The sequence below is a fragment of the Homarus americanus genome, unplaced genomic scaffold (genome assembly GCF_018991925.1).
Source record: "Homarus americanus isolate GMGI-L3 unplaced genomic scaffold, GMGI_Hamer_2.0 scaffold1024, whole genome shotgun sequence".
NCBI classification, from domain to species: domain Eukaryota; kingdom Metazoa; phylum Arthropoda; class Malacostraca; order Decapoda; family Nephropidae; genus Homarus; species Homarus americanus.
The window spans coordinates 3853315-3912602 of NW_024715228.1; the positions used below are offsets into that span (position 1 = coordinate 3853315).

At 39.0% G+C, this 59288-nt stretch overlaps 2 protein-coding genes across 3 annotated transcripts; one reads left to right on the plus strand and one right to left on the minus strand.

Annotated features, from left to right (window-relative positions):
• Positions 1–1710: 1710 nt before the first annotated feature.
• On the minus strand, positions 1711–32045 carry LOC121856223 (pantothenate kinase 3-like). Of its 2 annotated transcripts, none has more exons than XM_042351599.1 (9): positions 31903–32045; positions 26675–26849; positions 24391–24569; positions 23563–23736; positions 17416–17586; positions 16051–16304; positions 13026–13161; positions 7755–7868; positions 1711–5828 (listed from the first exon to the last, which is right to left on the minus strand). In XM_042351599.1, the coding sequence occupies exons 2-9, from the start codon at positions 26844–26846 to the stop codon at positions 5760–5762; spliced, it is 1269 nt and encodes a 422-aa protein (XP_042207533.1). In that variant the 5' UTR covers positions 26847–26849; positions 31903–32045; the 3' UTR covers positions 1711–5759. The 2 variants fall into 2 exon arrangements, with proteins under 2 accessions (XP_042207533.1, XP_042207522.1); XM_042351588.1 differs by having other exon boundaries at positions 23503–23736.
• A 15604-nt stretch (positions 32046–47649) lies between these two features.
• LOC121857202 (ionotropic receptor 21a-like) lies at positions 47650–55248 on the plus strand. The gene is made up of 12 exons (XM_042353152.1): positions 47650–47697; positions 48075–48170; positions 48501–48616; positions 49368–49469; positions 50024–50253; positions 50655–50783; positions 51341–51518; positions 51814–52050; positions 52859–53124; positions 53692–53829; positions 54242–54428; positions 54625–55248. The coding sequence occupies exons 2-12, from the start codon at positions 48092–48094 to the stop codon at positions 54907–54909; spliced, it is 1947 nt and encodes a 648-aa protein (XP_042209086.1). The 5' UTR covers positions 47650–47697; positions 48075–48091; the 3' UTR covers positions 54910–55248.
• Positions 55249–59288: the final 4040 nt, after the last annotated feature.

Here is a 59288-nt window from a genome sequence, read left to right on the forward strand (position 1 = left end):
GAGCAGGATTGCAGTTCGTGGTGTTAATCTTTTTTGGCACCTTATGAACAGCTTCTTTGTGAAAGAAGAAAGACGGCAAAGCAGCAAACATTAAGACGTCTTTTTTAAGTCAACCCCCAAGAAGCAGTCTGAAGACACTGAACCACAGCCATCCACTTCTGGAATTAGACGTTTTTTTCGTCCCAACCATGCAACCAAAACTGCACCTGATGATGATGATGACAACTCTCAACTCCTGTCTGCATGACTCCTCAACCTCAAAATCACCCTTCTCCCCCATCAAGTTATATTCATATTTTTTCAAGGTAAAGTGTTACATTTACTGTATGATTTCATTATTAGATATGAATGTAACATTTATTTAGACTGTGCTATCCTTTGTGTTAGGCAAACTAAATTTTTTTTCGATTTTGAGTAATCTGCACCTAACCCCATTTTCTCCATGAGCCGTTATTTCTATTGCACGAATTTCTACAACGCGAGGTTTTACAAGAACACAACTATCGCGTTGTAGCAGAACTGACTGTACAGTACCTGTATTGTACAATCAGCCACAGGAATAAATATACACACTGTAGCTGTAAGGTCCAAAAATGGTCTGGTAACGTTGAAACTGCGCATCCAGACGCATGATGAAACTCAGCTGCCCCCACCTGTTATCTCTAACCATTTTCTGTTTCCCCTTCTTTATTCTTCTATTTGCTCTCTTCCTTCCTTTACTAATCCAAACATCAGTAAAAAAAAAGTAGGGTCAGAGAAAAAGGAGGTAGCTGTACGATAACAACAATCCCATTCGGCAACAAGTTTAATACCACTGGACACAATATAATTACTTGTAATATAAACACAAGACACTAGTAAAACATTCACACCAAATGTATTTATAACATATATGTAGGAATAAAACAAATTACAGGACATTTTGTAATTTCGTCTGTTCTGTTCAGGACAGTGTTACCAGATATTTTGTCTCAAACTCGAACCGTAGGTGTACTGTATACTTATTCTTGTGGCCGACTGTACAGCTATTTAAATGCGAGTCTAATACTGTACATATAAAATAGCTTAATAAAAATTAAATAGTAATATAAATTTTACAGTACAGGGGTATTTCCCTTCACGACATTGATGACGATGGTGGACGAGGATGATGTGAAGGGAGAGGAGGTTGTTACAAGGAAGAGGGAGGCAGAGGCCCATACCACATCCCACTGATGCTATACTCTCCCCACACACTGGTCTATCAAGCACTTCAACTTTCTTTTCTAATGTCATTACATCGTTGCCTCTTCTCACCTTTATCAATAACACTCAATGAACACTTCGGGGCCACAGTTTAAGGGCAAAATCAATGTTATTACAGTATAAAATGAGTGAGAAAATGTGGAACAGTAAAGTACGCCAGAACGCTACGAGATCATGAAACTTAAAGAGTATCGAGAGCAGTGGTGGGAGATGGGATGCTGCGTGAAGGGAAACATTAGATTGCACAGGGATAAATACGTTGCGTTAATTCGTGGATACAAAAAATAAATGCCGCAGTTGGTGTAATGACATAAGAGTAAAAACTGTGGATACATGGAATTCGTGGATGGCAAGGGTCTACTGTATAGTGTATTCCTCTTCTAATGTAGAGATTTACACATTTACCCTCTTAAATTTATCTTACAAATAACATCTTTTTAATAAGGAAAACAAAAACAATTATGGTCAAGTTATTATCAGTAAATTATTTAATGTTCTATTTCTACTTTTAAGGTTTTGGACACAGTAGGTATGGGTCACTGATCTTCATTCTAGTAATCCAACTCGCAGATGGACGACACGCAGTGACGATATTAATGGCGGTACCGATTGTAATTTTGACTAAGGGTGAGGTAGTAATGGTAGTGGGGACAGGTTAGATCGCGATGGTGCTAGAGTACACAAGGAATAATGGTAATATTTACAGGTATTTTTGAGGCGCTAAAAAAAAATTGTATCCAATAGTAAGTCACACCCCAGCTTTTACCAAATCTTTTAGGAAAAAAGTGCGACATATTCATCAAAATATGATACTGTATTACCCTCCTGTATGTTTATGCTAAAAAAGTATATATACTCTATACTATTATTAATATTCAAAACAAACTCACTATATATTAAAATATACATCTGTACACTACGGTATAGGTACACCCAAGTATTTTGTTCATCTTAGACAATTAGTGCAAAGACTCTAGAGATTATGTATGGTACATACATTAGTATTCCCTCTCGTGTATGTAAGCATGTATGTATGTATATATGTACAGTACAGAATACAGATACTCCTCAGGTTACGTTACACATGACTTTACGTATAAAGTCCAATGAAAACAATAAAAACATCCGAGATAAGTAGATTTTCTACTTAGCGTTACATACGGGCAAATTTGGGTACTACTTGTGGTTGAGCAGCATTATGGAGGAGTGTTGAAGACCCCAAGGAGGAGTCAGTCAGATTACTGGTCCATGAGAGGGGCTGGATATGTGGGGTGGCAGGCTTTGTGGGGGCTCGATACATACCAAATTTAAAATGGCAGCCACATCACAATTCACTCCAACTCACATTTAGGTGGGATTGCCATCATAATGGACAGATTAGTGACGCACATTGTTCGTATACTGTATGTCGTCAGACTTGTATTTGACGAGGAACGAAAGGTGGGAAGTGGTGCAAAATAAGGGTCCTCACAAATCAGTAAATTTCCATGCAATAAACTTGTAATATTAAGAAGGTAATAAATAACCTTCTGTTCATTTACTTAAAAGTAATAAATGATGTAATAATGGAGTGCAAGAAAGATAAAGTACAGTATTATGTACCTTGCCTAATCTACCTTATTAGTTGAACTACAATTTTTTTGTTAAACCCTAATAATGTATATTATACAAAAAAAAGATGATGATAATATGCAACAAAATATGGAAATCTTGTCAGCTGAAATGAATCCCCATTGCTAAACACTATTATTTTATACAATAACTGGTGATAAAAGATACAACTTAAGTACCTGTATATACAGTAAATCGTGCGTTGACCTTGTTGGTAGAGTCAGACAATCATAATTCAGGAATTACATTATTTTGGCAAAGGTAAAGCCACTAGAGTATTATTTAAAATGATGGAGGTTTTATTGTGTAGATTAAAAATAATGATTATGTTATTGGGACTACCTTTTAAATAATTTGCCCTCAGTTGTGCAAGTAAATTTTTTATATTAAATATTAACTGGTTTGTCAACTGTTTGGTTATCTTGAATTAAAATGGTCAAACCACATCAAACAATTTGTGGGATTTACACCACCAGAAAAACTGTTTGAAAATATAGTCTACAACTTTTTTCTTCAAATAGCTGCATTGTATTTAAATGTCAAACGCAAATACTGTACAGTATTAACTCTCTATAATGTACTGAACTTCTACAGGGCGAATATTTTTTATTCGAGAACCCTAAATAATGTCCAAACACTACAAACTATATAAGTTGAGAACCAAATATTTTGTGTAAATGTAGTCCAATGACACAGAAAGATGAGATTAACCTGAGAGTTATCAGGTATCATGTGATCTGTCAGTGGTGTTTAATGGTTTTCACGTCAATCTATGGAGCTCACAACACAACATACACAGAGATCTCCATGATGCGATAGTGAAAACCATTAGACACCACTGACAGGTCATGTGATACCTGACAACTCTCAGGGCTATGTTATGTCTTTCTGTAACATCAAGCTACATTTATGCAAAATATTTAGTTCCCCTATCTGTGGTCACAAGAGTGCTCTTATGAGCACTTAATTTGAAGCAAAAAATTATGATTTTTTTTTTCCAAATGTGCTTCTCAGATTGCAGTACAGTATTATCTCCCTATTCTGAATGAGTTCACTACATACTGAAACCCTCCTCAAATACTCAAATATAATACTGTCATATAGTGCTCTAATATGATTTAGAAATAAGAAAATAAAATATAAATCTATATAAGAAGAAAACTAATGAGTGGGAAATTAATTGTGTGGGAGAAAAGGAAGGAAAGGCAGGTTGCTGGCTGGACTGAGCAGAAAATTCACCCTCTGGTCCTGCGACCTCTTTAAAATGACAGCATGCAATTTCAACATAATTCCCATGTAATTTATGTTCATTTGATCCCAGGTTAATAAAACATTTTTGTACATAAATCAGTTTTCCCCAATAAAACTACAAACTTAATGTCAGATGAGTTATTTTATCATTAAATTCCTGACAAATTGTTTACATAGACAAACAGCTGACCAGCCAGCAGCCAGAGAAGGAACTGTGTATGTAATATGGAGCCACTTTTTTTTACAATATGTATGTTACTGTACCTATCATGTATATTGTATTATGTATGATATTCATTGTCCATTAAAGTATTGTGTTCCCAAGCTATATTCTATATAACAAAAAATCTGGTATTGTGACACTTTACCTGGACTAAAAATACTGGTATTGGACAAGTTTTTGGATTTGTTTTATACTGAAAGGGCTGCTCACCAATTATTTCAGTATCGAGAGATAATACTGTACTCTATCAAGTTCCAAAACCTAGTATTCATTTCATTTCATATTAGGCAACATAACAAGTAAGACTTATGAAGTGAAGCGAGGTTAATTTGTCAAGGGATATCAAAATATGCCATAAAAATACAGAAATGCAAAAGTAAATACGTACAGTAAACATGTGCAAAGTACTGTATGCTTATATAAATGTATATATACTGTAATTATGATAATAGTGAATACAATAAAGAATTTAATTTACTCATGACCCAAAATACTGAAGCAGTTTTAGTATAGGATTGTATATAATTAAGACATCTCCCTCAAATTACTGTACCATAGTTTGATAATTAGCAGGCAGATAGTGTTCATAAATGTCTTACATATCAATGCCCCTGTTAAAACACAAGGAAAAAACTAAATACAAAATGCTAAAAATTGTTAAAAAATTAATATGCCATCCATGTGTTAATAAATTAGCTTTTCTATTAATCTCATTAAAGAAAATCTCTGCAATAAACTACAACCCTGAAAAATCTACCTTGGTGTTAAATGGACATACACAGGTCTTTGTACAATACAAAATTGGTTACTATATAAAATGATTCCGATTATCAATGCTTCAAACTGAAATGTATACGAAGACTAAGTGAAATCAATTAGAGAAAAATAGAAAACAAAATCTGTAATCAACCACAATGCTTGCCCCAGCATTGTAGACTCCATGGAAATATACAGAAGACATTAATATAAAATAAAAAGAAATCTGTTTATCAGAAGGCACATTCTCCTTAAACATAAATCCATCTAAGGCCTTAGATCCAAGAGCTGTATGGTGGTCTTTGTATGAGGGTAAAATAATTCACAACACAAGGAAAGGCCTGGAAAATAAGTACAAGCATTAACCCTTTTGCCTTGTATAACTGGCAAGTTTACAAAAACATATAATACAAAATAGATATAACAAATATGTTACTGAAAATAGTAAAATATAGTGCAATGCTTCTTTGTGCCTGTCATAAATGGCTAAATAAACATTTCATATCACAAACAACTATTGTACCTCTATCTCTCAAACCTAACATATCAATGTGAAGCACATATTAAACACTCTATAGTAGTAGTAAACAAAAAAAATATAAAATCTTTTGTATCTAAGCATTTACAATTGGACCTAACTTCAATAAATATTATATAATATTAAAGTTTATCTTTAAGATGAAGCCATAGTATCTCCAGTCCGCATTAGTTCCAACATACAGCCGACAGCACCAAAGTAACCCTGAAATATATAACGGCAGTTAGCGCATGAGTAAATAACCAATATGAAAATTGTACGTGCATGGAAACAAGGAATACAGCAATATTTTATCATTATAATTACAGTAATGAGGAAAAGTACAAGTGACAGTTAACCCTCTGAAGGGCAATATTACTGTCAATATGACCTACTGTATATCAAGCTAGGTTTGCCTAGTACTGTACTGTAAATCCCTGCTGAAATAGAAGGAGAAAAGAAGATTGAATAAGGTTTGGAAGATGGGTCATAACAAGGTGAAGTACCTGGAGGTCACGTGTAGGGTCAAAAGAGATGTTTACAAGGCTAAGAAGCATGAACAGGACACAATGGTGGTTATGTTGAATAGTGGTGACTCACAAGGAGAGGTTTATAGAGTAGTCAGGCAGTGGGAAGGAACAAGGATATTGTTGGTGAGCAGTGTGTAAGAAATGACCATGGTAACCTGGTCACGAGCAAATGAAGGATGCCTGGCGAAAATATTACGATCAATTACTGAATGAGGAACATGAATGAGGCAGTATTTATTAAGTCATTGAAATTACGCTGCTAATGATCTAAGCAAGTTACCAGCATGAGAGACAGTTAGCATTGGCCATTCTTAGATTTTCAGGGTTAATGACATATAATTAATTATTTTTGTTAGGTTTTTAATACTTAAAGTCAACCCCATGATAATTCTAGTGATTAATAATTTGGTGATAATGTACTGATAAGTGAAATTGCTGATCATACATAACTTGAAAGTAACTTAATTAAACTTGATCATACTTTTATATGGATGTACAGTCAATAAAAAAATTTTCTGCACCTTTATGGTGTTATACAATATGACACACCGGACCAAGAATTCTGAACAACACTCATTTACGTGGGTGATTCCTGTTAATTTCTCTGTTAGCTGTATGTGATATAAAAATACACCATACTGGTTATACAATGCCTCACAAAACCAAAAATACCAACCTTGCCAAATTAACAATATATACCCGTTATGAATAAACTGATATGTCAGGTCTTGTCTTGCTTTCCTGCACTCCCTGGAAAAAATTCTATGGATGCCCATATCTGGATCGCCGTGCAAACTGGACTGGGGTCCAGCACTTGACACATGTATGCCCAACCCGGAAACCACGACCAAAATCCATTTAGTATCGGGTAAAATTCGTGTAAGCAGGGTGGGTGGGTGGGGGGGGGGGGTTAAACTTGGCAGATGCCTCTAAGGAGGTAGTGGAAGTGGTTGCTGAGGAGTATTATAGTGAAGTGTCTAAGAAATATAAATAGTGTGCAGTAAATAGAGTCAATGAAAAAACTGTGAAAACACAACCTTCGGTGCCGTACATTGCGAGTGTCACACAGTACAATCCTGCCTCAACTGCCTCATAAGAGAATAATTTATAAATACAGAAATATATTATTAACATACTGTATAATATATGCTTCTACTCTTCTATTTTTAATCAGCAGATATATTATATAGTGCAGTAATATAGTATTGTAACATATGAAACATTCTTCTACTTTGAACGATTCACTTATCACTCTCCCATTATATTAGGCATCCCTAAGGGCAACTCACTAGTGAAATTTATTGAAAGTATAATGTGTAGAACAAAAGTTAGAAACTGACAGAAGATAATGCTATATTGTACATTATACACTGCCAAGTGAGTACAAAAAAAAAGGAGTAGGCCTAATTGAAAAAGTAAAATATTGCTATTAAGATAATCCTGACAGAGAAAAAGAACAAGTCCAGAAATGATGATGAGAAAACATGCGAGACAAAAGACACAGTGAAGAATGGAAGACAGAACTTGAGTGTTAGAACTGCAGTGTGTAAAGGGTGTGCAGATGCAGAGCTAAATATTCAGTTGTACAACCCAAACAATGAATGTGATATACTGTACTAACTTCATGTTCCAAAAAAATAGCTTTTAGTTGTCCACCTGACCAGAACTCCATGGCATGAGACAGTAGCTTCATTGAGATGGGATTTACGCGCAGGAAATTGCCAACAAACAACACCTGCAAAATACAATAAAACATGACCATAATCACCAGCCATCACAATACAGTAGTAGTGATGGATGATAATTACATCCATCATTAAAACTGAAATAGATTAAGTTTTATCATGAATATACATAATCAATCTGCCACAGTATGCTGATGAAAAAAAAAACAAAGATACCTTTCAAGTCAAATTTGACTTGAAACCAATGAGTAGGTACTGGGTCCAAAATATACAAAATGACTATTATATATTTTTTGATTATCTTACTGTATATATAATATCAACAAAGACAAAATGTAACCTCCATTCTTCCTAACTTCGACAATGAGGGCAAAAACTGAACTGGGTGCTCAGGCAAATACAGTTTAAAAAGTGAAACTATAGGTTGTACCTCTCTAGTCCGGCAACCTCGGGACCTGACCGGTGCCGGACCATGGAAATTCACCCTTTTCCTGGATAGATAGTGACTTGTGCTTGTGCTTGGAAGCACTAGCACCACTTTCTCTGCATCATGGTCTCTTTGAAGACATATTGAAGGGTTAAATGTCGTATACAGGTTGTACCTCTCTAGTCCGGCAACCTCGGGACCTGACCGGTGCCGGACCATGGAAATTGCCGGACCATGGAAATTCACCCTTTTCCTGGATAGATAGTGACTTGTGCTTATGCCTGGAAGCAATAGCACCACTTTCTCTGCGTCATGGTCTCTTTGAAGACATATTGAAGGGTTAAATGTCGTATAGTAGCTTCTCAAATTTCGCGAGTTTTTAATTCTTAACGTATTTTATTGGAACACACAAAAAAATAAATAAATAAAAATTTTGACGACGGAAACTTGAATTTCGACGGGTTTGAACGGCCCGCCAACATGCAGACGACATGCATAATCGTGTAAACAGCGTCATTTCTCTTATGTACAAAAGATTCATTCTTGTTTATTACTGAATGTCTTTTTTATTGAATTAATGTTTATGTGTGCAAAATGAGCAATACAATTCATTAATAATACGTAGAATATTAAAACACACGAGGAAATGACACAGCATTGTTTTCGTTGATTACAAAACCAGTGACTGACTGGTTCTACATATAAAACTGAAGAAAATAAGACCTTGGTTGTAGCTGTAGTAAAATTAATATGGTTGTTTTAAGTAATGTTATTTAATGTTAATAAATGGAACAATAGAAGTAGCTAACGATAATGGTAAAGAAAAAGAGAGATCGCATATGTAAGTGCGCATGCACACGTGAAAACATATCGTCATTACTTTACATAAGAATATGAAAGCAACACTTATTTACTGTTCATATATATTTTAATTAATGTTTCTGAATTTGTTTTTATTGAATTAATGTACGTGTGTGCAAAATTAACAATACAATTTATTAATAATACGTGGAATATTAGAGGAGACGAGACGGCTGCCGGCATTGTTTATGTTAAAGCTTACGAAACCAGTGACTGATTGGTTCTACATATAAAACTGAAGAAAATAAGACCCTGAGTTTAGCTGTAGTAAAATTAATGTAAAAAATGAATATGGTTGCTTGAAGTACCTGTAATGTTATTTAATGTTAATAAATGGAACAATATAAGTAGCTAACCATTAATGGTAAAAAAAAAAGTGAGACTGCTCGTATGTAAGTGCGCACATGTGAAAATATATCGTCATTACTCTACATAAGAATATGAAAGCAACACTTATTTACTGCTCATATATATTGAAGGGTTAAATGTTGTACTCTGTATAGACAAGCAGAGAGAGAGAGAGAGCAGCCGAACTGCCGGATGTAAACAAACCTTAATTTCCCGCGGCTTTTTTTTTTTTTAAGGGGATTAGCCCACCCGGGCATAGGTCACTGACCCACATTGGGGCCTGAGGGGCAAAAATTTAATACTCCTGTAATAATAATAATAATTCAGATAAGTAAAAAAAAAAACTGCCTATCTACCTATTGGACAAACTAAAATCGTTCCGGACCACGGGAGTTTCCGGACCACAGAATGCCGGACTAGAGAGGTACAACCTGTAGTAGCTTCTCAAATTTCGCGAGTTTTAATTCTTAACGTATTTTATTGAAAACACACAAAAAAAAAATAAATAAAAATTTTGACGGCGGAAACTTGAATTTCGATGGGTTTGAACGGCCCGCCAACGTGCAGACGACGTGCATAATCGTGTAAACAGCGTCATTTCTCTTATGTACAAAAGATTCATTATTGTTTATTACTGAATGTCTTTTTTATTGAATTAATGTTTATGTGTGCAAAATGAGCAATACAATTCATTAATAATACGTAGAATATTAAAACACACGAGGAAATGACACAGCATTGTTTTCGTTGATTACAAAACCAGTGACTGACTGGTTCTACATATAAAACTGAAAAAAATAAGACCTTGGTTGTAGCTGTAGTAAAATTAATATGGTTGTTTTAAGTAATGTTATTTAATGTTAATAAATGGAACAATAGAAGTAGCTAACGATAATGGTAAAGAAAAAAGAGAGATCGCGTATGTAAGTGCGCATGCGCACACGTGAAAACATATCGTCATTACTTTACATAAGAATATGAAAGCAACACTTATTTACTGTTCATATATATTTTTAATTAATGTTTCAGAATTTTGTGGCGTTAAAATTAATTTATTAATATCATTGGAATATTGGGAGATGAGATGGCTGCCGGCATTGTTTATGTTAAAGCTTACAAAACCAGTGACTGATTGGTTCTACATATAAAACTGAAGAAAATAAGACCCTGATTTTAGCTGTAGTAAAATTAATGTAAAAAAATTAATATAGTTGTTTGAAGTACCTGTAATGTTATTTAATGTTAATAAATGGAACAATATAAGTAGCCATTAATGGTAAAAAAAAAGTGAGACTGCGCGTTTGTAAGCGCGCACATATGAAAACATATCATTACTCTACATAAGAATATGAAAGCAACACTTATTTACTGCTCATATATATTGAAGGGTTAAATGTTGTACTCTGTATACTAGACAAGCAGAGAGAGAGAGCAGCCGAACTGCCGGATGTAAACAAACCTTAATTTTTTTTTTTTTTTTTTTTTTTTTTTAAGGGGATTAGCCCAGTGTTTTTCAAACTTTTTTTACTGTGACCCACAGCCAGAACAACAATTTGAATTGCGACCCATTAAACCTAAGTGTAATGATATGAAATGAGTAAATCAAAGACAAACACTGACATGAGAGGTAAAGAAAGAATCAGGAAATGCTCTCCTTGCAGTCGCTTCCTAGACTGTGGAGTGTACATTACAATAACCAAGCCTAAATTATGGTGCATTTTTTTTTCTTATTTATTTTTGCGACCCATTTTTATTTTGCGACCCAATTTATTTATTTCGCGACCCACTGAAGGGTCGGGACCCATAGTTTGAAAACCCCTGGATTAGCCCACCCAGGCATAGGTCACTGACCCACATTGTGGCCTGAGGGGCAAAAATTTAATACTCCTGTAATAATAATTCAGATAAGTAAGCTGCCTATCTACCTATTGGACAAACTAAAATCGTTTCGGACCACGGGAGTTTCCTGACCACAGAATGCCGGACTAGAGAGGTACAACCTGTATCCTGGTCTTGAAAATAAATTCAAGAAAAAGAATTACCTAGGATCAACAAGTTACCAAAATTTAATAGGGGTTTCAGTATTATAAAACCCCACTTTGGTAAAATGACATGAGTTACATATACAAAGATCAATACAGGGGTCTTCACTATATGTTGGGGATATGTTCCAGAGAAAAGTGACTTGTATGAAATGTTTTATAATGAGCAATTTTTCCCCATAGGAATTAATGTAATTAGGGGTATATATATATATATATATATGCCTTCCAACAAGTACAGTAATACTCTTTGAAAACTCAGCAAATTGGCTTACTTTGGGGTAATTATAACATACTGTACAAAATAGTATTCGATATGGAGATACGTACATTCCCAACAACACTATTTGTGGAGGGAAAGAGCCAAGGGTAAGCCAAGAATGACATGGGGAGAGGCTGTGAGAAATGGTCTCAGAGATAAGCTCCTGACTAGAGGTTATAATGCAGCCTAGAGAGCTGCCATCTGTTACCATTGCTAACCCATTCAAGTGTGGAAAAATGACTGTAAAACATTGATTATGATAATGATGATGATGTAAAGGAAATACAGACCTTACCTACCAATTCATCTGACAAGAGATGCAAACCCTTATGCAAATCCAAGTTACTTACAGGCTTAAGCAAGCCATATACATAAATAAAAATGGAAAACATCACACAGAGGAGAAATAATACACACTAAGTCAGTGAGAACAATGACTTTGTGAGAAAACAACACAAATCCCCTCTGGTGGACAGTCAGTAGGAAACAGTCAAACAACCCATCTGCTCATTAAATTACCCAGCCTGGCATCACATCCTATCGTAATATACCCACAAACTCCCCTGAAGCTTTTACTAAATAAAGGAGTTACCCTTAAGTCAAGAAATGAACTCCACCTGAGTATTCACTTATTGGTCTTGGGCAGACCCTTGTTTAAAAACCAATTATTGTATATATCCAGAGTTATGTAATGTGGGACCTGTTTATGAGGGCAGGTTACTAGGAAAATATTGGCATGTGCTACTAATATGCCAGAGATTCCTAAAACTAGATACTATAGTGAGTATACACAAATACTTGAACAACACGAATACTTCAACAACACCTGAATAACAAATATGTTAACACCCTCAGGCTATATGGTCCAGTCTAAAACATCAAGTGCAAATTATTTAGGGGTAGCACTGATCTGCAGCCAGAAACAATAAGAGTATGTGAGTGACCTTCCTATAGGCTATGTGATAGGGAACTGTAGTGAGGTAATCATGATTGTGGAGTGCTTCTTAATTCACAGCATCAGTCAGTTAAAAATATGTGGTTTTAACATTAGTCCAGATCCAGTGTTTTTCAACCCTGTAGACAAAAACATGTAAATGGGGTCACTGAAGCATTGCTTAAGTCTATATAAATTCTTCAAAAGGAATTTGAAAATATGATATGAATGAAATGCTGTCACTCATTAGGTAATAAATTGAGGTACAAGCAAGTTCATATTACACAGGTCTATAAAAAATAATGAACAGTAGTCCCAGTCTTTAAGAAATACCTTTTCAATCTTCTGATTAGCTGCCACCATTCGAGCTATTGAGCCAATGTTGTTTGTGATCGTGATTAATGTTGCACATGCAAGATCTTCACGAGAAACTTTCGCTCTTTTCTCAGCACTGTTCATGTGACCAAAGCTGCAAAGAAAAAAGACTAAGTAACACATAACTAAAATTTATTGTTTTGAAGAAAGAAAGAAAAAAAGAAGAAGAGGAGGACCTATAGTCTGTTCACTAAAGCTTTGCAAATGAGAGTCAGTTTGTAGCAAGTGCAGTCAATTTGCTGGTGGACAAATGCACAAAGAGCCATAACAGTTCTTTAGTATTTAATGTATCATATCTATATCCTGATATTTTAAGGAGCATTAACTTTTGTGTGTTGATCTCTGATAACTTCCACACTTGGAGAAGCAAATATTAGCTTGTGAAATGCACAGGTAATAAAAATATCATAAAAGGAAAATGATGAAGAAGTTCAATAACGTAAACTCCTCCTTGTCATGTGACGTCATGCAGCTTGGAGTGCAAGATTGTCGCTGAAATTTTGTAATCTGTTTCTTGTTTGCTTTATGATATTTACATTATCAGTGCATTTCACTTGCTATTTTTAGTTTGTTATGTGTGGAAATTATCAGATCAGTAATGGATAATTCTTATTCCTTGAAATTTTAAAATACACATACAGTGGTCCCTCGGTTAACGAAATTTCGGTTAACGAACTGCCTCCCATAAGATTCTTAAATTCGGTTAACGAAAAAAAATTCGGTTAACGAATTTCTTACGAACCGACCTCAACATGTTTTCGCTTGCACTGGCCGGTCAACCAGCTTTAGTATTAGTCCGCCAATACATTAATCGGTTCTAGGGCTTAAATTCCTTACTATTTTAGTAAATATCAAGAAGTTTATACTATTCAATAATTTTAAAAGTTTAATATTCAATTTTTTAGTCATTTTAACAATTATTGAACATAATTGAAGGTAAAGTGACTAGTTTAATGCGCGGCATCCAGCCTCTTAACACAGCAAACAGGCGTTAGTCTCTCTCTGTTTTCACTGGAGGTAACATCTTGCTTGAGACTCTCTTCAACTAAATGCTTTTTTTCTGTGTTTCCAAGCAAATTATTGGTCAATTTGAAATATATTTTACATATTGACAATATATAATGCAGTGCAGTGTTGATTTAAAGAAAATATTCTTGAAATACACCAAGAGAACTAAAATTTTATGGGTGAAATGGTGCCATGGAGTGACTTCTCTTCCACCCCAATGCCTTCTCTTCTTCCTTCTCTTCCACCCCAATGCCTTCTCTTCTTCCTTCTCCTCCACCCCCATTCTAATTCCCATCATCGTCATCATCATCCAGGAACCTTCTACATACACACCTCAAAGTAAGTGTACTTTTCTAACATTTTTGTTGAATTTAGGCAATTTTTGGTGAGCTGGAACCAATTACCCAAAAACCCATTGAAACAATGGTTTCGGTTAACGAATTTTTTGGTTAACGAACAACCTGCTGGAACGGATTGTGTTCGTTAACCGATGGACCACTGTACTCATATAGGTAAGGTAAATGAAATACTGTACTAAAGCTCGGCTGAGTGATTCTTTGCCATTGTCTTGTTACAAATGGCTCTAGGCCTCATTTGTTCAAGTAAACAGTCACTAAAGGTAGGAGTTATTAGAGATGGCAACATTGCTGTCAGTAAGTACAAAACTTCCAGTAAATTTCTGATATCTCATTCTGTGGCCATGAACCAAGGTGAGTGTCCTATAAGATGAGATCCCAACATAATGAACATTCTATCACAGACCTTGCCATTGTCTAGGTCCTAGACAATGGCAAAGTGCTTCAGTGACAGGATTACCGGTATTTATTGAAGGTCCAATTAAAAGAGGTCTCGTCTGGAAAACTACTGAACAGCTGATGAATCAATCAAACAAAGTACCGTCTTTATATCTAAGGGTTGGCGGCCAAAAGTCTTCTACTTTAAATGTTCTCGGGCTGTTTTTTACCAATCGTCCAAGGTTTTGTATCTCTCTGAGGACCCAGTTTTTAATTTCATTCATCCAACTTTTCACAGTTCCCCGATTATAGTACAATACAGTACTCTCTTTGTTTACTAGGGCATACACAAAAGTTCATTTATCTATTCCACCATACATTTGATCCATATTACTCCAGAATACTTCCATACCCTATTACTCTTTTCTCAAACTCCAAGTGACATATCTTCAAGATGATAACCCAGTGATAACGGCCCGTGAGACCCAACAACAACCAGCGATGTGTTAATCCGTCTACGATAGGAAGGCCTAAGACCACACCTCACTCATATAACACCATCTGTGAGGGAATTACTACACCACATGTCCCTCATAACACCATATGTGAGGGAATTACTACACCACGTCAAGTCCCTCATAACACCATTTGTGAGGGAATTACTACACCACTTGAGGTCCCTCATAACACCATCTGTGAGGTAATTATTACACCACGTCAGGCCCCTCATAACACCATCTGTGAGGGAATTACTACACCACGTGATGCCCCTCATAACACCATCTGTGAGGGAGTTACTACACCACGAGAGGCCCCTCATAACACCATCTGTGAGGTAATTACTACACCACGTGAGGTCCCTCATAACACCATCTGTGAGGGAATTACTACACCACGTGAGGCCCCTCATAACACCATCTGCGAGGGAATTACTACACCACGCCAGGTCCCTCATAACACCATCTGAGGGAACTACTACACCACGTGAGTTCCTCCTAACACCATCTGGGAGGGAGTTACTACACTACGAGTTTGCTGTTCAACACCTACATTAATCTGTATGTTCACTGTATGTTCCTTTACCTTTCTCTAATGAAGGCTTTTGTTAAACCACCAATGTATGTAATAAGTCAATTATGTCCAATGTATATTTTCAGCCTTCGGGCTGCAGAATTTTTTCAATAAACCGTTAATTATTATTATTATTATTAGTATTATTATAATAAAAATAAGTAACTTACCTACTTGCTACAATATCTCCACTGAGCCCAAATCTATCATAGTCACCACCATAAATGTCTCTCACTAGTTTATCAACATTCTCATTATTTCCCTTGGCTGCTAGTTCAATGGCCTCTTCAAAAGTTTTGCATCCTGTTAAGAGACAAGATAGACCTAGGAAAGTGCCACCACCTAAACTGGTCCCAGAAACTCTTCGGTAACTTTCTGGGCCATAAGCTGCCAAGATGCTTACTCCTGAACCAATATTCACCACCTGCAAATAAAAGAAGTAACTCAAAATACATAAATAAAAGATGGAAAATTAGGAATAACATAAAGACAGGTACATATAAACTAGGTGACCATCATGTCCTGTCACCATAGAAACAAAAAGTCAACTCCCAAAATTTGGTGGGAAAATAACAATTATCAAAATTGTCTGAAAACCAGATTGGATGGGTGATACAGTACTACTGTAACACTCTGCCACTCTCCGTTGGTGTGTTGGAGGACAACTAAAACATGAATTTACAAATGGTGGACTGAAATCTGAAATCTCATTATTTTTTAATCAAGGTGAAAAAACAAACAATCTGCAAGACCTGTAACACTGAAACACCCTCTAACCTGACATATTTAAAATGGCAGGAGACATTATCCAGATGGACAGGTAGCATAATAGTACTTTAGTTGCAAGTACAAATTTCTCACTCAACTAAGTAATTGATACGAGTCTCATCTGAGCTGATGGTTGACTTAAAAGTCTGGTGGGGCTTCAGTTGAAGGGAGTTGAAACCTACAATAGTGCTTACATGGTTTGAATCTTCTAGATCATGAAAGTTTTATACTAGTCCTCTCATTTCTACCAATTTTTAATCCCATCAAAGGAGGAGGGAGGGACACCAGGCCACTCATTATTTCTCCTTGACCATAAAATATTACGTCACTGTCACACGGCGGGAGTCACTACACTGCAGATGTGTTGTCCAGGATTTCCTCGTCATCGTCTGTGTCCAACAGTTCCTGTGGTCCTTGACCATGCCGAGAAAGAACTTTGCTTTGTTTGCTGGCACTGCAAACTTATGGCTGACAAATCCTGTACAGAAATAAGATTTTTGATCCAACAAAACTACAGGGTATTGCATCATGGAATAAAGACTGAATTTTGGCCGGGACGACGCTTACAAAGTCATGGTTAGCATAGCCTCATAATATACGAGTCTATGCAAACCATAAAATAAAAACTCCAAGTTCTGGACCACCTGAGTAATGAAACATGCCAATAATGACAATCTTGGAAAAAAACAGCTTTACTGACCAATCACTAAATGCTCCCCCAAAAAACCGATAATTACTGGCATATTTTCATCCCTCTATATACTTACCAGAAAAGGGTAAGGATTGCTGAAATCATAAGTAACCTTTTCACACGTCTCTTCATTGCGAGGATTGAGGAAGTAATAGCACTCATTGTAGTTATTATTGTCTTCTATATACTCTATGCCTCGGATGAGACAGTCTAGTTCATCAAATTTGTGCAGGGTTAAATTCATTTCCTGTAAGGTTAACACAAGTTAGTGCTAATTTAAACTAGTCAAAACATTAATTTACCAGTACAGTATATACCAAATATCACCACTACTATACACTTAGAGGTATGATGCAAATTTTTAACCATTATATCAAATAACTGATTCCTTTTATCAAAAATAAGTTTCATTCAAAGATATTACATTCCCAAATGAGTCTTCAGGATATGTGATACCTGAAATGTGTTCAAGATATAATATGGTATCATAGGTGCCACATCCATGTCCATATTAGCCAAAGAGTACTTCTTGTGTCAATAAGCTCAACAACATTAAGATCACCAGATTTAGAGCAAAAAATATATGAATCTATTACATCCCCACACTCTGTTGTCTCATTTGTTAACACATGAAACAAGATGGTATTTTTTTTTTTAGTAGGCAGGAAGCAGAAATTAAAACTGTAGCTTAGAGAAGGTTCCTGTACTTGACGGAAAGTAAACCCATTAAAATGTGAGTGTTGAAGAAGTTTAAGCACAGCAGTTGGTATTACTATTCAATAAGGCTGGCTATATAAAGCAAGGCTCAAGCAGTGAGGAATGCTAGCAACAAAAAATTGTTAGCCTTGAGGAGTGGAAAATATTTGTAACAAGAGGAATATGCACAAGGACTGTAAGAAATACTTGCTTCAAGTTTTTTGCATAGATGTGAAACTCCAAACTTCTTAGATTTACATAAGTCGCACAAAAGGAACAGAGATGAAGGTGAGTAGCACAAAGAATCTGGCAAACATTCAGTAACAAATCAGTACAGTATTCTGTATATGGCCAAGTCTACATGATATGCGTACAGTAATCCCTGGATAACATAATGTATTCATTATATGATTTAAATAATACACGGGGGTAGAAATTAGTTTGTTTTAGTTACCATCGCCTGCTTGATTCTACAGTGAAATAAACTGTTATTAATGTACAATATATCACAATGTAAAGCTACAAAATAATGAATACTGTACAGTACACAGATACACAGAATCTTTTAACATTGTTCATGTCTTTACTAGATCAATACAACTGCACACCAAAAATTAAATTTTATATTTACCATCGTATGGTCAGAACATCCCAGTGCCACTTCTTTGCATCTCAAGGATAAAAAATTAATTTAATAAATAATGTATAGAATACTGTACTGTACAATAAATACAGCAAGGTAATAATAATAGTTGGACATTTGTTTCTCAAAAGCGCCAGTTCTTCTAAACTCCTTAGGTACATTTATAGGACCAAGATGACAAAGTCTTCTTCAAATCCTTGATATAGCACAGAATACTGTTCACCCCTACAGGACAAAATGATGAATTAGTGAGGTTTATGGTGTAACTCGGTTGAAATTCAACTGAAAATTCCTCATTCAAACCATCAAGGTTACTTCTTGTACATGATATCTTTGTCATAAAAAAAAACTGAGGCAAGCTGAGCATCTGAAACTGAAAGCATAGTAGTTCCAGACCTCCAGCCCAACAGCCCATTCATAACTGCATACAATTTTTTCTGACCACTGCCACAAGAGGCTACTTGACTTCTGTATTATTCAACTATGCTTGCCCTCACGGAATAAACAACAGTCCAACGTGCAATCATATACATGTATGTACTCTGATCTAGTAAGGTCTGTTCGCCACCTGCGCCAGTCTCGTTCAGAACTTCTATGATCCCTACGAAGAGAACTTGTACAGTAAAATCCCCATAATTTGAATAAAGAGGGGCACCTCCCGAGGGGGAAAAAACCGAAAGCAACGGTACTTTTCCATAAACAAATGATGCATTGCACTGAGACCATGGGGTATGTTGATTGAAAAAAGTTCAGAAATATACACCGGTGACAGAATGCTGCATTCATTGGGCCTTTTAAAATCTTGAGTGTTTTTCTTCCCTTATACTGTATTTTCCCCAATTAAGTTCTGTTTCAATATCAATGTAAACTATTGCACTTCTTGCACCATTCAAACCAACCATGGGTCACAATGAAAGGCTTAACATCGGATTCATCCTCTTCAGTTTTCTTTGTGATGACCATTAAACTTTGAGGCATATTTTGATTACACTGTTGCTCAATCCATAAATACAATCTCTTATTTTCCATTATAGATATCATGGACTAATTCCTCTCACAGCACTTACTGACGTACAATCGCCCACATCGACGATGTTACAAATTCCAGAACATTTTCAATCAGAAAGTAGTATCTGGCAACTACAAGACTCCATTTTTATTTTTATTGAGGTCAAACACAATTTTGTGAATAGTAAATTAATTATTAAATGCTAAAACATTTTTTTTTCATAAGAATACTGTAAGAACAAATCATGTACAGTATAGTCTGGGTTTATGCGGATATTTTATACACGTTTGGCCAGACGCGGCAATTATTAGTTACGCGGTACATTCCTTAATTTACGCGGCAAGCGGCTGGTCGCTGACGTCACCGCTGACGTCAGACTCGTGCTGATGACGTCTCGGACTGTGATTGGGCCACGTATCCTTACCACCCACGCACCCCCTCCGCCGAGCGCTGTGATTGGTCTATTTAACCTTGCCTGCCCAGTCAACAAAACATTACCGAGTTCTTCACCCACCACAGCCAGCCCAAGTCAGTGATAGTGAGAATATGGACTTTGAGGAGTTTGACAAGGAGGCCCCTGCTAGCCTCTGTGGTGGGTAGTGATACAGGTGATACAAGGGATACAGGTTAGGGCCAATAATCTGCCCTTTGCCTTGGAACCAACCCCCCATCCCCGTGTGCCCAGCCATCTTTTCCACTAACGTAAGTGTTAAAAAACCTAATATTATTGATATTTTCTTAATTATTAATTGTGTGTGCATACCATCATAAAATTAAGATGTTATTTTTACTACAACGTACGTATTGTGTCGGAAAAAGGGTAGTCTGGCGGTCGGCCCAGTCTCTATTTCAATTAATCCCATATGTTCTGTTATTTTATCTACGCATTTCGCGTTATACGCGGACCTCCATGGGTTTAATTGACCACGTAAACCCAGACTATACTGTAGTTAAAATTTTAGTATACTGTATTTTGAAATGAAATAATATGACATACGAGATTATTGCTCAGGGACATTCAGGAATCAGATGTCAAAATGAATAGGTACAGTACACATTAAATGTGTTAAGCTGAAATGAGTATTAAAAAAAATGTGAATTGAAATAATATTCATACTCACAACTTTTATGCCTTGCTCTTTACTATACAGTACTGTATATGTAAACAAATATTTTCCATATTCATTGTTATAGTTTTCCCCTCGTACTGTACTACTGTACATGTCAGAAAATTAATTAACATTTATACTCTGAAGGTACAGTATTGTATTTTTAGCACCAAAGAATAAAATATAAAACATTAAAGACTCCCATTTAACAGCCATTTATTACTTTGTGAAAAATAAATAAAACTTGGCTAAATTACTACGGTAACTCTTATGAAAACTTATTAAATAAAAAATTATTTAGGGCAACAAATGCCTTTCATATTATTCAAAAAGTAAGACAACCTTTAAACAAGGAAATTAGCCATGTGCAGAATATTCTACACCTAGAAGCAGATGCTATCGGCCTGTTATTGGACTTACTGTCCCTTTTTTTCCCTGCACAGACCTTTGTCTTTTAAATGTGGGATTCAGGTATAGCTCCTATTTTTACTGCAGGTATGGGACTGTTTATACGGTGTCCCAGTGTCTGGAACTCTCCAAAAACAGGCAATATTCTGGAACAAATTATTTAAAATGAGCCCCAAAAGTAATTCCCGTGACAAGCGGGGATATTTCCAACCATTCCCCACCTGTGAATTATTTAATGTTATGGTTATTTCTCAACTCGTAATTTTGAGTACATACTGTATGTGAAATTTTCTTAATTTTCTTTACTCGGTTACATGAACACATATCCTACATAGAGAAAGTACAAAAATAAATAGCTATCGTAAGGTCTAGAGTTTCACGTATTTATTGGTTTACATCTGTGAAACTATGGAGAAGTCGGAGGGTCCGCGACGAAACACCATTTGCTAAGGTGAATACCAGAGGTGACTGGGATGCAGTTTGTACATAAATTTGTGTAATTTTTGCTCTTTTTATGCTTCCAATATTATTGTATGCCCTATTAATATGTCTTCATTATTGATGTTTATGTGTTCTACAATTTTATATTTTAATGTTACAGTGTACTGCACAGTACAGTTAAAGTTACTTTCACGCATTGAATCTAGTGATCTGAACAGAGGCTTCAAAGCTAATTACAGAGGGTTTACTGTACATTTCGTACATCTTAGGCCTGGAGTTCCAAATTCTGGAAAAACCCATATCTGGCAACCATCCAGGTCCCAAGCATGCCAGATAAATGGTCCCATAACTGTACCCATCTGGAAGCCTTTTACCTGCTAAACTATGAGAGAATGATAGAATAAGGTTAGGCAGCGAGATGTTCGGCTCAAAGAGTTCATTAATACGACATCACCCTACAACGTCCTCCAGCTTACTGGTCACTCGGCTGAGTCGGCTCCAGCGGTCTCACCCCACACACCAGGCATAAGATGTAGTTGCCAGATACCGCTGTTTGGACGAATCACACTGAAAACAGTGAAATAACTTCTTAGGCCGATTGTACCACATTTGATACTACAGTATTCCTAATTCTATTATTATCTGCACAAATAGTGCTCTTATTTCTTGCTCTTCAGTTACTTCCATTTTCACCTCTAAAGAAATAGCCTTGTCAACTCAGACTTTCAGTATTGGGAGATAGGGCAGTCTGATAAGGCTGATTTTCTGAATAGGCCAGAGCCCGACCTAGATCCAAGATCTGAGGGCAATTAAGTCTGAGATAGGAGGACGAGTCTGAGTCCGACACAGGTTTGAGAATCTAGGGTAATAGTCTGAGGTGGTAGAGAAAGTCTGTGTCAAGTACCTTGAGTGGTTTCAATACACCCCTGTGGAGAAGAATACATAGATAAAATTTATCTGGTCAGTCTTTATATTTTTTTTTTAGAATATTCAACAGTTGGTAACTTGGACACAGCTGTCATATCATGTATTTTGACTTTCTTACTCAAGACAATATAGATGGACGACAAAGCATTCTGTATCGTAAACATATAATTTGTTAAATGGCGTTTTGAAATGACCGACTGTATTCATTTGATATTTATTTATTTAATCTTTAAAAACTTATGTAATGAAACATACAATATTAAAAATATTTAATGTTTTCTAAAAAATGAAACATTAAAGACAGATTACTGTTTTTACATTAAATACGGTGAGGATACACTCCAGTACGGTAGGAACATTAGAAAAATGACCAAAGATAAATAGAATCACGTAATACATTCTTAAAACATCACTTTTCTCCCTTCAACACTACAATAATTCCATCATTTTAAAATACCTTTTAACAAATTATAAGTTTACTATACAGAATGCATTATCTTCCATCCATATAGTCTGTACCGTATTTATTGAAACAATGACTATTTTGCCTAAAATTTTATTTTTACCATTGACTTATTATATTTTGAGTTATATTTTGAAAAATTTAACAATGAGTCAGTGGTCATGTGGTCTTTATTTGAGCTTCAACTCACGCTACTCGAAAAATGGGCAGTGAAATAGTCTTGGTCTATCTTTAAATTCATGATTGTTGAGTATTGTGCAGGTCAAGGGAATACTGTACATATAAAGTAACACCTTGGTCTCATATACAGTACTGTACTGTACACGAGAAAAAAGCCCAATACCAATATTGTATAAAAGCAACAAGAAACACGAGGACACCCCCAGCTGTAAGGAAGGACCACCACCACTTGTGCAGTAGGAGTGAACACCACCACCTTAAGGGTACCCAGCACTGTTTCTACCCACATAATGGGATTGTCCATCAGCTGGGGGGTAGGAGTGGCCACACCACACTTTAATACCCACGCGCTGAAATTCTTCCTCAAATTTGTAGGCTCCTCCTCCAGTAGCACAAATGGTAGAAGCAAGGGTAGCCATCCCCTTGCTTTTGGAGAGTTCAAGGAACTGTGGCATCTCTGATGTGGGGAAGCGTATAAAGTGGAGTGTTCCTGTTCGATTCCCAACACGCACCTTTTCCATCTGTAAAACAAAATATAAAAATGTCAGTAGTTGTGTAAAACAGTAAGTGACAAAAGGTCTAAATACACTGTATATAGAAAATGAGGTGCACAAAAATAATTATAAGACTGAAGTGTGTGAGTTGTGTAATATCACTGGATAACATTCCTATGGCTGCTGAAATCATTTAAAAAAGACATAGCTCTTAGTTTACCAAAAATTGATAACTATTTAGTGTTTAAAGAATAATCGAGGGGTGATGATTGGAAATTTTATATTGTGATTCGGTATTGTGACTTAATAAGTAGGGCGGACCTCGAGCTTGTGCTATTCTAATTAAAAGTTTAATGTATGCTCAAGGGATCTACAGAACAGTAATGATAGTCATAAATTATATGAGATACAAAGGAGTCACATAAAACTGTTGTTTGGTGAGTTTGGAAATTTAAATGGATTTTGATGTGGTTGATGTGACAGATTTGTGATGTGCTGATGTTAAATGATCTTTCATCCTTTAAATTCTCAAGGATTAGTTTTGCTATTTGTAGGTTACTTAAATAAAATTAATCTTTTAAAATTTAACTCAATACAAAAGTGTTTGTGATAAATGTAAATATTTAATAGAACTATAAGAGGTTAATTCTGAGCCAAAAATATAATTATAGTACAACAAACCTGAAGGTGAGCATCCCTGTGGCCAGTGTCACCATAGGCCGAGTTGCTCTTGAGGTATCTCCGAATATTTTTAATAGTCTCAACTTCACTCTCCTCCTCAGCCTCACTCAAGTCGGTTGGTTCAAAGTACACAAGCTTTGTCAGGGTTCCACCAATATCCATTCCAAACCATGGCATAGCTGGTGATAAATTCCAACATTTAGGAGATTTTTTCATGAACGGATTTTTTATTCTCTCACAAGGTTTGTTGTTCTTCCAAAAGAGATGGTTGAAGACTGATAACTAAGAAGTCCTATCTGTGTGGTGAGTCAAATGTGCAAAATAAAGCAGGTAAAGTCAAGTACACTAATCACAAATGAGAGTGTAATCAAATTTGTTACTGAAAAAACTAAAGCACAAAAAAATTATTAATAAGTTGCAGTGTGATATGCACCAGGTATATAAAGCAATAGATTCTTAACCATATCATTTGAAATGAGTAATTAAGTAACACAGACATCAAACAGATTACGGGAAGGTGAGAGAAATGGGAGGAAAAATAGATTACTACACACTGAATGATCACAACTACAGGTCAAACTCCTCCAAAATGACACCCCCAGGGCCTGACCAGTGTTGGATCCTGGAGCAAGAAATCAGACATGTTCCTGGTGACAAAAATATCATCATTTCCCACCAAAAAGCAACAATAATTTATAAAATACAGTCCTCTACCTGCACCAGGGTGAGTTTTGGATACCCCTGAAGTTGGAGGGGATCAAAATCATATTCATTTTCAAAATTGTTAATAACATAAAGAGATACTTGAGTATAAGATATTGAGTACAGGGGGATCTCCTTATCAGAGGCATCAATATCCGTGGTTTCGCATTTACGAGGCCAAATTATTGCTGAACTATACCTAAAAAGTATCCGCACTTACGAGGAATAATATCCGTGTAGCGTGAAGGCTCGACAGAGAATGATTCAAATCTTCCTCCATACACAAACTCATCCCCTAAACCCATGCTGTTCACTCGCTCTCAGTCGTTCGCCCACTGTAAACAATGCCTAATCTGCGGTTTTCTATTATTTTTGTGAATTCTTGAAAATCATTGCCATTGTTTCAACCATGAATTCAAAGCATAGTGCTAAATTAAGTGTCATCGCTAAAGGGAAGCATGGCAGCTATGGATTGGACGTGAAATTATTCGTTGGAAGAAAAGTGGTGAGCACATGATAAGACATCTCCCATGGTCTTTAGATTCCAGAGTACTGTATAAATAGTAAAAGGTATAAATATAATCTTACGGAGTGTCATTTAGACTTATACGGTCCCAATCAAACCACAGGGAAAGGCAGAGACAGGGATGGATGAATGTAATTAAAAATTGGGTTCCCAGCAAAAAGCAAAATCTCAAAGGATTGGTAAAAACAGCCCAACAATGTTAAGAGTGGAGGACTGTGGTTGCCAACCCTCAGATATGAGGACGATATTTTGATTGATTGATACACAAATTAGGCAGCTTCACACCAATATTGTGGTTTCGAAGGTAACTGTGTACGTTTGCATTGATGAGATGTTTCTTTAAGAAACAAAAATATATTCTTTCTTGGATAATTTACTAAACATATTGCCATCTCCTTTCATGCGTATGTTCTTTTCTACCTTTAGGGCAAGATATATAATTTATATGAAGACTGTCTTAGTGATGAATCTAACTTAGCAACAAGGCACGTTCTATGTAAACAGATGCAATGAAAACATAGTTTTAATTTCCATTAATATATAAGCACAGAACTGTTGCCACACACACTAGCCTGCACTACTGCTTAATGTCCGAGTTCAGCATGGGATGCTGTCATATGCCTGTGTCAGCAACCCAGCACCTTCCGATGTTACACGTGAATAAAGCAATTTATTTCTATTTTTCTTGTAAAAGCAGGGTTTTCATTCGTATCTCGAAATGCCAATTTTTTTTTTATTTCCACCAATATTAGCAAATTTTTTTAAATCAATGCACACCTGTATTAAAAATTTTGATTGTTCAAGGAAAGTGGCAGATAAAACTACTGACCCCATTCTCCATTTTCTCAAGATTAGCAAAGGCGTACTGTACATAATTTAGCTTGCCTTGGGTGTACGAAAGTGATAAATTTATATTAAAAGTTAATTGGATAAAGGTTACTGAAATAAGACCGATTTAAAAACTTGGATGCAAACATTTGTTAAAACCAATAACAACAATGATGGAGTTTGAACATAAACTCTCTTTTATTACTAACTGAATAATACTCTACTTACGAGGAGTGGAGTCGTGAGAGTTCTGGTGGCCAGTACATGTACTCCCATTCACCTCCATGGTGGACTTGCTTCTGGGTGGAACTGATTTTATGTCACCATTGGTTGCTTGGTTACTGTTTACAGGAATTTTTGCTACATTTTCATCAATAACTGACTTGTCTTCTACAGGCATTATCTGAAACACAACCAAGAAATGAAGACTTAATTAAATAAGGTATATCTAGAGCAATCAAAGAGTTCAACATTCTGTAACCCTCTAATATTGTTGAATTTTTTAAAATTTATTAAAATAACCATTCAGTCATATTCTATTAATATAATATCACTAAAGATTATGTTATCTATGCTTATGGACTTGAAATACTCTTTCAATCATGATAAGCCTGATAACTGGTGTTTGTGGTACAGCAGTAACACACACATCTCTCCCTACAATGTCATGGGTTTGAGTCCAACTTGGCCCAGACCTAGTGTGACTCTCCCAAACATTGCAGGTTTACTGCTGTCCTAACACTCGGCAGACTAACTGCCTAAAAGCTAATGAAGTTAATAAACAGGTGAAATTATTATTATTATTATTATTATTATTATTATTATTATTATACAATATATACAGTATACAGCTGCTCCTCGACTTACAACATACTCGACCTACGACCACCCGCACTTACGAACTGCCTCAGTCGGTACAACCACCCGCACATACGACAACCGCAGCCGGTACCAAATTTTTTTTCAAATGACGCGCGTATTTTCTAGACCGAAACGTTTCCGTCCCGTGCGAGAGCGTCGAGTGGGCTGGGTCGCGCCGCCTCGTGGCTACAGCACCCACGCTGTAGAGCGCTTAGATGGTGTTTGGCTGTCGTTCTCGCAACTAATCGCGCTGTGTACTGACATTATTTTCGTATCTAATTCACTTTAGAATGACTGGCAAGGGTAGAAGTGAGAGTGCTGGTGGTGCTCAGAAGAAAAGGAGACAGTCAATTACTTTTGAGACGAAGATGATAATACAGTGTGAAAATGAAAAAAACGGTAGCAACCATTTCACACGACCTAGGCTTCTCGCATTTGTCCATATCGACTATTTTGAAAGACAAGGAACGTATTCGTGAGGTAGTGAAAGGATCAGCACCTATAAAGGGAACTATAATAACGAAGAAAAGACAAGGTCCTATTCATGAGATGGAAAAATTACTTGTGATCTGGATGGGAGATCAAATACAAAGGCGTGTACCCTTAAGCCTTCTAACCCTACGGGTTATGGCAAAAAGGCTTTTCAAAGGCCCGAAGAGCAGGCAGGAGATGAGTGCGACCAAACCTTCACAGCAAGTCATGGGTGGTTCCAAAGGTTTAAGAAACCGCTTCAGTTTGCATAGTGTAAAGGTGAGTGGAGAGGCAGCAAGTGCTGATGTGGGTGCTGCCGAAGCTTTTAAGGAGGAGCTAGATCGTGTCATCGTGGAGGGAAATTTATGCCTTAGCAAATACAGTATTTAATGTGGATGAAACTGGCTTATTATGGAAGCACATGCCAGAACGGACATACATCCACAAAGAGGCTAAAACAGTGCCGGGATTCAAGGCATTCAAGGACCGAATCACACTTCTGTTGGGCGGGAATGTAGCCGGTTTCAAGATAAAGCCCTTCATGATATATCATTCAGAGAACCCAAGGGCTTTTAAACATGTCAGCAAGCACACGCTGCCAGTGTTTTATCACAGTAAGAAGAAAGCATGGATGACCCTAGTCCTGTTTGAAGATTGGTTCCTGACTTGTTTCATTCCACAAGCCAAGGAGTATTGTCTGCAACAAGGGATTGCATTCAAAATTTTTTTAATTTTTGATAATGTTCCGGGACACCCACCACACCTGGACGACCTGCACCCTGATGTTAAGGTAGTCTACATTCCACCTAACACTTCCTCTATCATCTAACCCATGGATCAAGGTGCTATTGCTGCTTTTAAAGCGAATTATTTACATAAAAAAGTCGCTCAGGCTGTTGCTGCTACTGAAGGTGAGAAAACGCTCAGACAGTTTTGGAAGGACTACAACATTTTGAAATGCATAAAGAACATAGCTGCAGCATGGGATGAGGTTACAAGACAGTGCATGAATGGAATATGGAAGAAGGTCCTGAAAAGATATGTGAACACTTTCAGTGGATTTAATGAAGATGAAGTAATTTCTGAGATTAGTAACAAGATAGTGGAGTTGGGTAAACAGCTTGAGTTAGAAATTGATAATGAAGATGTTGAGCAGTTGGTTGAAAGTGTAGCAGAAGAGCTAAGTAACGAGGATCTTATTGAACTGGAAGCACAGAAAATTGCAGTGGAAGAAGAGAGTCAAAATGTTGAAGAACCTGCACCCCTCAAAAATTTTTCAGCGAAACAAATGGCAGAGGCATTTGCAACAATTAATAAGGGGATGCAAATGTTTGACGGAATGGATCAAAATGTTGAGCGTTTTGCCAAAGTTGACAGAATGGTCCAAGATGCACTTGCTTGCTTCAGGGAGATTCATAATGAAAAGAAAAGGCAAACTGTGCAGACTAAATTGGACATATATTTTAAGAAGTCCCCCATTGCTGTCTCCTCACGCCCCACCAGTGCTGTCTCTTCACTCCGTAAAGATGATCCAATACCTTCAACCAGCAAGTTTCCCCTGCATATTAACCTGTCTGAAGAAAACGACATTGATGACCCACCCAGCCCTGTCTTCTCCTCTGAGCTGTTTGGTGGTTACAGGTACAGTGATTTCTAAAAGGGTATTCGCGGTTTTGGCTTTTCACAGGGGTTTCAGGAACGTAATTCCCGCAAAAAAGGCGGGATTACTGTACATTAAATTGGAGGATGAAATCCTTGGGTAATTCTAAACCACAATGTCTCTATGGTAAAATGTCAGATTCTGCATAGTGTCCAAGTTACAATACATTTAAGATGTTGTATTAATGAGAGTGAATTTGATGTAAAACTCCTCCTTCCTGTAACTGCCTTTATCTCATTCCGTCGTACATGGTCACTGTCTCATTGCACCTGTGTCAGCCATCTGTATCACGCTGTACTGCTGTACATAAGAATCTGTGAATAAATGATTACAAAAACCTATGGGGATTTCACATCAAATTCACTCTCATTAATAGGTTAGGTCCTACCCTACCCTAACTAGCCTTTCACAAATGTGAATTTGCCCGAGGCGTCTGTGGCAAAACACTGTGCAGTAGCGCAGTATTCCTATTCCAATTGTAGCCTCTATTTGGGCAAGTGCTTCCAAGACTACCACACACTGAAAAAGTGTGGATTTTTGTTTCCACAGCATGTGTTTTGGTATAGCCAAAAGTATGTTAAAACCATCAAATATTTTTTTCTTATAATTTATCAAATACCAAAAATCTGTCGTCTGGGTTATCACCCCAAAATTTCCTGTGGTCATTGAAAAGTGAAAGCGGGTTCCTTAAGCATGACTGCCCATTAGGAGGCAGCATGACCGGTACTGTTCTCACCCACGTTCATTTCCTCAAGTTTGTAAACTTAGGTTCTGCATACCTATTTACAGCTGGATAAAATGGAACAGGAAATGAGCGGTGTATCCACTCGACTGCTGCCGTAACCTAACCCAACAAGACAAATGAAAAAAACAAAGAAACCTAAAGAAACCAAACCATAAGTCGAAAAGTAAAAAAATAAACTCGCAATATAAATTTCCGAGGAAAACAAGAGTGAGCACATGTGCACGAGTATTGCGTGATATTGACACTTCCACTGACTGGCTGAGTAAGGCATACAACGGAAATGATAGTGTATTTTTTTATGTAGATATTTGACCGGGATTCCTGGTCGAATAGCCACTTGCTATTTCACCGGGACCCACGGAAATTGTATATGATTTTTCTATAATTTTAATGAAAATTTGGTCTGGATGGTTGTGGGCATTACACTATTATTTAAATGTTGAATGCTTTATCACTACAGGTAACTTCTTTCATCGTCTTCTGATACTCTGAGATGTCACACTTCTCTCATGAACATATATAATGTAGGTTAGGTCGATATTTTATTAGAACTATACTATACCTGATAGCTAAACAGCATCATAACTGTTAAACATTGAGGTGTTAGTTCTCTTAAAGTGATTTAGAATTTAATCTGATTTTATCTTCCTTGTATCCTTAATTTTGCTTGTATTATTTCTATACTTGTTAATTTTTTTCTGATAGTTTGAATTATAAATAAAATAATATGAAGAATTTTCTGTGGCCAGAAGTACTTTGTTTTATTTTAAGTCCCAGTCAATTAACCAGTGGTTATTTAGCTGGATACTGGTCAAATATCCCCCCCCCCCCTTTGCTCTGTTCCTATATAAGAATAAATATAAAGTTCCACACAGACACTACAAAATATTAACCTACAGTTATATTGTTATATACTAACACGGCAGGTGGAGCTTGGTGTAAAATATCATAAAAGCAATATTATACAAAATGTATTCCTCGTGCACTATTAATCTTTTACAGGGCAAGAACTCCTTAATCTTCCCTGGAAATATTTTCTAAAGTTAGTGCTCAGGGCACTCCCATGTTAAGTATTACCTTAATACTGTATGTTACCACACACTAATCACACGGGTTCATCATTACAATGTGTATAATAATACTGTAGTGAGTATAGGACAAAAGCCCTCTGGGACAATAATAATGGAAATTTTTGAAAGCATATTTTTATTATTTATTATTTACAGTTTATGAACACCTCTCTGGTGTGTTATATATTACATTTTTTATACCATAAAACAGCAATACCTTTCCTAACCTACTTTGCACTTTAACTAAGGGGCTTTTGTCTGGAGCCCATATAATAGCGCAAATATATATATATATATATATATATATATATATATATATATATATATATATATATATATATATATATATATATATATATATATATATAATGATTATTATATTTAAAATATTGGTTGGGTACTGATCACACTCTACGTACACAATAGAGATTTATCTACGTCAAGGCTTTAACTGGTCAACCAGCCTAGCAAATACTTTATAATCCATAATGATATACGTAGAACTGCACCCAAGGGACGATACTTGCACCTTATCTAAGACTGCCAGCTTCCATTTTCAATGAAATGGGCTTCTGCAAGTGACCAAGTTTTCTTATTTTTCATATTTTCCCTGCTTCAAATATCACCTATCAAAGGAAGGAGGACTCACCTACTCATTCACTTATCTCAAACACAAGAGAAATTCCTGCGTTAGTGGGCAGGAGAGGAAGATCAACAAGCGAGGGTGCAGGTGCCGGGAACACCTGATCGCCAGCTCCTGGGGCCAACAGACCTGGGACGGCTGATCGTACACCAACATGCTCGCCAACCTTACCGCATAACTCTCTCATCCCATCTATTATCTTTATTTGTATCACTTATTTACACTGTCATATGTTTTTTTACAGCTCATATATTTGATTAATTTTGATAACAGTACTTTGCGCTTTTATAATTAAGTTTAATATATCGAATTTATTTAATTTTCAGCATAAAAGACAACTTTAATTTGTGACGTCACGATTTGTTTTGATGGAAAGCTGCCGCTCATTGGACCAACAACATCATGTGATAGCCTGGCCGATCATCGTCTCCTTCACCTTCGATTTTATCTTACTAGTCTCGCAGTATTCTCATTTATGTTTCCACTCGAGATATCTAGATGGGAAGTATATCCTCAGAGTGCAATAAGCTAATACGTTTATTAAATTCCTGGTTAAGTACGTACTGTCTAAAACAGTTCGGATTATCTGATAATCCGCTGTACTCTGCTTGATGACCATTGTACAGTATTTTTTGTTCATAGTCGTTGTCTGCTCTCAAGGTTGTGACAGATAGCTTTCGTTAATGAATACCTCCCTCATGTATCTTGGTAGTGGCATTTGCTACTGACCTAAATACGTAAGTTCCGCTCTGGCCTCAATATTACTGAATGTTTTTTTTTTTTTTTAATAATTTCCGCCACTTATAAGCTTATTAGCAGTTCGAGCGGTGTGTCTGCGAGTGCAGCTTAAATGAGTAAGGCAAACATTCAATTCGTATTATCGATTCAACTGAAACGTTTGAAAATCTGTTATATGATATAAAAGCATCGGAAGTACAGGTAGATTACTCAAATACAATATAGTAAAGTGGAACAGTCGGATATGTAAGTTACCCAGTATGGTCTTTGAAATTAATATGTAGGTTACAGTGTAACTGATTCAAGTTGTTTATCGGAACAGGTAGGGGAATGCCATCACGGTTTATGCCTTTATACGCCTTCTTGACGCTGACACAATTCAGGCAATGTATGTGTGGACACAGGTTCTGTAGCGTGGTGGCATTACAGATGCACAGTATCTAGACTTTTTCAGGGCTTTCGACAGCGTACCACACGAAAGGCTGAAAATGAAAGTGGAAGGGTCCGGAATTCAGGGGAACGTCCTATCGTGGATAAGAGACTTTCTTCAGCAGGTAGGTAGTAGGCAGCTATCAAACAGGAAGGCACTACCGTCTGGGAAGATATGGAAGCATAATGCATTGTCTAATGGCAGACCCTGCTGCTATATGGCATAAAAAAAATTGTGACCAAGTCCCAGGTTGCCGAACTTTTTGCCTCATTTACACACAGTTGCAGGGTCTCGATTGTTTCTCATGCTTTGACAACACTGTACTGCGCACATCATTGTCATTCCTAAAAACCCCATTTAATTCATATTACGCTATACAACATTCAAATCCACCGCGCTTGTAGAACCTCAGAAAACGGGAAACATTGATAAAGGATAACTCACCTACTCAATGTTACTAGACCATGTGTTGTATTGTACCCAGGTACAGTTATATCATATTAATTGTATGTATTCATAGCATTCAGGAGAACTCAGGGTATCCATAAGATGAATGTTAAAGTCCAGTTGAGCCGGACTAGTGTACTGTAGGACTAAGTGTGAATCATGGTTGAAGGTCATACTATTTACGTCTGTGAACGTGTAGCGAACATAACTTCCACAGATATCATATGAAAATACATGAGAACAATGATCTGGAAAAGGGATAAAGGTATCAGAACTATGTGAAGTGTCGGAAGTGATCCAGAAACTATACTTGAAAGGAAATATCTTGTAGCGTCGGTATGAACTTAATACACCTCGTATCCTCACGTGACATATACCCACGACAGGTACAGTGATCAGTGAAGTTGATACACCCCCGCCATGATCATTCAGCCTTTGTTTCAAGGCGCGTCATGTACCCGCCTCGGGTGTGCGCGTTGATATTATAACCCAATGAATTTACCCACGAAACTAGCAAACCAAGACCTTACCTTAGAAGGTAAGTTAGGATTAAAATATGTGTTTATACGGCATGAGTGACAATATTCCGAAAAGTGTTCAGGTGAGAACCGTAAGAAATAAAAGTAAAAATTAAAGATTGGAAACTGTAGGCCTACTCGGTGAGGAGGGGCGGGCACTGCCCTCAGTATCCCCCGTTCTACCGTTACCTCAGGTGCCATGTGGTCGGAGTGCCTTGCTGCCCGGCAGCCATTATCCATATGAGCGTCCCAACAGGTGGTGACTACTCCTAGCTATGCCAATCCACTGTGAACCTGTGGATTTCCAGCACACCACTCCAAATGAATAGTCACAAATAAGGAGACCGTGAGAAACTCTGCAGTCGTCACTTGGAGCGACCTACAGTATAATACCAGGCGTAGAAATAGTGCTGGTATGTCTCTAGGTGAAGCCCTCGTCTTTACCCACCGAGGGCGGTGTGCGAACGAGGTGCCTGTTGTGTATACCTAAAAGTCACAAGGAGTCCCATACTTGCAGGTATGGAGTGTAACATGTGTGTTGAGATGGTGCTAGTATGTATGATAACCGACGGTGCTATATTCCATACAGGCGGAGCAGTCTGATGTGTTAAGGGATAGTGTAAGAAGGAATGACCGAGGTAAGGTGGTCACAGATTGTTATGCAATAAGTAGGTGGATGACACGCCATTAATGTAAGAGTCTGGTGCCCATCTGGGTAACCAACATTTTCGTTGTTCTTCTGAGGAAGGCCAATTCATGTATATGTTTTTTACCAGTATGCTTTATAAGGAATAAATGAATTAAGACGTGTTATGGTTTCACCCTTCTTTCCCCTTATCGATCTGGTCAATGGAAAACCTAGCCCAATGCCTAGTCCACTCTGCACGCTACCTAACGAGCTACATGCTGTCCAGAGGGGGTCTGGTGGCAGCGACCCTTAGAAATTAAGATTAGAGTTAAGTATTTACCCTTAGTATTAGTGACCCCAGTCAGGCAGTATAACACAACATACCTATATCGTTTCTTCTTCTTCTTCTTCTTCTTCTGTTTTTACCAATCCTCCAAGGTTTTGTATCTCTCTGGGTTCCCAGTTTTTAATTACATTCATCCATCCCAGTCTCTGCCTTCCCCTGGCCTTCCTACCCTAAACTCTGCCCATTAATATCTCGGTTATTATCCCTTCATCCCGAATTATATAAACAAAGTATAATTTTTGTTCTGTACATTTCAAGCATTTCTCTTGAAGTTTTTGCTAATGTTAGTACTTCTTCATTTGTTCTGTCAGTGTGGATTATTCGCATTCGCCCATAACACCACATTTCAAAGGCCTCCAACCTCTTTCTGGTGTCTGCCGAGTGTCCACGCATCTGACTGATACAATTGTCCTTGCCATATCAGGCCTTTTTCTCGAATTGAAGTTAATGTGTATTTTCATTAGGTTTTTTACATTATTAAATGCCGTTTATGCTTGCCCTATTCTTGTTTTGATTTCTTCCGTACATCTACCACCACAGCTCATGTTACTTCCCAAATACACAAAATTTTCCATTGGTTTAAGTTCCCTGTTGTCTACCATAATTGTTATTTTAGGATTTGTTTCCAATATGGAAACAACCATTACTTTCGTTTTACACCATTAACTTAAACCACATTTTTCACCTTTTCTACTAGTCTGTCAATGGGTTTTTGTAATGCTTCTTCACTATCTGTGATAAGAGCAGCAGCATCTGCATAGCGTATATTTGATATCACTTAATCGTTAACTTTTATTCCTTCATTATCACATAACTTCTCCCGTTAAGAATTCTGAATATATATTTTAACGCTCTTCAAAAGTGAGTTGCTTCCCCGTCTGGTGCCTGCACTCCAGCACTTCAGGTACCCAGAGAGATTAGAGCACCTGCAGTTGCCTAGCTGTACAATAAACAGGCAAGGGGTAATTTATGAGAAGTTTATAAGCACCTCAGAGGACATTGCTCAGTCGAGTGTTCAAAGCTGGAACTCGCGGATGCCCTTCCCATTAATGGTCACAGCTTCAGGTTAAAGAGGCCTCAAGCTCAGAAAATTGTGAGAGTTAACTTTATTGTGGTGAGAGATTCTTGTACGTCCCCCCTGGATTACTGTATACAGGCATGGTACCCTACCTCTAGAAAGACTTACCATCCTGATGAAGTTGTGGTACGAATACAAACTCCCTTGTTTCAAGAATTTGTAAAAGTATAAGATCTGCATCAGAAAGGTGAACACGATTTGTAGTGCAGTATTCTAATGTGTTGGTACTAAACTTTTAATAATAACAATCATGCAATACATCGTTGATGAAGCCACAACAAGGATTTTTTTTCATTGATGATCTATGAGTATTACCTTTTACTTACTTTTATCATCTTCACCACTGATCGGCTTGTTAGCCGCTTGGGCGATCGGTCAAGTCTCTGTTACGCACTGTTGGCAAGTACTGGGCATGCACCGGCTCCTGAATGTACCTGAACCTGCTCCAGTGTTGGTCAAGTCTTGTCTTGAAAGAGCTCACACCCGGTGCCGTCACAACTTTCTGGTAGATTCTTCCGAGAGTTCACAACTCTCACTCCGAAAAAGTTTGTCCTCACAGTTTTCTGGACTTGCGGCTTCTTCAATCTTGAGCTGTGACCCATTGTGGGGCGAGCGACCAAGCGTCCGCCAGCTCCAAGTATGGACACTCGACTGAGTAATGTCCCTTGAGATGCTTATACACCTCAATTAGGTTGCCCCTTGCCCGTCTGTAGTATAAGCTAGGCAAGTTCAGGCGCTCCAATCTCTCTGGTTAGCCGAGGTGCCGAAGTGCAGGCACCAGTCTGGTGGCCCTCCTTTGAACATCGTCTCAAATAATGTAGTCTAAACGCAATGAAGTATTATAAATTTTACTGAGACAAGTTATTTTACGTATGTATACGTTGCAGGGGTGGATCTAAGAATATCAAAAGGGGGGGGGGGGTCCAAGAAATTGTGGCGGGGGAGAACATGGCGAGCGCAGCGAACCCACCCAAGATTATTTTTAAAATATGACCAATATCACGAGCATTTTGAGGTTAGTTTGAATATATGTGCACTTGATATTATGTATCTATCTATCTTGCTACATATCTATTTGTTTATCTATCGTAAAAACGTCGTATAATGTTTTTGGAAAATAATATTAGTTACCCTCTAATTTTGTTTACGTTTTCGGTGAAGTAACATTTTCTGTTTCTATTTTAGTAGCAACTATAATAAAACAAAAAATCATTATAATAATAGTAGTAATAATATACCGCACTGCCGCACAGTACTTATTTTGTAAAATCATGTATATTTATAATTGATTTTGGAGGTGTATAGACAACGCAGGTATACAGTATTCATAGATCGTGCACGTATATAATTTTTAATGTATAATTGCCTCAAAGAGTAGCTTTACCTTCTGTGATAATGTTTACATAAATGTGGCAGCCTCACAATGCCAAATTTATGAATGATTGGGTCTTGTAACGATGGAGCTAAATGCTGGACAAGTTCGAGTGCTTTATTTTTACCATTACCCTCTTCGCCACTAATCAGGTCGTTAATAGCTGTTGGCACTGTTCCTTTTCCTTTTATCCTCTTCGCCACTGATCGGCTTGTTAGCCGCTTGGGCGATCGGTCACGTCTCTTTTCATTTATCTTCTTCACCAAAAGATCGGCTCGCTAGCCGCCCGGGCGATTGGTCGCGTCTCTGTCACGCACTGTTGGCAAATACTGGGCATGCACCGGCTCCTGAATGTACCTGAACCCGCTCCAGTGTTGATCAAGTCTTGTCTTGAAAGAGCTCACACTCGATGCCGTCACAACACTTTCTGGTAGATTGTTCCAAGAGTTCACAACCCTCACTCCGAAAAAGTTTGCCCTCACGGTTTTCTGGACTTGCGGCTTCTTCAATCTTGAGCTTTGACCCCTTGTGGGACGAGCGTCCTCCAGCTCCAAGTAAGGACACTCAACTGAGTAGTGCCCCCTGAGATGCTTATACACCTCAACTATAAGGGCCTGTGCCTCTTATAACAATTTCCTTAACTTTAATACTTACAACCATTGGTAGCGTGACGAGAGGAGGCTCGTGGGTATATGTATTGATAGTATCAAGTAATAGGGAAGAAATAACGGTAGATACTGTAGGTAAATAATAGACACAATATACAAATACAATATTTATTTAAACATTAAAGTGGAGGTAAGAGAAGAATATATATACCAACAGACGAAACCTGGTACTATGCCCTCAGGCTCAAAATACTCACACCACTACTGGGTGGACATACTCAATAACACTCACACCATTACTGGGTGGACATACTCAATAACACATAAACTCTTATAGTAACTTAGCACCATTAAGACCAGGGGCAACTGCCACTACAACGCTCAGTCGTCAGGAGTGATACTCAAGCAACCGCCATGGGGTCCTGCCACCATGGGGTACTTTCCAACGAACTCTGAAGATCCCAGTGGAATAACACAACCACACCATAGCCCTACTGAGTTAGACACTCATCCACCAATAATGGGGGCTGGTAGTTGTGTGTGGCTTGGTGATCCGGGGTCACCTCGCTGGCCGAGCGTTAGGGTCAGACGGGCCAGCTATGGGGCCCATAGGTAGTACTGACGTGTCTGACGGTCGGGTCCCACGAAGATAACTGATCCTACTGGACCTCGGACATCTCCCCAGACATAGTGGATACAACATTCACGCTACAGACACGGCCTAGGCTGCGTTAGGGACCTGTATGGGTGAAGGGGCGAGCACTTACTAACTGTGACAACGACATCACGTTTCAGGGGACGTTAAAGACGTCAGACATTACTTCACTCAGAGCATATCAACTACGTTACTGTAACACTTGCACAATCAACTATTAATTGAGTCAACTCACTTAAAGAAGGGCGAATTACAACACAGAGTGGAACGACCTATCTGTATGGTTGAAAGGGCGAGCACTTACTAACGGTTGAAATGCCCGCGGCACCCTCATTCAAAATAGGTCAAGGAGTCCACTTACTTCTTTTTCGATGAATTACTTTACTATACACTCTGACGTTGAAACTGAGACTATGAACTCAGTTTCATTCCATACTATTATCTTCACTAACAATGCTCCTGACTGAGCTATCAAAAGCAAAAAATAAATTGATTACAAAGGGTTGGATGGCAACAGGTCCCAACATACAGCGTCTTGCTACGAAATCCGCGGATTATATTCAAAGTTTCCTTCAGACAAGGACGGCCTCTCGATGACGTCATCAAGGATACAGAGAAAACGGGGGACGTTTCCACTGGGGGACTCAGAAGGTTTTGTGGACGTTTGAGCATAATATGAATCCTTAAGGTTTTTAGGTTAGCCGTCATCACGATCATGACACAACTAGGTCCCCCCTTGCCCGTCTGTAGTATAAGCTAGGCAAGTTCAGGCGCTCCAATCTTTCAGGGTAGCTGAGGTGCCGAAGTGCAGGCACCAGTCTGGTGGCCCTCCTTTGAACATTTTCAACCAACTGACAGTCCCTAGCATATCTCGGGGACCAGATGGGGTGACAGTACTCCAGATGGGGAAGCACTTCACTCCTGAAGATCGTTACGAGGGACGGACCGTCTAGATATCTGAACGACCTTCTTATAAGACCCAATAATTTATTTGCCTGATTTACCTTCTTCTCACAATGGCCCGAAAACTTCAGCTCATTGTCAACATACACACCTAGGTCCTTCTCACACACAGTCTCAACTAGTGCAGTTTCTTCATCCCGTTGGGACATATGATACGCCTCCTTACCGTTGGTACGCCCCAGGTGCATCCTCTTACACTTCGTGACATTGAATCTCAGCAGCCATTTCTTCGACCATTCCTGAAGCCCACAGAGGTCCTTCTGCAGCTCTTCACAGTCCGCTTGGTTCTTAATTTCCCGAAATAACTTGGCGTCATCGGCAAACATTTGTATGGAGGAGTGTACAACGTCAGGCATGTCATTTATGAAACAAACAAACAACAGCGGGCCCAATACACTGCCCTGTGGAACCCCACTTGTGACAGGTACAGATGACGATTTCGTGCCATTAATCACCACACACTGCTTGCGGTCATGTAGAAAGTCTTCTATCCACGCTAGGACATTTCCCCGAATTCCGTACCCTTCCAGTTTGATTTTCAGCCTTTCGTGGGGTACACTGTCGAAAGCCTTGGCAAAATCTGGGTAAATATTGTCGATATTACGACCCCGTTCCAGAATATGGGTCCAAATATCCAATACCTTGAGCAATTGTGTTAAGCAAGAGCGCCCCGGCATAAAACGGTGTTGGCAATTTTTTACAAGGTTGTTTCGTATTAGATGTTCCATTGCGGCATCTCTGATAATACTCTCAAGTACTTTACATATTATGCTGGTAAGGCTCACCGGTCTATAGTTGTTCGTGGAGTGACGATCGCCCTTCTTGAAGATAGGACTCACATAAGCCACTTTCCATTCACTGGGGACCATTTGTTCATCCAGGCATTTACAAAACAGGATCTTCAGGGGCTCGGCAAGCTCGTTGCACAACTCTCTTAGCACTCTAGGATGCACCATGTCAAGTCCGGGACTCTTATGGACCTTTAGCCTGGACAGTTTATTTCTAATAACCTCTTCTGTGAACACAATGTGGGTCAGTGCAGTGTCGAACCGTCTGTCCTCAAACGCAGGAAGGTTAGTTGCATCCTCTCTTGTGAACACTGAGGAAAAGAAGCTGTTCAATGCCTCAGCTTTATCCTGGTCAGAATCTGCGTAACTACCATCCACCAGCCTCAGGTCTGATACTCGTACTCGCGTTTTCAATTTCGACTTTGCATAGCGGTAAAACGCCTTTGGGTTTGACTTGACCTCGCTTGCAACCAGCCTCTGGAACTCCTTTTCAGCCCTTCTACACTCTATCTTTGCTTGGTTTCTGGCTCTTGCATACATCCTCCTGTCCTGCTCATCGTTTGACCCAACCCACGTCTTGAATTTCTGGGTTTTCTTCTTAATTTTGTCGACCGCCGCATGGTTCATGTGTAGGGATCCCCTCGTATTCCTAGAAGCACTGGGTTTGGTCTTGGGTATATATTTATCGATCAAATGGGTTATTTTACTAGTTATGATATTCAGCGTAGTGTCTGCGTTCTTATACCTTAATAAGTCAGGCCAGCTGGTACCCCTCATCTCTTCCCTCATCCCATTGTAATTTCCCTTGTAATATTTGCACCTTGGCCTGGCCTTATCTTGAACTAGGTAACAGTTAAATCTGAATGACAACACTGTATGGTGACTGGTTGGAGTACTGGGCATGAACTGGCTCCTGAATGTATCTGTACCTGCGCTGGTGTTGGGCAAGTCTAGTCTTGAAAGAGCTAACACTCGGTGCCGTCATAACACTCTCTGGCAAGTTCTTCCAAGAGTTCACAATTCTTACTCCGAAAAAAGTTTGCCCTCAAAATTTTCTGGACTTGTGGCTTCTTTAACCTTGAGCTGTGACACCTTGTGGGTCACACCATGCTGCAACACTAGCATTTGCAAGGGGCAGCCCCCATGACTCAGTGGACCCCTCCCTTCTCCACAACACAAGGATTTGTCTCTACACTGCCTCACCACCACCACCACCACCACCACCACCACTGTTCAGTATTGCCGTACACGGTGGATCGGACTGTCAATCAACTCGTTAGGCAATAATCTCTTTAATCATGATATTTATAAATTTTAATATAAAGTCTCAGATTTCACATTTGACGAAGGCCTGAACATGACAAGAATTAGAAGTATAACGATAAGGGTAAATAGACTTGCAAGTTCTTGCCGCCAACATGCTTCTTGCAGCCTGTTTCGCATTGTTTCAGGTGGGATGTCCAGTTGCAATCGATCTCTCAAGGCAACTGCATTTGTAATCGGAGAATGTCTAACATTCTAACTGTTTCCAGGAGTCGTTTGTCATCAGTTGGGGTAGTCTTTATGGGTCGCCACACCGGGGCTTGGATAGTGTTGAAGATTCCTCCCATCTCCTGCACCAAAGTCGGACCGTGGGTTTGGGAACTCCTCTGCCAGCAATAAAAAGATCGGGATATCTCATGCCGACAGTTCTTCCCCTTATGAAGAGCCCTTTCTCTTGAGGATTCATGCTGGAGTTGCTTACGGAATGGGAGCCAGGGAATAAGGTCGGTGTGTTCGAAGTTGCAAAGCAGATTAGTTAACTATCTGACTTAATCCTCTCTGCGGGCAACTGAACATTTGATAGTTTATTCTGGCAAACGTCAGACGATTTTATTCAGGTTAGGAAGGGTCTCTACTCCGTTAAGAGCTGACGCCTTTATTAAGAATCATCTATACAGTATTTCATTTATCTCAGATTGTATCATGAACAAAATATGGACACATGAGATGCTTATATAGGATTATTGTATATTAACGGTAATATGAGAATATCTGTTCACTGGTTAAAAAAGTGAGTTACAAATATCAGGAGACGATTGATGTTGACTTTTATCAGTTATTTAAAACAAATGCCAGCAAAATCGCAAACGTTCATATTGATATTTATATCACACCTCACATCGGTAGCAGCAAGTGATTTAATTCCCACAAAACCCACCAGCTATGAGATGCCCAACAGGTAAGTCATTTAATGAGGTTATAGAGCAGGGGGTGGGAGGTCTACCGGTGTGGGGTGACTGAATTCATGGTTTTGCTAAGCCTCCCGTGACCCATATATCTTTATACACATATTTCTATAATATATTGTTCCTTTCACTGTTGCATCGCTTTGTATTATTATAATGCTCCCGCCATAGTAAGATATGTTACCGCCACAGTAAGATAAACTAGAAGAGAGAGAGAAAGAGAGGGACAGTGTTGACAACGAACTTTGCTGAGGTGTTAAATGTGCGCGCCGGCCACATGTTAAGTGAAGAAACTGTTTACAACTCAGAATAGCTTACTAAGCGAGATGGAGCTGGTAGCAGCTGTGTGACTGCCTGAGGGACAGTCTATCGCCTTCTACTGTAAAGGCAACATCTTTCTGCAGGACATTATATTTGTTCTAGTTGTTCTAACCCTAGACTCCAAAAGGTGAGTGTGATTGAGAACTATTGAATCCTCTGAGAACTCTAAATAACTTTAATAAGTGTAATTATGTACTGTATATTTATCGTATTATTCAAACTGTGTCCTGATGTAACAGCAGTTGTTATATGTGAATTGTATTCAACAGGTTTTGACCGAATTATACTCATCGCGTCAACAACAAGGGTCTTATTGTCCTGTACAAACCAAAATCGCTCCTATGAGCGAATATAATAATATGTACGATATATGAATCAATCTCCACGTATTACAAATTCTGGGGCGTCAATATTTTGAACTATTGTTTGATCCATTGTGTGATTTACCAAGGAGTCACTGTCCCTGTGCGAAGAAGCTTCCTCGTGTATGATAATAACGAAATAAACAAATTTCCTCGCATCACTCATATTGGAATTTTTCCTTATTAGAAACATCTATGTGTGTATTTTGTACACAAAGTTTATATTCCAACATCTATGTATTATTATTGTCTCGGGAATTACATCTAGGAATCATTTCTACCAATCAGCTCCATTGTTACAAGACTACTACGGATTCATTCATAAGTTTGCTGTAGTGTTGCGACGGTGCCACACGTACGAAAACACTACAATGGGAGTAAAGGAACTCTTCTGAGGCAACTGTACCTCGACAGTGAAGGTATACAAACACTGGCAAATAGTAAGACAAATCGACCAAGAAAAGTCAACAAAGCCACCAACAGATGCTTAATTCCACCTGCGTCTATTGCTTAGGCTTGGTTATTAATGAGTAACAGTATATCTACAGTAATAAAAGTGCAGGTTAAGATTCGGTAAAGGACAATCACGGAACTTTATTGACTTATTTACCTTATTTACCTAATGGCCACCCACTAGAGGTGGCCATGCCGAGGGAAGGTGACCAGTGGCCAGTGTTTTTGATGGTTTGTTAAGGGTTATTTTGAAGCCCAATACTGTTCGTGATTCCACAGCTTGGGCTAGTAGACCATTCCATAGGTCTACCAGCCTCTGTGTAAAGAAGTATTTCCTTTTGTTCGTTCTGCATAATAACTTGGCGAGCTTGTAGTTATGTCCCCTCGTGTTGGTGGTGCGTGACCTCGCAAAGAAATGTCCCTGGTTCACGTTTTCCAGCACTTTCAGGATTTAGAATGTTTCGGTGAGATCTGCTTTAATTGTGCCTTGTCTGAGGGGTTGTTAGTCCCAAGGCCCCCAGTCTACTTGGATAATTGAGATGACATAGTTCTGGAATCATCTTAGTCACTCTGTGGTACTTTTTTCTAGGTCTTTCTAGAGGTAGGGTTTCCATGCCTGTATACAGTAATCCAGACTGGGCCGTACTTAAAAATTGTACAGCTGAAGGGGCATTTTCCTATCTTTATATTAGAAGGTAAGCTAATTACCAAATCTCGGTTTGTTTTTCTCACTGCTGCCCCCACTTGTTGTGTCGTGTTCAGTGAATGATCTGTCACGATCTTTCTCCTTATCGACAATATATGTATTTATATAAGGAGATAAGAAACACAATAATAATAATAATAATAATAATAATAATAATAATAATAATAATAATAATAATAATAATAATATTAATAATAATAATAATTCTACAGTCAATTACGTTTCCGTCGCAAGTTCATATTTTTTGAGTTACTTTGCCTTTCTTTATTTCACTTAAGAAAGTATAAGTTCCCGGGAGACATTGTTTACATCTTACACACGTGACTGTCCCGCCAATCTGTTTAAGTCTTGATGTCACGTGATACTCCTGCTCTTGATCATTGCTCAGCCTAATGTATTTGACCTGAGTAAATGGGGTAGTCGCAAGGGTGCTACTTCTCAAGTTCTTGTAAATAACGCCATTGCTATTGTCATTTTCAAGCCCAATGGTGTTCTACAAACTCCGTAAAGTGTCCAAAGTGTGGCGCAGACTGCCATGATCATGAAGACAAACACGTATGATTTTTCACGAAACTACAATTGCCAAAACACGGGTAAGGTAAAGTTAGGTCTGGCTAGGTCTGGTTAGATCAGGCTAGGTCAGGTTAGGTCAAGCTAGGTCAGGTTAGGTCAAGCTAGGTCAGGTTAGATCAGGCTAGGTCAGGTCAGGTCAAGCTAGGTCAGGTTTCGTGAAGTTAGTTTGTTCAGTGTCAATCCTTAGGTGACAGGTGAAGAGGTGAGGAAGGACGAGGGAACAGGGAACAGGATAAGGAGCTAGGATAATGACCACAAACCAAACGCTCACTACCCAGCTGGCCATCTGTAGTGCGAATATAACAAAGACACGATAAAGACACAACGGACATATTGGAGAAGCTGAACACACTGGACACAATCATTGATGATCAAGACAAAAGGTTACGTCAGTCACCTGTCTTACTCGTCTCAACTACTTTATAGGTCGTCTGTCACTCACCCAAACATCAAGAGTTCAAAGTTTCCAAAGTTTTGTTGTTGTTTTCGTAACTGGGATGAGAGGCAGCACATCAATTTACAATAACGTCTGAACACAACTTGGACGCCATCTTTGTATATCAGATGACGGACAATTATACTCGTGTTGGATAACTTTTTTTTTATCTGTTTTATACATTTTCACTTGTACTTATGTTAAGATGCTGCCACAGTCATACCAATTGTTAAGTACTATGTATGTTTAGTTGTATATAAGTTATGATACCACATGAAGAATCCTAAGACATCACATTGATATGAAATCGTCATTATCAGTTTATTTTAGTATAATAGGTGTAAATCATATCATTATAGAGTTAGTGCGTAGAAAATTCTATATAAAAATGTGAAATTTGTTTTATTTATTCCTTAATTACGTCATAATTAGTCACGAGAAGTGTCAGTGGTTGAGATAGATTCTGACTCAGAACTTCGTTGTTGCTCGTAACTTAAGCTATGCCATGTTGTGAGTCATTTAACATTCAGACGAGTGTTAGAGTTTATAAGTGACTGATGTATAACATTTCCTTGTGAGGGGCACGAGGGACGCCCACTGAGTGTATACGTGATCATATGAATACTTATATTAAGGAGACGTCAGGAGTCGGTCCGCTAAGAACAATTCCTGTAGATGATAATTTATTCCTGTAGTGATGTTAGACTGTGTGTATCTGACTCACCTGCTCTACAAATGGGAAGAGTGAAATGGTAGCAAAACACATTGACATTTACCTGAATCTTGTTTAGTCTCTTTATACTCACAGTTTACAGGAGAAAATTATCACACACACACACACACACACACACACACACACACACACACACACATCATTGAGAATCCGAACCCAGGTACTCTGTATGGGTATAAGTGGTCTAGAGCAGAGGTGGTCTCGGGCCTAGGTGGTCTGGGGCCTAGGAGGTCTGGAGCCTAGGAGGTCTGAGACTTAAGAGGTCTAATAGCACTGGAACCCTTATGAATGATCACCGAAGTAACTATGATGATGAAAAGAAACGCGTGTAGGTGAGATAAGACTCAGCTGCATACACACACTGATGGATCTATATATCAGCCACTCATTCTTATTCTCCTCCCTGGATGTACACTCACCTGGAGATGACACAACCGTAAGCTGCTGCATATAGTTACTTATTACATTCGTTGAAGTGTATTTTTGTGTGTGTGTGTGTGTGTGTGTGTGTGTGTGTTGTACTTTCGTGTGTATATTGGATCTTAATCTCATCATACATTTTGATAAAGACAATTTGACATCCTTAATACACCTTAGACACGAGCAGCTCTTGGCGACACACCGAGAATGACACTAAAGGTTGTTTGGTTTGGTTAGGTTCTACTATCTAGATTTAGTGCCTTCAATGCTTTTCTTTTTACCCAAGTACCATGATACCTTTGAGAGAGAGAGAGAGAGAGAGAGAGAGAGAGAGAGAGAGAGAGAGAGAGAGAGAGAGAGAGAGAGAGAGAGAGTATTCCTCATCTTCAGACATTTTTTCTGTTTTTATTATTGAACATTATATCCTCCCTTGTGTCTCATGAATTATAAACTAAACATGGCCTCTCCTCGGCGTCCTCCAGTTGTGTTCACTTGACACATCCCTGAACTCCGAGGATTCATTGTTAACATCAGCACTCTCAGGTTTTATTCAGGAGCTTCAGTTACCCATTCGCTCCTGTAGTCTCATAGAATTGCTCCCACACCATCAAGTTTCACAGTGCTGCCACCAGAGGGCGTCTTATTCTATGACAGATCAAAGACACACATCGACCAACACTACTCAAATGTTAGAAACCAATCACGAGACACAGCCATACAGACCCGCCTACTAGAATGCACTAGCGACCAATACGGGTAGAGCAGCCAGCTAGAGTATCTTCCAGTAGACCAGTTATGGAAGAGCAGTCAACTAGAGACTTCCAACGGGCCAATGGGAGCAACAGATCAATCAGGCTGCACCTAATTAAGAACCAATCCGCTTGAATGTACTCACGCATGGATACATTCAGTTTATCCCAAATAGTTAACATAAACTCTATATCAGTGTTACCTTCGCTGCTCAACGCGTGACTCGTATAAATTTCGGTGATCTCGGAGTCCGTGTAACAACTCAGTCTTTGTGGTGTTTGGCTAATGGCAGGACAGATTACCTTCAGACAGCTTTCTTAAAGATTATGTTTCTCATGTGCTGTTAACATAGACTAGTGTTCTTGATGTTGTAAAGGGTAACACTACATACATACATACATACATATCCTGCACAGAGAGAGAGAGAGAGAGAGAGAGAGACACTACTCCCACCCTTCTCATGACTTGTGAATGCGTCAACCACAACCCGTTTGGCTATTAACTTTATACATTTTTTTTCTTCAACTAAAGAGAAAAAAATATGACACATTCCAACATAACATAACAACGTAACATAATAAAATATAACATAACATAGATGGTAATTAATGATTCTTGTCACCAGTACCACGGAGAGGATCAATGAATCTTGACTTCCTGATAGTGGTGATGGATGTGGTGGCCCTTGGAGCTGCTCTCAATCTGCCTCTGACGTTTTTAGGTCAGTTTTCAACACTCGAAATCCCTCTCGAGTCGGTCACAAACTGACCTTACACCTAACCTAACCTAACCTGACCTAACCTAACCTGACCTAACCTAACCTAACCTAACCTAACCTAAACTAAGTTAACCTAAACGTATACATTAACCTCCACTAAACGTAACCTAATCCACGACTAACTTTATATAAATAGTAGGTACTGTACCTTAAACGTAACTTGACCTCCCCCAACGTAAGCTAAGCGTACCACTGTCTTGCTGTACCACTGTTTTGCTGTACCACTGTCTTACTGTACCACTGTCTTGCTGTACCACTGTCTTACCATTACAGGGAGTCAGGAGTCACTGGGTGGAGCTGTGAGGGGCGTGCTGGAGGCCTCCTCACCAAACAGCTGTACCGTCATGGTGGTGACACAACACGTCGACCACCTCTCCACCCTCCTCCAGGTAACCTTCCTCCTTCACCCCTCCAGGTAACATTCCTTCTCCAGGTAACCTTCCTTCTCCAGGTAACCGTCCTTCTTCAGGCAAACTTCCTCCTTCACCCCTCCAGGTAACCTCCCTTCTTCACTCCTCCAGGTAACCTTCCTTCTTCACCCCTCCAGGTAACCTTCCTTCTTCACCCCTCCAGGTAACCTTCCTTCTTCACTCCTCCAGGTAACCTTCCTTCTTCACTCCTCCAGGTAACCTTCATCCTCAGTGGCCTTCTCCTTCACCCCTCAGGTAACCTTCCTTCTTCCTCCTCAGGTAACCTTCCTTCTTCCTCCTCCAGGTAGCAGCCATTCTTCCTCCTCAGGCCTTCCTTCTTCCTCAGGTGGCTGTCTTATACCCCTCAGGTAACCTTCCTTCACTCCTCTATTCCTTCTTCAGGCAACCTTCCTCCTCCCTCCTCAGATAACGACCTTCTTCCTCCTCAGGTAACCTTCCTTGAGGCAACCCAGCCCTCCTCCACTCTTAACCTTCTTCCTCCTCCAGGTAGCCTTCCTTCTTCTTCCTCCTCCACTCCTCCAGGTAACCTTCCTTCTGTGTCCTTCATCGCTTTCCACGAGAGTCTTTCTACACAAGATGGGTGCTAGGTGACACACACACACACACACACATTAAGAAAAGGGAAACTCAAACTATGAAGAAGACAGATCAGCTGATATGTCCCATAACACTGTACAAAACCTAACTGTAGTATTGTTGTTGTGTGCAGGAAGTGAGGGAGGCTGGGCACCCCTTGGCGTTGTTCAGGGTGGAGGGCGGCGTCAACACCACCCACTCAGATCTGCCTCACCTGGTGTCCTCCGCCAGGAAGGTGAGACACATCCCACTGCACCTACACACGTAACACTGCTTACTAATATCTCCTTAACAACCAAACAGCATTGCCCACCTTGTATTTCATGGCCCTTTGAACCGTCTGTTTTCCCGTAATATTTCTATATTATTTCCTAAATTAAACGCACGTTGTGTATATACGAGTCAATTAACTTTCAAACTACTCTTCACGATTTGCCTTTGCACAGTATTACTGACTAGCGGCGCCGACTTTTACTTTGGTATCTTTATTCTCTCTCAATATACGCACAATACACCCATTATTATTAATCATGTTCATATACGCAATTAAAAAAAATGAATGTTCATTTAGGCTTTTTTATTCCCCGTCTTCCATCAACATTACCACACCCGATATTGTTAACAACATCTACAGTATGTGGACAAGTGAGCCATGTCCTTAGTTTTGACCCAAATGTCCATATCTTGTATCTGCCGCACTCTACTTAGCCAAACTCATGTAACTGCATATAACTTACAAGTCAGTTTGTTTTTATACATATGACTCATTATAAACAATGTGGTTGTGAGGTGCGGCAAAAGTCTTGGTGTGTAACGGTGGTGGTGGTGAGCGACGACCCCGCCTTCCTCGCCTCCTTCGCCCAAAAGAGCCGGAGTGGGCGGCTCCTCGTGTGGGAGTCGAGGCTGATGTTGGTGACTCGCCTACTGAGCCTTCCACAGGTGAACACACTCCTACAGCGCCACTGGACCTTCTCCATGATGAACACGATGTTGATCAACCTCAACAAGGACTCAGCCAGGTAATATCAGGTGACACTTACAGGAGTAACTTACCTGTCTCCTGCACTTGAGTATATACTGTATACTGTATGTCGCCTTCCCTCTCTTTATCGTCAACTACTCATTATTAACGTCTGTTATCCAGTCAACAAAGAAGTTATATATCTTAATAACGTGTGAGTAAATAAACTATGTCTAATAATGATAAAATACGTTGAGTAACAAGTTTCATTTCAACCTAAAGTCGTCAAAATCTGACCTAAACAGAACTTTACGTGTTATTGTTCGACTACAACAGGTAATCTAATGTGTTGCTAAAAAAGATAATGAAAAATCAGCCGTATAGTATCGGTTGAGACCAGTTAATACTTGCACCAGAATATCAGCCACTCTGTTTAACCTGTCATCGTGGTGAGGGCAGGTGGGAGGTGTACACCCATCAGCCCTACACCCCAACAGGATCGCGAGTGTTGCTCCTGGCATACTGGACGCCTGAATCTGGCCTCATACGTGCCCGCAACGCTTCTCTCTTCCCTGAGAAATTCACAAAGTACGTACACAACACCAGTGAACCTCTGTAGATTATGGTATGTTATCTCGTCATGATAACACAGAAGGAAATAAGTTCATAACTACTATCATTTATAAAAAATACCCATAATTCATCACATTTCTATCTCAGTTTACTTTCTTTTCAACTGATGTTTACTTGTATTCTGGTGGGCAGGTAAGCATTCTTTTCAGTACTTAATCAACGGTAAACGGCTGCCACCACCCAGATTTTAGTCAGAATATAATATATCAGTAAACTCGCAAATACCTTGGTAGCTTGGCCAAAGAGGTCTAGGACGCGTGGATTATTATACATTTTCTGGCACAAGTTGGGGGAGACAAAATATAAAAACTAATGTCTTTTACTTTATAGTTAGAAAATGTAAGTATTTCAATTAACAATCATAATACTTTAGTAGACAAATAACGGCTAATACTCAACTACAGTGACCCTAGCATGTAGTGGTCACTTCAAACACCTTCAAGTAACATTCACAATTGTACTAAATTCACGATAATTTTCTTCCCTCCTCTGGACGATGAATGACACTTCAGCTTCCACGGGGCACACGTGCCAGTAACCGCCCTCATCCTGCCGCCCTTCTGGAAGGTTATAGGTCGTGCCCCTGACGGCTCCATCGAATACTCTGGCCGCGACTGTCTCATGATGAAGTCAGTGGCCCGCGCCCTTAACTTCACCATTGTTCTTCTTCGCTCCTCCAACATAGATGAGGTCAGAGTAATACCTTATAGTAATACCTAAGTCTTTAAGGTACGATGTGCAATATATTATAAATTCACCTACACTAATATAACAACGGAACTCTCCCACTGGGTGAAATGAAAGCTGATGTACACATGATCAAGAAAGTATTTGTGCACATTTCGCGCGAAGCAATCTGACAACACAGACGATGTATATTGCAATATGCCATATATTGCTTGCTGACGATATTTCATGTTTTACACACACACACACACACACACACACACACACACACACACACACACATACACACACATTTCAGGTGATGGCCAGACTGGAGGACGGCAGGGCCATGATCTTCGCCTTCCGGGTGATGCTCATCCCCCAGGTTTTGGCCCGAGTTGACCACACCTACTTCATCGACCGGGCCACCTTCACCTTCTCTATGCTCAAGCCCACCATTATATCCCGGTGGCAGAATCTCTACTACCCACTACAGATGGAGGTGTGGGCCGCTACCCTGGCACTGCTGGTCGTCATGCCGGGGTTGTTGTACGTGGTAAGTTCTTGGTTTGTTGTACATGTTGAGTTTAATGTACAGTTGGGGACTTTTCCACCTGGTACATTTAGCATTGTCAATCAACCGTCTCTTACAAAGAGTTCTATCTCTCATAATTTTTTATTTTGTCGAACTAATGTATTACTAACCTTGTTACGTGCTTAATGACCTTGGTGTTGAATTGCAGCAATAATATTATTACACCAACAACCTTATCCGAGATGTGTGAACCCGTGAGTATCGACTCATGAGTCCGAAGCCTCTCAGTTGTTTGGTGAAACATGAGGGGCACACAGTAGCCCGGGGCAGTGCTTCTTTAACTGGTGAATGGCTTACCCAAGAGTGAATTAAATTTTTGTTGGTATGAGGGAAGGGGGAATGAATCAATATGGGTGAATAAGTTAAATTATACTGGGTTTTTAATATTTTTTTCTTTTGTTCATGTAAAAATACAAACAGGATTACCTGAAGCATCTCCTCCCCAGCTCATTTTCACCTAGAGATTAACCACCATAACTCTATTTAGGGATGAGGTTAGGTTAGTGTTAGGGTGGTTAATAATGGTATAGAGAGGAACCAGACACAAACAGTCCAATTGAAATTGGTAACGATGTCGCGCGGTTTAAACAAATCTCTTTTCACCAGACCTATCATCACCTGCCCTAGATGATGATGTTTGGCCACAGTTAGATCGTTTAGAATAAGTTTGAGCATCATGACCTCCTGTGATCAAAATCAACATTACATATTTTCTCTGTTTCTTCCTGTGATGGGACGGTATATCTCTGAGGTCTTCTTCACGTGACAGCTCGTGTACGCCAGTGGTAACCAGAGGGTGAGGGCGACACTTAAGACGAGGTCGTCGGTGCTGGAGATCGTGGGGATGTTACTGGGACAAGGCCTCTTGGTGACTCTTTTCCGTGACAACTCAACGCGGATGTTGGTGGTGGTCTGGCTAGTGTTTGCCTTCATCATTTGCACAGCTTATCGTGGGACCCTCACCGCCTTTCTCACTGTGCCCAAGTACCCTCACCGCCCAGAGACCATTGAAGAGCTGGCAACTACTGGCGTTGGGTAAAGACTATTGTGACCTACAGTAGTTTGTTGTAGTTAATGGGTAAAGAAGCAGAGAAGTGGTATACGTCACACCCAGAAAATTGTATATAATAATATGGGGCATTATTATTATTATTATTATTATTATTATTATTATTATTATTATTATTATTATTATTATACAGTTTTTGAGGGCAGTTATGTGGTAGAAACAATATTTTGTACTTAAAAAAATCTAAGGAAAATTTTCTTTACGTTATTTACTTCCTTCCCTAAAGAGTAAGTATGACAAAGAGAAAAATGGTTGATTTGTTGTCTGTTCAGTACAATAAAAAGCAAACGATTATTTACGAACAATGATTTACTCGAACTTCTCTGATAACTTTCTTTCATCGAGTAAAAAAAAATTATACAAGAAATCTTAAAACCTCAGGAACTTGATTTCCATTAATGAAAATTAAATAAGAATTCGGTAGAGTTGTTTCTGTCAGACTACTTTAAGTATGTGTCGCTACTCTTAACTTATTGTAAACAAAATATTCTTCAGGTATATTTTAATTACATTGTTTGTTGTTGTCTCTAAAGGGTGAGGTTCACCCAAAACGCCACACGGTTCCTGAAGTACTTCGAGGAGTCCAAGTTGAGTGCGTACAAGAGCGTGAGCAGCAGAGTAGAAATCGTGGACAGTGTTATGGCTGGCCTGCAGGAGGTCTCAGAGAACAAGTGAGTAAAGCTCCTCGTCACGGTTGAAACTCTCCCTGGCTCCACAGTTCATGAGGTGAGATTTGCACCTCGTTTTGGTTGATACAGTAGCTGGTTTTGTTGTTTAGGCTGTAGAGGTAAGTTAGAGAACGTTAAAAGTAGACTTCTCTCTTCCTGATGTTGCACTGTATCTGATGACGCGTGAGAACACGTTTACCTATTGGTTGTGGTTTAAACTATCACCAGCTGCATAGTTTGGGGAGGCGCATAGAGCCCTCAGGATGAAACTTAAGTGTGAGGATTTGGTGAGAGAAACAGCAAGCTATCGTAACTTATCATATTACTAATTCAGGGAATAATACCAAGGTGATATTTTCTCTCAGGCAAAAATCTCTTCTGTTTGGCTGTAGTTTAAAATTAATGCTCTTCCCAGGATTGCCTTTTTCCACGAGCGCTACAACACGGAGTTGTACATCACCCAGTACTTCACGGATCCTGACGGGATATCGCAGTTCTACGTGGCCCGCCAGAACGTTATCCCCAATTACGCCGCTTACATGACCCCGCACGACGCGCCCTACAAACACTCACTCGATTACTGGCTACTCCGCATCATCGAGGTCAGCCTCACACGCTTACAGTAAATAACAGTATTTAAAATAATGTTATATTGATGGGTAGGTTTGACTTTCTACCCTTCTGTTGTCTACCGATGGTAAGCAAACCTTCTGTACGTAACAAAACCGATAACAGACACACACACACACACACAAACACACACAGTCTTGACGTATATTTCTTATTATCATTCCCTAGAGTGGACTGAAGGAGAAGTTTACGGACGACATGGTGAGGGAGGCCTGGCAGGAGATTCGTCAGAAGAAGAAGAAACAACGTGAGGACTTGCAGGAGCAACAGACCAACAGTGTCGTTGCGAAGTCCGGGGACAGCCAGAAGCCCCTCAGTCTTACCCACCTACAGGGCGCCCTATTGCTCTTGGTACTTGGGTTTATCCTCGGAGGCGTCACCTTCGTCCTTGAGATTGGGACGGTGGAACACTGTCGGCCGCTATCCTCCCAGGCCAATGTTCCCTCACAGTGACGAAATATATGAGATTACGAGACACTGCACGTTCCTGGTACTGTATGTATGTATGTAGTGCTCTACCGCCCAACCATCACATCTTGCACATCTGAAAACTCATTCTTAATCTATGTTTGTAATGAATTTTCGTGTGTGTACAGATAACTTAGTGAGCCACGGAGCGGAAGTCACCAGCTGATCTAGTATATATAATGTACGTGATCTCAACCTACTAACACAGACTCCGTTATACACCATACAACTTCTGATTGTATTTTAATTTATGCTCTATGTATTTTTATGTATACTCTATATGCTGATCACTGTAACTGTACTCAATAAATGAAGTGGAAATCAGACATGTGTATAACTCATGTCCTTTGGTGAATCATGTATACTGTGGCAAGCAGAAGGTGCACAGTGCTTAATCAACCGTAATATTTTGTCCGAGAGCCGTGCTGTGAACCCTTGTTAAAACACTTTAGAAAATTTGGTGATGTTGTCGATAATGATGTTTTATTATCATCATTATTATTGTTATTATTATTATTATTGTTTTTGTCATTATTTGTTATTATTATTATTATTATTATTATTATTATTATTATTATTATTATTATTATTATTATTATTATTATTATTATTATATTTGGATTGTTATTAATATCATTATTATATTTGTCATTGTTATTATTATATTTGTTATTGTTGTTATTATGATTATATTTGTTATTATTATTATTATTATTATTATTATTATTATTATTATTATTATTATTGTTATTATTATTATTATTATATTTGTTATTGTAATTATTATTATTACACTTAGTATCAACACTAGCTTTATCATTATTAAGTCATAGTTCTAACTTTACGGAAATCTTAAGACTTTGGTCAAAGATTAAGAGAGGTTCCCATAGATATTATAGCAGTGGACGGCAGCATAACCCCAGAGTTTACTCCCAGATGAAGTGTGAAAGAAAGTAGGAAATAGTGTTAATCTCAGGGCAGTTTCTACGCTATTTTGATAATTTTTTGCCTATTTTACCTACTTATTTTTCCTAATGGCCACCCCGCCTAGAAGTGGCCATTGTTCTTGATAGTCTTGTCGATGACTACTTTAACACCAGGTACAGTTCTTGCATCCACAGCTTGAGGTGGTAGAATGTTCCATAGGTCTACCTCCCTCACCGTGAAGAAGGTACAGGAAAAAAGGGTGGTGCTACTTTAGTGTGCGGTCTACTCAGCTGGAGTTGGTCTACCGGGATATTTACATCAAAAGAGGCACAAGAAAATGAGTCACAGTGTGTGTGTATTGTATAGAAAAATTCGTTCCTTTAAGGGTTATTTCGCAAGATGTTTATAGTCCCAGGGTGTGGAAAGACACAGGGTTCGTTCACAGGGTGTGGAGAGACCCAGGGACGTTCTCATGGTGTGGAGAGACCCAAGGGACATTCCCAGGGTGCGGAGAGACCCAGCGGATGTTCCCAGGGTGTGGAGAAGCCCGGGAAAAAGTGGAGATTCGATGCGGGAGGATTTGTTGTTGGTCGACAGCTGGTGTGAGATGCAGGTGGGCGGCGACTCATCCTGCTGCCTTACTTATAGGACTCGGGTAGACAATAGTTATGGGGGCAAGGTAGAGAGTAGTCTGAGACGGAGTCAAGCGATGGTGCGGAGGTAGACGATCGTTGTAAGGCAGTAAGTAATCAACGTTATGCGAAAATAGTCATTCGTAGTTGTTGTCCCGAGTAGGTATTAATAAATGGGAAGAAATAGAAGATAGTTATGGGGCAGCGAGAATCTAGACGTAGACACTATTTATTGGTTAGGTGAGGTTACTAACATGTACGACCGTGATCAGTGTACAGTATATTAAATCACCATAGAGTTATCACAGATGCGGCCTTTTTACATAGTTAGTGATCCAGTAACGTAGAGTTTGAGTGTTTACAAAATTTCCAGTCACAGATCGCCCTGCTGCGCCTGGCTGTACCAAGACGTGTGTTCAATTGTTAGATCTCATTGAAATATTTACAGTTCCATTATAATATTTTGCATCATACTTATAGAACTCGACTGATTATGTTATTTTCGGGGGTTTATGTTTATTTACGTGTTGTGTGTATAAGTAGAATGAGAGACTTGTAATATAACGTGTTTTGTCGGTGCTGCAGGGCGGTGTGTCGCTCGCTGGTTACTTCTTAGACACTATGAGCCTGGAAGCTTTTGATCTCTTAAAGTTTGCTGTAGTTAAGGAATTTAATAAGATACCCAGAAAGATACAGGTTAACGTGTTGCAGGTCACAGGGGCGGGAAACATTGGTGAGGTTAGTCTGTCTCAGCCTCCACTACCTGCCTGATAATCACCAAGTTCGTTTGATAAAATATTTTGCTTGGTTTGGTTTAATTCATCACATGATTACTAAATGTACCAAGACAATGAAGTCCCATGGCATACCATTAGGTACACATGCCCACAGGTACACATACCCACAGGTACACATACCCACAGGTACACATACCCACAGGTACACAAACCCACAGGTACACATACCCAGTTATACGTACCCACAAGTATATATATATAACCACAGGTACAACTGATTTAACTCTAGATTACTACGGTGTAGTTATGTTAATATCGGAGATAAAAAGATAACTTATCTAATGACAACGAGCCTTTGAAAGATCGACAGAAACAGCAGACCAGTAACAGAAAGCAACACACTAACAGACAACAGATCAACAGGACAGCAGCAGCCCAACAGACAAGCAGATTAAGAGATAAACAGACATTAGCAGACTAACAGACAAAAAGACAGGCTAGAGTAACATGCTCTGGTTTCTAATTATGACAGCTGGCATTGAGATATACAGAGTGATATAATTAGCAAATGGTCGTGGTCTCGCGTAGTTAACCACTGGCAACATTCCATTATATTGTATCACACTGTCTATGGCAACCCGGCGGCCGCCATATACACACACAGTCATATACCATGGTGTGTATACGGTATAACAACTCCAAGGAAAAATAGCCTTAAATAGTTATAGGAAACAGTATGGCAACCAAACCAACGGGACATCTCGAGGCTTCTGTCGGATCAGTAAACGTTTTGGTAATCTAACGTTGCTGTCCTTAACAAATGCTACAATAAAGGAAACAAAATATTATGATTATGAAGGCAAAACGAAAGCCACGATAATCAGTTATTTTGACAAGCAAGCAGCGTGGTGAGTGAGTACAGTACAAGGCTCATCTGCCCTGTGAGCTGCACCACAGAGCACAGCGTAAGGCGACCCCTGGGCATTCGGTCTTCTTGCTGTTAAAATGTCATGGGTTTATCACAGCTCTCCTCCAGCCTCGACACTACTCAAGTTCCCACTCAAGAATGTCACCAACCTCCACTGGCAGAGACACGGCCAGAAAAACGGACTACCTGACAAAAAATGCGATAACCACGGGAGAATGTCCGCCTCACAACACCGGGGTGTTGAAGGATGAGTCATTCGGCATTGTTTATGTTCGTCAAAAAGCTTGGATTATGTAGATAATGCTGCGCGAACGCTTCTAATGATTGAGGATTTGTTAAGTAAGTGAGGCAGTAATCATTGTCGGAGCCGAAGAGACCTCCCTGCTGTTTCTTCGTCATTAATAATCATCTCTGCCCCATTATGGAGACGTTTACAGGGCCCCCTGGAGGCAGCGGCGGGCACAAAAACGGAACAAGAGAGTCATTACCCATCCATCACCCGGAGGGAAGAAAGCAAGATGTTAGAAGCCGCTCTCGTACCTCGTATGATAATAATCTGAAGAAGGCGCTGCCGGAGGAGTGAACCACACGAGTCATAGATTAGGGCCTAATTGTTTTTCATCGTACATATTTTAGTGAACTCTATAAGATGGGCATAATGTCCCAGGGAAGGAAGATATTAAAAATCTTTGTCGTACATCACTATATGATGATCTGAAGAAGATGCTGCTGTGGAGTGGACTGAATGAGTTGTTCACCACTTACATTTTAACGACTGATAGATAATGCGAGGAGGACAAGTTCCTCGATAATCTCCACTATCAACAATGTAAAATGCCTCAGTGAGATAACGAGGCGCTTATTACACAGTTTAATGGAGAGGGTTGAGACCTTTGATACTGTCCTCATTGTACCATAAAAGAGAAGTGAGTTAGGTGACCTCACGTCTGTCACACGCTAAGACTAATTCTCGTGGTATGTGTGTATCTCAGGTGGACGTTCTTGTTAGGTTAGGTTATGTTCCCTAGTTCTATTCACCACATAGCTCATTAAGTGTACGCCACATCTGAGTGTATCTCTCAGATAAGATGGTGATGATAACACTGAGACAGTCACTATCTAACCTAACCTAACTAAAAA

What these genes read in the sequence shown, in the direction of transcription:
- LOC121857202 (XM_042353152.1), top strand. Translation starts at nt 48,092, where the DNA reads ATGAATCTTGACTTCCTGATAGTGGTGATGGATGTGGTGGCCCTTGGA. An exon ending in GCTCCTCCAACATAGATGAG is followed by an intron (nt 51,519 to 51,813) that starts GTCAGAGTAATA and finishes CACACATTTCAG; the next exon opens with GTGATGGCCAGACTGGAGGA. An exon ending in CTGGCAACTACTGGCGTTGG is followed by an intron (nt 53,125 to 53,691) that starts GTAAAGACTATT and finishes TTGTCTCTAAAG; the next exon opens with GGTGAGGTTCACCCAAAACG.
- LOC121856223 (XM_042351588.1), bottom strand. Translation starts at nt 26,846, where the DNA reads ATGCCTGTAGAAGACAAGTCAGTTATTGATGAAAATGTAGCAAAAATT. An exon ending in CTAATCAGAAGATTGAAAAG is followed by an intron (nt 7,869 to 13,025) that starts GTATTTCTTAAA and finishes TGTATTTTGCAG; the next exon opens with GTGTTGTTTGTTGGCAATTT. An exon ending in CTATTTTTTTGGAACATGAA is followed by an intron (nt 5,829 to 7,754) that starts GTTAGTACAGTA and finishes TATATATTTCAG; the next exon opens with GGTTACTTTGGTGCTGTCGG.